The 72,089-nt window shown below is 38.5% G+C and overlaps 2 protein-coding genes and 1 non-coding gene across 5 annotated transcripts; 2 read left to right on the top strand and 1 right to left on the bottom strand.

The window, feature by feature from the left end:
* The first annotated feature begins 25,292 nt into the window (after positions 1–25,292).
* Positions 25,293–29,923, top strand: LOC107794977 (uncharacterized). 3 transcript variants are annotated; one of them, XM_016617533.2, is made up of 4 exons: positions 25,293–25,564; positions 25,849–26,525; positions 28,168–29,283; positions 29,586–29,923. In XM_016617533.2, the coding sequence occupies exon 3, from the start codon at positions 28,169–28,171 to the stop codon at positions 29,192–29,194; it is 1,026 nt and encodes a 341-aa protein (XP_016473019.1). In that variant the 5' UTR covers positions 25,293–25,564; positions 25,849–26,525; position 28,168; the 3' UTR covers positions 29,195–29,283; positions 29,586–29,923. The 3 variants fall into 3 exon arrangements, with proteins under 3 accessions (XP_016473019.1, XP_016473020.1, XP_075085896.1); XM_016617534.2 differs by lacking the exon at positions 25,849–26,525 and having other exon boundaries at positions 25,294–25,564; XM_075229795.1 differs by having other exon boundaries at positions 25,294–25,564; positions 25,849–29,283.
* Positions 29,924–32,218: 2,295 nt separating this feature from the next.
* Positions 32,219–36,435, top strand: LOC107794978 (butanoate--CoA ligase AAE1). Its single transcript, XM_016617535.2, has 2 exons — positions 32,219–32,616; positions 34,765–36,435. Exons 1-2 carry the CDS (start codon positions 32,308–32,310, stop codon positions 36,199–36,201), a joined length of 1,746 nt encoding a protein of 581 aa, XP_016473021.1. The 5' UTR covers positions 32,219–32,307; the 3' UTR covers positions 36,202–36,435.
* Positions 36,436–59,421: 22,986 nt separating this feature from the next.
* Positions 59,422–59,505, bottom strand: TRNAL-CAA (transfer RNA leucine (anticodon CAA)). The gene has a single exon. It is a non-coding gene; the product is annotated as a tRNA-Leu (tRNA).
* Positions 59,506–72,089: the final 12,584 nt, after the last annotated feature.

Here is a 72,089-nt window from a genome sequence, read left to right as displayed (position 1 = left end):
TGGAGAATGTTCAGATAATAACATGATTCATTAATCTTACAACTGCACATGATTTATGCAAGACGCATTTTATATGGTGTACGTCCACATGCTCGTCACCTATCATGAGTTTCACCTCCAAACAATTTATATCATACCAAATTCGGGGATTCATACCCTCAGAACCAAGTTTAGACGTGTTACTTACCTCAAACCGTGTAATTCTTTACTCCGGTATGCCTTTGCCTCGTGAATTAGCCTCCAAATGCCTCGAATCTAGCCACAATTAATTCGATTCAGTCAATAAAATTTATTGGAATTAATTCCATAAGAAAATGCTAATTTTGCATAAAAATTCGAATTTTAGCTAAAATTGTCTCGGAACCCGACAAAAGTGAAAAAATCCGGAAGCCCATTCAACCACGAGTCTAACCATACTAAGTCTACCAAAATCCGACCTCAACTCAACCTCCAAATCTTCAAATCTTATTTTCAAATCTCTAAGTTCAAACCCCCGATTTACACCTCAAAAACATGTAATCTAGTCGGATTATTCGATGATAATTCATATTATGGAGTAGAAATGATCACAAGGGACTTACCTCAAGTTTTTCCGTGAAAACATTGCTCAATAATCGCCCAACCCGAGCTTGAAATGCCCAAAAATGGCAAAAGCTAGGAACCCCTCTGTTTTTGTACTGCCCAGGGGTTTTCGCACCTGCGCCCCTTTCAGCGCTTCTGTGGAAGCCACACCTGCGCACACATCTGCGCTTCTACGCAGGCCATCTTCCCTTCCCCTGACCGCTTCTGCGTGCATTGCTTCGCACCTGCGACCACGCAGGTTCGGAACTTTAGTCGCACATGCGACCACTACTTCTCTTAACGTTGGACGCATCTGCGATAGAAGGCTCGCTTCTGCGAGCTCGCACCTGCGATAGAATTTCCGCAGGTGCGATTGCATCAGATGACAGAAACTTCAGCTTTTTTTTCTTCTAAGTTCGAATTTGATCCGTTAACCATACGAAACTCACCTGAGGCCCCTGGGACCTCAACCAAATATACCAACAAGTCCTAAAATATTATACAAACTTAGTCGAGTTAATAAATCACCTCCAGCAACACTAAAATACGAATCACACATAGATTCAAGCCTAATGAACTTTGAAACTTCCAATTTCTACAAACAACGCCGGAACCTATCAAATCATGTCTGATTGACCTCAAATTGTTTTGCACACAAGTCATAAATGACATAACGGAGGTATTTCCATTTTCAGAATCGGATTCCGACCCCGATATCAAAAAGTCAACCCCCCGGGCAAACTTTCCAAGAATTCAACTTTCGGCATTTCAAGCCTAATTCCACTACGGACCTCCAAATAATTTTTCGGACATGCTCCTAAGTCCAAAATCACCATATGGAGCTAATGGAATCATCCAAATTCAAATCCGAGGTCGTTTATAGATAAGTCAACATTCGGTCGACTTTTCCAACTTAGGTTTTCCATTATGAGACTTAGTGTCTCAATTCATTCTGAAATCTCTCCGAACCCGAACTAACTAATCCGATAGGTCATAATACAGCTATAAAGTATAAATTGAGCAGTAAATGGGAAAACAGGGTTGTAATACTCAAAACGACCGTCCGGGTCGTTACATTATTCCATTTAAAAAAAGTTTAGGGGGTAATAGGAATTCCGCAAAGATAAAGTGTGTAATTGAAAATCCGGGTATAGGTCAGGGGATACTTATGCATTTTCCCCAACAATTTACTTTTGCCATTTGACATATTTAACAAATCATGATTGAATAAATGTTGGATAAATCTCACGTCTACACGCTGTATGAGTTTGAACAAGTTGTGTCAAGCCATAACCATAACGCCAGATATAATCATTTAACATACTACACAACTCGCATACTCGCAGCTCCAGTTTCGATCACATTGACTACTCCAAAGTAACCCAGTAATAGTATCAAACCACATATCAAACAAAACCTCATTCTAAAACCTTCGTACACTGTTGATAATGAAGGAAACACACGAAATCTCATAACACCTTATCAGATCGACAAGTCATGGAGCTCTCCCGCCCCAACCAGAACCATAATCACTTTCTAAGCCGACCTTCAATATTACTCTCCCAATATACCGGAATTAAACCTGATAGTATCCATTCTAGGTCCAATGACCTTATATTATTAAACACAACTATCCTGTTGACATGCCACACCAATACAACTCAATCCACAACTGCGCAACCTCGTACCCAAAATGGAAGATGTCTCAAAGTAGAGAACCGTATTATAAGTTCAACAAACACCACCACAACTATAATGCTATAAGCTCACTATATATAGTAGAACCAGTACACACAAATTTAATAATAGTAACCAGCTCTTCTAGAGCTCACATTAATATCACTCGCACGGACAACTCACGTCTATAGTATCAATATCTGAACCCGCACGGACAACTCACGTGCCAATAATATTGATAATTTGAATATCAACAGTCTATCAACCAGGAGAGTATCGTAATACCAATGAACATATGTAACTCAAAACATAATGCTCCTTTCAACCGCACACCCTTCTCAGGGATTACCGAGCAACTATAACATTCACCTAAATATATTACACTGACCATTCTGTTCAGAATTCATGATCTTTCTTTCAAGAATGAATTACCACCTCGTACATATAAATCTAAATCCCTCACAACACACCACATCTATCATGTGACAAGCACGAGAATCTCATTATAAACTCTGAGTCACCAGCAAATTACATACCCTATTAGTTGGAAACTTTTCTCTTGCTTCTTCCCAGGAGGAAATCACAATGCACAACACGTTCCCCACAGCGGTAAAAAAATATCCGGTTCAAACCATGGTAGAAACCATTACGAACACTTTGAAATCTATTTTCACCCAACCAAGCTATCATAACTAATTTCCTCTATCTCGTCCAAGCCATGCTGGTCACCAAAACCCAAAATATTACCACAAAAACATCTTTAAAGCTTCCACATCATTATTACCCAAAAGAACTGAGCATTCCATTACCATACTGGCCTAGCCTACTACCAGTGGTCCTATTTTCTCTGAGGTTCTCCTGAATTACCCTCAAGTTGGAGTTTCTCCTTATCAGAACACTACTACCCTTACTCAAAGCTCACTATAAGATATCCCAACATAAAACCACACCGTCCTAAGGTCCATAAGCCATTGTATTTTTCTTAAGTACCACAAAAGTACTACAACCATAACACTCACTCTGAAAATACCTTATGTGAATTTAAAATTGTTTCTCTTTCCTTTATTAAAAGAAAATGTAGAATCCATAGTTATACATAATTATCGCAAGTTCCCACACCATCCAATGTAAATGACCGATTATAGCGATATACGAATCCGAAAATTTTTCAATTGACACATATACGTTTTGAATCCATTATTTGAAAGTCACCCACTATGCTCAAATCAAAATTGCACCGCCCGGTGAACTGGATGACCCTTGTTGTTGTAGAACTGCCCTCCAGAAGGTACCCCACCAGAACCACCCGAATCTCGAGGCCTCTTGGCATCCCTCTCACTATGCTCCTGGCCACGAACCACCTCTATCTGCCTAGCAATGTCAACCACCTCGTCAAAAGTGGCACCAGATACCCTCTCCCTAGTCATAAGCAAACACATTTGATACGTGAGGCCATCAATGAATCTTCTAATCCTCTCCCTATCAGTGGGAACCAACCAAACTGCATGATGAGCCAACTCAGAAAATATTATCTCGTACTGCGTCACGGACATACCATTCTGACGTAACTGCTCAAACTATTTGCACAACTCCTCTCTGCGAGACTGCGGCACAAACTTCTCCAAAAAGATAATGGAGAATTCCTGCCATGTAAGTGGTGCTGCACCGATCGGCCTGCGCCTCTCATAAGCCTCCCACCATCTGAAGGCAGCCCCAAAAAACTGAAAAGTAGTGAACGAGACCCCATTGGTCTCCATAATACCCGCTGTCCGAAGCATCCGCTGGCACTTATCCAGAAATCCCTGAGCATCCTCTGACTCAGCACCGCTAAATGACGGAGGTCGAAGCTTCCCAAATCTCTCAAGTCTCCTATGTTCATCATCTGCCATAACGGGGACTACCGGGGCCTGAACAACTACAGCCAGATCTGCTGGTAGTTCCCCCGGTATCTGAACTCCATGTACTACCTGATCTGGAGTACGGGCAATTAGGGTATAAGTACCTCCCCCGGCCTGAGAAGTGGCAGGGGTAGTCTGAGCCGAAACCACCTGAGCAAGGCCAGTGCAAACTGTCAATATATGGGCTAGAGCCTCCTGAAGGCCTGGAATCACAATGGGCACAACTGGTGGTACTACAGGTGCTGGCCCAACTGTGGTACGAGCTACGCCTCGACCTCTACCACGGCCCCAGCCTCTCGCGGCCCTAACTGGTGGCTGGGCGTCTGATCCGATAGTATGTGTTCTCACCATCTGTGAGAGACTAGAATAACAGAATTTTAGTTTTCCGGAATCAACAAGTTCGTACGATATAATACAAGAAAGTGAAATTTTCCTAAGGTTTCGACAGCATCTCGAAGATAAGTACAGACGTCTCCGTACCGATTCGCAAGACTCTACTAAACCTGCTCATGACTCGTGAGACCTATGTAACCTAGGCTCTGATACCAACTTGTCATGACCCAAAATCTCACATGTCATGATGGCGCCTATCGTTGAACTAGGCAAGCCGACAATCTTAATAAACCACCATATCTTTTAAAATTTGAAAACATAATAATTAAATTCAGCGGAAGAAATCTCACAAATACAAATATAACACTCCCAAACCCCGGTGTCACTGAGTACATAAGCATCTAATATGAATACAAAGTCTGACTGACAAAATCACTATCTGAAAATATAGAACAGTACAATAATTAAACAGGAAGGGAATCAAGTCAGCAAACGTCAAGCAACTACCTTGATAGTCCCCAACAGAATTAACTTCGAAATCTAGCAGCCGCCGTATCCAGGATCACCTGGATCTACACACGAGGTACAAAGTGTAGTGTGAGTACAACTAACTCAATAAGTAATAAGACTAACCTCTGGGCTGAAAGCAATGATGAGCTCTGCAGGTACAGTCTAGTATAAATAGTGGTACAGAAATGTAGGCATGCTTTCAAGTTCAAAAGTTAAACTCAGTACAAGTGAAATAGATCAATACTGCATGATATGAGGAATACGACATCTCAGTAAAAAGACCTCAAGTAAATACTGGTCACCAATTATTCGGTCACTCGGTACTGTTTATGGCCAATCCAGTCTAGGGATGATCCATACCCAATGATATTCCATCCCGTATATATATACACATTAACTGACAGTTAGTCACTCACTACCATATAAGGCCAATCCAACCCTGGGATAATTTATCCCCAAATGTAAATGATACGGACAAGGTCCATGTCGAGGGAAATTCATTATAATATAAATAAGTAAGGCAAGTCAATGCCCTTGGAAGTCCATCCCGAATATATAATCATCTACGCTCACTGGAGTGTGTACAGACTCCGGAGGGGCTCCTTCAGCCCAAGCGTGATATAAAGCCAGTATGGCCTACTGCAGGCGGGTAGTCCCGATCCGTATAGTAATAAAGCCTGCTACAGGCGGGCAGCCCCGATCCATAAAATAGTAAAGCCTATAAGGCTTGTTGCAGGCGGGCAGCCCCGATCCATATAATAATAATATATAAAACCATTATGGCCTGCTGCGTCGCGCAGCTCAATCCATAAATATCCTCACAATGGACAAATTGTCACGACCCCAAATTCCCTCCATAGGATGTTGTGATGGCACCTAGTCTCTAAGACTAGGTAAGCCTATCAATGCGGAATAATAATAAATATCTGAAATAAATAAACTACAATTCAAACAATTTCAACTCCCAAAACCCGGTAGAAATAAGTCACAAGCTTCTAAGAATTTATTCTCAATGTCTCTATATGTCAAGGTCTAGATAAAATATAAGGAAGCAACATAAAATGATAGAAGGGGACTCCGGAGCCTGCGGACGCTGGCAGATATACCTCGAAGTCTCCGTGCGCAGGTAACTCAATGATGTCTAAGCTGGTAAAATGCACCTGGATCTGCACAAAAAGATGTGCAAAAGCGTAGTATGAGTACACCACAGTGGTACCCAGTAAGTGCCAAGCCTAACCTCGGTAGAGTAGTGACGAGGTCAGGTGAGGCCCTACTGGAATATAATAATGGCATGGTAAAATGTTTATCAATGTAGTAAAATAAAATGACATTGAAAATGAATCAAATAGTATGTCACATTTAATGACACCAAATAATTGCAAATAATATCTCGTGGAAATCAAAACAGAATTTCCTTCAACTTTATGAATATCACAATAATAATCAAAGGCAACTACGGCCATAAATCAATATCAACAAGGGCACTCCCGAGGTACCGCCTCGTAGTCCCAAATCATAAATAAATTCACAATATCTCATTTTCTTATATCACCGCGGGAGCCTTCATAATTTATTTAAAGAAAATATTTTTTCCGAAATAGCATCCCGCGTTTTAGCCACCCTTATCACACCGCATGACTTCTAGTAGTTCCCCTACTAGCCACGCGTATCAAGCCACCCTTATCTCACCGCATGCGTTTCAACACCCAGACCTTATACCACCGCATGCGTATCAATATCACAATATATCACAATTTGCACCTCAAGTGCTCAAATAATTTAACTTGCCAAAATAATTCAACAACAATATTTTTCCACAATAAAGAGCTCACGGCTCATGCCAAAATAAATCATCAATAATAGTTTTTCACAATAAAGAGCTCACGGCTCCCTCACAATGAGTATAAAAATATTCAGGAGTAAATAATTTAGGAAAATAATATTTCAAAATCTTTACTACGTTGCTTCAATATCAAGTTTAAAAATGTCAAATACTTTATATTAATAATATTTAATTTAAAGAAAATCAACCTTCAAATAATGCACAGAATAAAAGAAACTAAGTTTTAACTAAACAGGTAAAACAATTAGTAAGAAAAGATCAAACAAATTTGAAGTATATATCTCAGATCAATGATGAAGAATATAACAAGATAAAATAATTTAATAAATGCGCAACAGTGATCTACACAATTTAAAAATATAATCTTTCGCAATTTAGCCCGTGTACACACTCGTCACCTCGTGCACACGACTTTCAACACATTTCAATAATTACATCAATACCAATCATAGGGAAAATTTCCCCCACACAAGGTTAGACAAGTCACTTACCTCGACTTGCTTCAATTTAACCAAGTATTATACTTTTTTCTCGAATTTACGACTCCGATCGACTCGTATCTAGTCATAATTAATTCGATACAGTCAACAAAAATTATAGTAATCACTTTCATAAGAAAATATTATATTTTTATTAAAATCTGAAATTAGCTCAAAATTTGCCCGTGGGGCCCAAATCTCGGAATCCGGCGAAACTTACAAAATCCGACAACACATTCAATTACGCGTCCACCCATACCAATTTTACCAAAATCCGATAACAACTCGACCTCCAAATCTTAAATTTTTGTTTTTTGGAAGATTTTGCAAAAATCTTGATTTCTTCCATTTAAATCCGAAATAAATGATGAATATGACCATGGATTTATGAAATATAATCACATTTGGATATAAGACACTTACCCAAGTTGAAGTCTTGAAGAAATTCTCAAAATCGCCCAAGAACCGTGCTCCAAAACTCCAAAACGAAATGAAGGAAATGACCATTTTTAGTCCTTAAGTTTCTGCCCCAAAAACACTATTCCGGTCGCTAAAAGTCCAATCCCGTCGCTAAAAGTGTCACATCTGGTCGCTAAAGGTGCACACCAGGACTATTTACACCAACAGTTTTATTTCACTAAAAAGCTCTAACTCCATCATACGAACTCAGAATTCGACGATTCTTGTTCCTATGAGTCACAAATAAAACTACGAACCCATTCGTTCAATCGAAACTCAATTCGGAGCTCATTTGCTTAATGTGATACCAATTTCGCTCGTTAAACAATTAACTCATATTTCGCGCTTAAAACTCAATCGCGACTTGATGAAATTAGACCAAACTTTTCAGATCACTCCTATAATTCATTATCAAAATGTCGAAAGTCTCAAAATCAAATTTCGATCTCTAGAACTAAAAATGGACTTTTGGATCATTACATGCTTATGTTGAAAACATCAAACTCTTCCTCGACAGCCTATAGTATATCAATCATAACTTCTTGTACTCAACTCCAACTATCAAACGGTTTAAAGTTCTGCAAACTAGATACAAAGTACTACAACTTTCATGTTTTGCTCATCGCCCTACTCCTTATAGATTGCGAGATATAAGCTCCCAAAGTCAGCCCTGTGCAGCAGAAATTTCTGGCGATGCACACTGCTGTAGCAAAAATCTGCAGTAGCAGCTTCAGTCAATCAATCATAACATTTTGTATAAATGTCTGAATGATAAATGGTTTATCATTCTGGAAACTAGAATCAAAGGACTACAACTTTCATGTTTTGAAAATGTTCAGATTTCTTATAGATTTCGAGATATAAGCTTCCAAAGTCAGCTCTGCGATTGCACCGGTTGTTGTCCAAAAACAGCTTCTGCAGCAGAAAAATTCCAGCAGCTCCTTTTTGTCCGAAATTCATTCCGTTAACCTTCCGAAATCCACCCGAGGCCCTTGGTACCTTAACCAAATATACCAACATGTCCCAAAATACAATATGAACTTAGTTGAGGCTTCAAACCATGCCAAACAACGCCGAAATTACGAATCACGCATCGAATCGAATTATGAGTTTTCAAATCTTCCAACTTCTATATTTTGCGCCGAAACATATCAAATCACTTCCGATTGACCTCAAATTTTGCACACAAGTCATAAATGACATAATGGATTTATAAAAAATTTTAGAATCAGATTTCGACCCCGATATCAAAAACTCAACCCCTCGGTCAAACTTCCCAAAAATTCAACTTTCGGCATTTCAAGCCTAATTCTACTACGGACTTCCAAATAAAATTCCGATCACGCTCCTAAGTCCAAAATCACCATACGGAGCTGTTGGAATCATCAAAATTCTATTCCGGGGTCGTTTGCACATAATTTGACATCTGGTCACTATTTGAACTTAAACTTGTTAATTTTTCATCAAAATTCCATATCTCTGGCTAGGGACCTCGGAATTTGATTCCGGGCATACATCTAAGTCCCAAATCACGATACAGACCTACCAAAATTATCAAAACTCTGATCCGAGTCTGTTTGCTCAAAATGTTTACCAAAGTCAACTCAGTTGAGTTTTAAAGCTCTAATTCACATTTAAATTCATTTTTCACCTGAAAACTTTCCGATTTTTTTTTACGGACTGCACACGCAAGTCGAGTAATGGTAAATAGTGCTTAAATCACATAATTAATTATTAAATTTAAAGATAACATTTTGGGTCATCACATTCTCCACCTCTAAAACAAACGTTCGTCCTCGAACGGAGTTAGAAAAAATACCTGAGCTGGTGAATAAGTGTGGATAACAGCTGCGTCAATCATTCTCGACCTCCCAAGTCGCCTCCTCGACTGGATGACCCCTCCACTGAACCTTTACGGAAGCAATGTTCTTTGACCTCAGCTTTCGAACCTGCCTATCTAAGATAGCCACTGGTTCCTCAACATAAGATAGATCCTTGTCCAACTGAACCGAACTGAAATCTAACACATGAGACGGATCGCCGTGATATTTCCGAAGCACAGAAACATGGAATACCGGATGAACCGCAGAAAGACTACGTGGTAGTGCAAATCTGTAAGCCACCTCTCCAACTCTCTCAAGAATCTCAAAAGGCCCAATATACCTAGGGCTCAACTTGCCCTTCTTCCCGAACCTCATCACACCCTTCATAGGCGAAACCCGTAGCAATACCCGCTCACCAACCATGAATGCAACATCACGAACCTTCCGATCCGCATAACTCTTCTGTCTAGATTGGGCTGTACGAAGTCGATCCTGAATCAACTTAACCTTTTCCAAGGCATCCTGAACCAAGTCTGTACCCAAAAGTCTAGCCTCGCCTGGTTCGAACCAACCCACTGGAGACCGGCACCGCCTACCATACAAGGCCTCATACGGAGCCATCTGGATGCTTGACTGGTAACTGTTGTTGTAAGCAAACTCCGTAAGTGGTAAGAACTGATCCCAAGCACCCCCAAATTCTATCAAACACGCACGAAGCATATCCTCCAGTATCTGAATAGTACGTTCGGACTGCCCGTCCGTCTAAGGGTGAAATGCTGTACTCAACTCTACCCGAGTACCCAACTCACGTTGAACTGCCCTCCAAAACCGTGAGGTAAACTGTGTACCCCGGTCAGAGATGATAGATACTGGTACACCGTGAAGTCTGACAATCTCGCGAATATATACTTGAGCCAGCTGCTCTGAGGAGTAAGTAGTAATCACAGGAATGAAATGAGCTGATTTGGTCAGCCTATCCACAATCACCCAAACTGCGTCCAACTTCCGCTGAGTCCGTGGGAGCCCAACAACAAAATCCATAGTGATCCGCTCCCATTTCCATTCTGGAATCTCTAACTTTTGAAGTAATCCACCCGGTCGTTGATGCTCATATTTTACCTATTGACAATTTAAACACCGAGATACATACCCCACTATGTCCTTCTTCATCCGCCTCCACCAATAGTGTTGTCTCAAGTCCTGATACATCTTCGCAGCACCTGGATAAATCGAGTACCGCGAACTGTGAGCCTCCTGGAGAATCAACTCACGCAAGCCATCCAGATTAGGTACACATAGCCTGCCCTGCATCCGTAGTACATCGTCTTCTCTAATAGTGACTTCCTTGGCATTACCGTGCTGAACTGTATCCTTAAGGACAAGCAGATGGGGGTCATCATACTGACGTTCCCTGATACGATCATAAAGTGAAGACCGGGAAACCACGCAAGCCAAAATCTGACTCGGCTCGGAAACATCCAATCTAACAAACTGGTTGGCCAAGGCCTGAACATCCATGGCTAAAGGCCTCTCTGCTACCGGTAAATATGCTAAGCTGCCCAAACTCTCCGCCTTACGACTCAAGGCATCGGCCACCACATTGGCCTTCCCCGGATGATAGAGAATGGTGATATCATAATCCTTAAGCAACTCCAACCATCTCCGCTGCCGCAAATTAAGATCCTTCTGTTTAAACAGATGCTGTAGACTCCGGTGATTGGTGTAGATTTCACAATGGACACCGTATAAATAATGCCGCCAAATTTTTAAGGCATGAACAATAGCTGCTAACTCCAGGTCATGTACATGATAATTCTTTTCATGCACCTTTAACTGTCTGGACGCGTAAGCAATCACCCTACCGTCTTGCATCAACACTGCGCCGAGACCAATACGCGACGCATCACAATACACAGTATAAGATCCTGTACCTGTAGGTAATACCAATACTGGGGCTGTAGTTAAAGCTGTCTTGAGCTTTTGGAAGCTTTCCTCACATTCCTTGGTCCACCTGAACGGAGCACCCTTCTGGGTCAATTTGGTCATAGATGCAGCAATAGAAGAGAAACCCTTTACAAATCAACGATAATAACCAGCCAAACCAAGGAAACTCCGGATTTCCGTAACTGAGGACGGTCTGGACCAACTTTGCACTGCTTCAATCTTCTTTGGATCTACCTTGATCCCCTCGCATGAAACTATATGACCCAAAAATCCCACTGAATCAAGCCAGAATTCACACTTTGAAAATTTTGCATATAACTTCTTTTTTGTCAAAATCTGAAGCACAGTCCTCACGTGTTGTTCATGATCTTCCTGACTTCGGGAGTACACCAGAATGTCGTAAATAAATACAATGACGAAGGAATCAAGATAGGGTTGAAATATACTATTCATTAAGTGCATAAATGCTGCTGGGGCGTTGGTCAGCCCAAAAGACATCACAAGGAACTCGTAATGACCGTACCGAGTCCTGAAAGCAGTCTTCGGAATATCTGGCTCCCGAATCTTCAACTGATGATAGCCTGAACGCAAGTTAATTTTTGAGAATACCCTGGCACCCTGAAGCTGATCAAATAAGTCATCAATACGTGGCAATGGATTCAGCCAGTTGTCCCAGTTCGGCCTGAGATTAGGACAGCATTTTCAGAGGGAGAGCAGCTCAGGCTCGAGAGGTATAAGAAGTACCACCCTCCCACTTTTAGCGGTCTAGCTTCAGAGGATGCTCAGGGTTTCCTGGAGGAATGTTACCGTATCCTTCGTACTATGGGTATTGTGGATTCCGGTGGAGTTTCTTTCATGGCATTTCAGTTTAGAGGAGCAGCCTACCAGTGGTGGCGGGCATATGAGTTGGATAGTCCGGCTGAGGCAGCTTCACTTACTTGGACTCAATTTTCAAATATGTTCTTGAGGGAGTATGTTCCTCAGAGTCTTAGGGATGCTTGGCGCGCAGAATTTGAGCAGTTGCGCCAGGGTTCTATGACCGTGTCAGAATATGCGGTCCGATTCAGTGATTTGGCTAGGCATGCACCAGCCTTAGTTGCTACTGTTCGAGAGCGGGTTCGTAGGTTTATTGAGGGTCTTCACCCTAGTATCAGATACAGTATGTCCCGAGAGCTAGAGATGGACATCACATACCAACAGGTTGTATTAATTGCTAGAAGATTGGAAGGTATGCGGACTCGGGAGAGGGAAGAGAGGGAAGCTAAGAGACCCCGAGATTCTGGCACATATAATAATTCTCGTGCCCCAGTTGCAGCCCGACATGGTAGAGGTTATGTGGGCCGTCCTATTCATTCAGCACTTCTAGCTTCCAGTGGTATTCCTACTACTGCCAGACCTCAGGTTCCATATTATGCACCACCAGTGTCTTCTGTACCTCCTGTACGGGGTGCTTTCAGCAGACAGTCTAGTCAATCAGGCCCGAGCCAGTCCCAACAGCCACGTCCTCCGAGAGCTTGTTTTGAGTGTGGTGACACTCGCCATATTATGAGAGATTGCCCCAGATTTAGGAGGGGTGCACCTCCACAGATTTCTCAAGCCCCACCTATTCCACAAGGTCCTCCGGCTTCTCAAGCCATGATTTCTGCACCAGTTGCCACTCCACCCGCACAGCCAGCAAGAGGTGGAGGTCGGACAGGTAGAGGTCGCCCTAGAGGGGGAGGTCAGGCCAGATATTATGCCCTTCCTGCTAGGACAGATGTTGTTGCATCCGATTCTGTTATCACGGGTATTATTCCGGTCTGTCATAGAGATGCATCAGTCTTATTTGATCTAGGCTCCACTTATTCTTATGTGTCATCTTATTTTGCCCCGTATTTGGGCGTACCACGTGATTACTTGAGTTCTTCTGTTTATGTATCTACACCCGTGGGTGAATCTATTATTGTGGATCGTGTGTATCGGTCGTGTTTAATTATTACCAGTGGTTTTGAGACCAGAGCCAATTTATTATTGCTCAGTATGGTGGATTTCGATATTATTTTGGGCATGGACTGGTTGTTGCCCTATCACGCTATTCTTGATTGTTACGCCAAGACGGTGACGTTGGCTATGCCAGGTCTACCGCGGCTAAAGTGGAGAGGTACCTCAGATCATGTTCCTAGCAGGGTTGTTTCATTTCTTAAAGCTCAATGGATGGTTGAGAAGGGGTGTGATGTGTATCTGGCCTATGTGAGAGATGTTAGTATTGATACTCCTAATGTGGAGTCAGTTCCTGTAGTAATGGATTTTCCTGATGTATTTCCAACAGATCTTCCGGGTATGCCGCCCGATAAGGATGTTGACTTTGACATTAATTTGTTACCAGGCACTCAGTCCATTTCTATTCCACCATATCGTATGGCCCCAGCAGAGTTGAAAGAATTAAAAGAATAGTTACAGGAGTTGCTTGATAAGGGTTTCATTCAGCCCAGTGTATCGCCTTGGGGTGCTCCTGTCTTATTTGTAAAGAAGAAGGATGGTTCTATGCGGATGTGTATTGATTATCGCCAGTTGTATTGGGCACATGGCTCTGGAGTATGGGCGGCAGGAGTCTGCGCTCCTCCCCCAGCCTGAGATGTGGCAGGAGCAAGTGGAATTAATCCTGCCTGAGCTAAAGTACCAAACATGCTCAAAAACAGGGCAAAAGTCTCCTGAAGTGCAGGAGTAGTAACAGGCGTCTCAGTTGCCTGCTCTCCAACTGGAGCTACTGGTGGCTCTGGTGCAGCAGTTCGTGCAGATGCTCTGGCTGCACCACGTGGTCTTCCTCGGCCTCTGGCTTGGCCTCTGCCCCGACCCTGGTCTCTTACGGCTCCAATAGGGGGCGCGGGTGTCTGACCATCAGATCCAGTTGTGCGTGTCCTCACCGTCTGTGAGAGAATAGAAAGACAATTGTTAAGAAATTTGAAATCAACAAAGGCGCACGATAAGGAATCAAAGAAGTGAATAATTCGTAACAGTTCCATAGCCTCTCGAAGATAAGTACAGACGTCTCCGTACCGATCCGCAAGACTCTACTAAACTTGCTTGTGACTCATAACACCTATGAACCTAGTGCTCTGATACCAACTTGTCACGACCCCAAATTCCCTCCATAGGATGTCGTGATGGCACCTAGTCTCTAAGACTAGGTAAGCTTATCAATGCGGAATAATAATAAATATCTGAAATAAATAAACTACAATTCAAACAATTTCAACTCCCAAAACCCGGTAGAAATAAGTCACAAGCTTCTAAGAATTTATTCTCAATGTCTCTATATGTCAAGGTCTAGATAAAATATAAGGAAGCAACATAAAATGATAGAAGGGGACTCCGGAGTCTGCGGACGCTGGCAGATATACCTCGAAGTCTCCGTGCGCAGGTAACTCAATGACGTCTAGGCTGGTAAAATGCACCTGGATCTGCACAAAAAGATGTGCAGAAGCGTAATATAAGTACACCACAGCGGTACCCAGTAAGTGCCAAGCCTAACCTCGGTAGAGTAGTGATGAGGTCAGGTGAGGCCCTACTGGAATATAATAATGGCATGGTAAAATGTTTATCAATGTAGTAAAATAAAATGACATTGAAAATGAATCAAATAGTATGTCACATTTAATGACACCAAATAATTGCAAATAATATCTCGTGGAAATCAAAACAGAATTTCCTTCAACTTTATGAAAATCACAATAATAATCAAAGGCAACTACGGCCATAAATCAATATCAACAAGGGCACTCCTGAGGTACCGCCTCGTAGTCCCAAATCATAAATAAATTCACAATATCTCATTTCCTTATATCACCGCGGGAGCCTTCACAATTTATTTAAAGAAAATATTTTTCCCGAAATAGCATCCCGCGTTTTAGCCACCCTTATCACACCGCATGACTTCTAGTAGTTCCCCTACTAGCCACGCGTATCAAGCCACCCTTATCTCACCGCATGCGTTTCAACACCCAGACCTTATACCACCGCATGCGTATCAATATCACAATATATCACAATTTGCACCTCAAGTGCTCAAATAATTTAACTTGCCAAATAATTCAACAACAATATTTTTTCACAATAAAGAGCTCACGGCTCATGCCAAAATAAATCATCAATAATAGTTTTCCACAATAAAGAGCTCACGGCTCCCTCACAATGAGTATAAAAATATTCAGGAGTAAATAATTTAGGAAAATAATATTTCAAAATCTTTACTACGTTGCTTCAATATCAAGTTTAAAAATGCCAAATACTTCATATTAATAATATTTAATTTAAAGAAAATCTACCTTCAAATAATGCACAGAATAAAAGAAACCAAGTTTCAACTAAACAGGTAAAACAATTAGTAAGAAAAGATCAAACAAATTTAAAGTATATATCTCAGATCAATGATGAAGAATATAACAAGATAAAATAATTTAATAAATGCGTAACAGTGATCTACACAATTTAAAAATATAATCTTTCGCAATTTAGCCCGTGTACACACTCGTCACCTCGTGCACACGACTTTCAACACATTTCAATAATTACATCAATACCAATCCTAGGGAAAATTTTTCCCACACAAGGTTAGACAAGTCACTTATCTCGACTTACTTCAATTTAACCAAGTATTATGCTTTTTCCTCGAATTTCCGACTCCGATCGACTCGTATCTAGTCATAATTAATTCGATACAGTCAACAAAAATTATAGTAATCACTTTCATAAGAAAATATTATATTTTCATTAAAATCCGAAATAAGCTCAAAATTTGCCCGTGGGGCCCACATCTCGGAATCCGGCGAAACATACAAAAGCCCACAACCCATTCAATTACGAGTCCACCCATACCAATTTTACCAAAATTCGATAACAACTTGACCTCCAAATCTTAAATTTCGTTTTTTTGGAAGATTTTGCAAAAATCTTGATTTCTTCCATTAAATCCAAAATAAATGATGAATATGACCATGAATTTATGAAATATAATCACATTTGGATATAGGACACTTACCCAAGTTGAAGTCTTGAAGAAATCCTCAAAATCGCCCAAGAACCGTGCTCCAAAACTCCAAAACGAAATGAAGGAAATGACCATTTTTAGTCCTTATGTTTCTACCCCAAAAACACTATTCCGGTCGCTAAAAGTCCAATTCCGTCGCTAAAAGTGTCACATCTGGTCGCTAAAGGTGCACACCCGGACTATTTACACCAACAGTTTTATTTCACTAAAAAAGCTCTAACTCTATCATACAAACTCGGAATTCGACGATTCTTATTCCTCTGAGTCACAAATAAAACTACGAACCCATTCGTTCAATCGTAACTCAATTCGGAGCTCATTTGCTCAATGTGATACCAATTTCGCTTGTTAAACAATTAACTCATATTTCGCGCTTAAAACTCAATTGCGACTTGATGAAATTAGACCAAACTTTCCAGATCACTCCTATAATTCATTATCAAAATGTCGAAAGTCTCGAAATCGAATTTCGATCTCTAAAACTAAAAATGGACTTTTGAATCATTACATGCTTATGTTGAAAACATCAAACTCTTCCTCGATAGCCTGTAGTGTATCAATCATAACTTCTTGTACTCAACTCCAACTACCAAATGGTTTAAAGTTCTGCAAACTAGATACAAAGTACTACAACTTTCATGTTTTGCTCATCGCCCAACTCCTTATAGATTGCGAGATATAAGCTCCCAAAATCAGCCCTGTGCAGCAGAAATTTCTGGCGATGCACACTGCTGTAGCAAAAATCTGCAGTAGCAGCTTCAGTCAATTGATCATAACATTTTGTATAAATGTCTGAATGATAAATAGTTTATCATTCTGGAAACTAGAATCAAAGGGCTACAACTTTCATGTTTTAAAAATGTTCAGATTCCTTATAGATTTCGAGATATAAGCTTCCAAAGTCAGCTCTGCGATTGCACCGGTTGCTGTCCAAAAACAGCTTCTGCAGCAGAAAAATTCCAGCAGCTCCTTTTTGTCCGAAATTCATTCCGTTAACCTTCCGAAATCCACCCGAGGCCCTCGGTACCTTAACCAAATATACCAACATGTCCCAAAATACAATATGAACTTAGTTGAGGCTTCAAACTATGCCAAACAACGCCAAAATTACGAATCGCGCATCGAATCGAATTATGAGTTTTCAAATCTTCCAACTTTTATATTTTGCGCCGAAACATATCAAATCAATTCCGATTGACCTCAAATTTTGCACACAAGTCATAAATGACATAATGTATTTATAAAAAATTTCAGAATCGGATTTTGATCCCGATATCAAAAAGTCAACCCCTCGGTCAAACTTCCCAAAAATTCAACTTTCGGCATTTCAAGCCTAATTCTACTACGGACTTCCAAATAAAATTTCGATCACGCTCCTAAGTCCAAAATCACCATACGGAGCTGTTGGAATCATCAAAATTCTATTCCGGGGTCGTTTGCACATAATTTGACATCCGGTCACTATTTGAACTTAAACTTTTAATTTTTCATCAAAATTCCATATCTCTGGCTAGGGACCTCGGAATTTGATTCCGGGCATACACCTAAGTCCCAAATCACGATACAGACCTATCAAAATTGTCAAAACACTGATCTGAGTCTGTTTGCTCAAAATATTGACCAAAGTCAACTCAGTCGAGTTTTAAAGCTCTAATTCACATTTAAATTAATTTTTCACCTGAAAACTTTCCGATTTTTTTTTACGGACTGCACACGCAAGTCGAGTAATAGTAAATAGTGCTTAAATCATATAATTAATCATTAAATTTAAAGATGACATTTTGGGTCATCACACAAATATTACTGAATGTGAAATGTATATTTTTAAACAATTAATTCAACAGCAACACGACCCCATGGGTCCCAAAATATTGGCACGTAGCCTAAACATGATCTTTAATATGGGCCTCAGCTCAATTTCTCTAACACGTGGAGAATGTTCAGATAATAAAATGATTCATTAATCTTACAACTGCACAAGATTTATTCAAGACACAATTTATATGGTGCACGTCCACATGCTCGTCACCTATCGTGAGTGTCACCTCCAAACAATTTATATCATACCAAATTCGGGGATTCATACCCTCAAAACCAAGTTTAGAAGTGTTACTTACCTCAAACCGTGCAATTCTTTACTCCGGTATGCCTTTGCCTCGTGAATTAGTCTCCAAACGCCTCGAATCTAGCCATAATTAATTCGATTCGGTCAATAAAATTTATTGGAATTAATTTCATAAGAAAATACTAATTTTCCATAAAAATTTGAATTTTAGCTAAAAACATTGTCCGTGGGGCCCACGTCTCGGAACCCGGCAAAAGTTACAAAATCCGGAAGCCCATTCAACCACGAGTATAACCATACTAATTTTACCAAAATCCGACCTCAACTCGACATCCAAATCTTTAAATCTTATTTTCAAATCCGTAAGTTCAAACCCCTGATTTACACCTCAAAACACATGTAATCTAGTCGGATTATTCGATGATAATTCAATATTATAGAGTAGAAATGATTACAAGAGATTTACCTCAAGTTTTTCCGTGAAAACCTTGCTAAACAATCGCACAACCCGTGCTTGAAATGCCCAAAAATGGCAAAAGCTCGGAACCATTCTGTTTTTGTACTGCCCAGGGGTTTTCGCACCTGCGCCCCTTTCAGCGCTTCTGCGGAAGCCGCACCTGCGCACACATCTGCACTTCTGCGCAGGCCATTTTCCCTTCCCCTGACCGCTTCTGCGTGCATTGCTTCGCACCTGTGACCAGGCAGGTGCGAAAATTTAGTCGCACCTGCGACCACTGCTTCTCTTCACGTTGGACGCATCTGCGATAGAAGGCTCGCACATGCGATGGAATTTTTGCAAGTGCGATTGCATCAGATGGCAGAAACTTCAACTTTTTTTCTTCTAAGTCCGAATTTGATCCGTTAACCATTCGAAACTCACCCGAGACCCCCGGGACCTCAACCAAATATACCAACAAGTCCTAAATTATCATACGAACTTAGTCGAATATTCAAATCACCTCCAACAACACTAAAACACGAATCACACATAGATTCAAGCCTAATGAGCTTTAAAACTTTCAATTTCTACAAACGACGCCGGAACCTATCAAATTATATCCGATTGACCTCAAATTTTTTTTGCACACAAGTCATAAATAACATAACGGAGGTATTCTAGTTTTCATAATCGGATTCCGACCCCGATATCAAAAAGTCAAACCCCCGGTCAAACTTCCCAAGAATTCAACTTTCGGCATTTCAAGCCTAATTCTACTATGGACCTCCAAATAATTTTCGGACACGCTCCTAAGTCCAAAATCACCATACGGAGCTATTGGAATCATCAAAATTCAAATCTGAGGTCGTTTATACATAAGTCAACATCCGGTCGACTTTTCCAACTTATGTTTTTCATTATGGGACTAAGTGTCTCAATTCATTCCGAAATCTCTCCGGACCCGAACTAACTAATCCGATAGGTCATAATACATCTATAAAGCATAAATAGAGCAGTAAATGGGGGAACGAGACTGTAATACTCAAAACGACCGACCGGGTTGTTACAGTCCATTCCTTGAATTGATGCAGCGTTACTTCTTGTCTAAATACCTTCGCATTTGTTCCTCTTTTACTTCAAACGACCCATTGACTTGATTTACCACAAGGATGGAATCACACTTAGATTCGACCACCTCGGGCCCAAGGCTTTTAGCCAATTCGGGACCTACAATCAGAGCCTCATACTCGGCCTCATTGTTAGTCAATTTCACAGTTCTAATAGACTGCCTAACTACATTACCCTTAGGCGGCTTCAATACGATGCCGAGTCCAGACCCCTTTACGTTCGAGGCACCGTCCGTAAATAGGGTCCATATTCCCAAGAAAGTCCCCGAGGTTAATAACAATTCCTTTTCGACTTTGAGTATTAAGGCCGGCGTAAAGTGGGCCACGAAGTCTACCAAATATTTTGATTTGATGGCGGTTCGGGGTCGATATTCAATATCGTACCAGCTAATTTCTACGGCCCATTTGGCCAACCGGCTCAAGAACTCGAGTTTATGCATAATGTTCCTTAGTGGGTAAGAGGTTACGATACATACGCGGTGGCATTGAAAATACTATTTTAACATTCTGGAGGCGCTTAACAAAGCGAGCGCCAATTTTCCAGGTGAGAATACCTTGTTTTGGCCTCGCCTAGAGTTCTACTAACATAGTAAATAGGGAATTGCGTACCTTCCTCTTCCCGGACTAGCACTCCACTTACTGCTACCTCGGATACCGCCAAGTAAAGGTACAACTGTTTGTCCGTCTTCGGAGTATGGAGCAAGGGTGGACTCGAAAGGTACCGTTTGAGTTCTTCTAAAGCTTGTTGGCACCCCGAGGTCCAAGAAAAGTTATTCTTCTTCTTCAATAATGAGAAGAACTGATGGCTTTTGTCTGAGGACCTCGATATGAACCGGCCCAGGGCGACTATGTGCCCTAGCTAGCCTCTGAACGGCCTTGACACTGTCCACCACGGTGATGTCTTCTCTAGCTTTGATTTTATCGGGATTGATCTCAATCCCTCGGTTGAACACCATGAGTCCAAGGAATTTTTTGGATTAGACCCCGAATGCACATTTTTTCGGGTTCAGCTTCATATTATATCTCTTAAGTATGTCAAAGGTTTCCTGCAAATGTTTCAAATAGTCCTATGCTCGCAGAGACTTAACTAACATGTCGTCAATATAAACTTCCATTGATTTTCCTATCTGTTCTTCGAACATCCGATTTACTAGGCGTTGATAAGTGGCATCGGCGTTCTTTAGCCCGAATGGTATTACGTTATAACAATAGGTGCCAAATTTAGTGATAAAGGAAGTTTTTTCTTGATTGCCCGGGTCCATTCGGATTTGGTTGTACCTGGAATAGGTGTCGAGAAAGCTGAGTATCTCGTGCCCGGCCGTCGCATCGATCATGCGATTGATGTTAGGTAAAGGAAAAGAGTCCTTAGGGCACGTCTTTTTCAAGTTTTTGTATCTACGCACATTCTTAATTTATTTCCCTTTTTAGGCACTACCACTATGTTAGCTAACCAATCCGGGTACTTAACTTCCGAAATGGAACCTATTTTAAGGAGTTTGGATACCTCGTCTTTGATGAATGCATGCTTGACTTCGGACTGAGGCGTCCTCTTCTGTTTAACCGGGTGGAACTTTGGATCCAAGCTCAGCTTATGAGTGGTTATCTCTAGCGGGATCCTTGTCATATCAAGATGGGACCAAGTGAAACAATCTATGTTAGCTATAAGAAAGTCAACGAGTTTTTTTCTGAGCTTGAGAGTTAACCCCGTGCCCAGGTATACCTTCCGATCAGGCAAGTGTTCGATCAATACGACTTGTTCTAGCTCCTCGACCGTTGACTTGGTGGCATCGGAATCATCAGGGGCGATGAACGGCCTAGGGACTCCGTAATCATCATCCTCGCCTGCTCCTTGCTTTTTCGGTTCGGTCGGGGCCGGTATCGGTGATTGCTATTTGGTTTCTTCCTTCCTAACTGGCTTTGTATTCTTTGATGTCGAGAGTGCGGACATCGAGATCACTTCATTGACTGCGAACATTTCTTTTGCGGTCGGCTGCTCTCCATAAACCATCTTGATTCCTCCCGGTGTGGGGAACTTTAGTGCCTGGTGTAGTGTATGTCGAGGGTACTGCCCTTATGTTGTGAACCCAAGGCCTTCAAAATAAGGCGTTATACCTCACGCCCCCTCGATCATGTAGAATTTGGTATCCTGAATTGTCCCTGCGGTATTTACTGGCAAGGTTATTTCTCCTTAGGTAGTTTCGCATGCCATGTTGAATCAGTTTAAAACCCGGACTGCTAGCACTATTTGGTTTTGTTGACCCAACTTCTCTACGACCATTGATCTGATGATATTGTCCGAGCTACCTGGATCAATCAACACACGCTTAACTCGAGATTTATTTATAAGTATAACTATTACCAGTTCATCATTATGCGATTGTACGATGCCTTCGACGTCCTCATCGTTGAACGAAATGGTTCCCTTCGGGATATAATCTCATGTTCGTTTTTCCCTTGTGATGGACACCTTAGTGCGCTTTAGCATTGGTCCCTGTGGGACATCTACTTCTCCAATGATCATGTTGATGACGTGCTGATGTTCTTCTTGTTCGGTCTGTTTGTTGGAGTCCCTCTTCCTGAAGTGATTTTTGCTCGATCACTCAGAACTTCCCGGAGATGCCTGTTATTGAATAACCGGGCCACTTCTTCTCTTAATTGTCGGCAGTCCCCGGTCCCGTGGCCATGAGTACCATGATACTTACACATCAGGTTAGGGTCTCTCTGGGTAGGGTCAGACTGCAATGGCCGAGGCCACTTGGTATCCTTGATGTGCCCGATGGCAGATACGATACTGGCAGCATCGACATTGAAGTTATATTCCGATAACCTTGGTGCCTCCTTGGCCCCGAGTGGCCTATCAAAACCGTTTTTGCTCATGAGTCCCCAACTATTATGGCCTCGATCTCTCATCTTCTCGTTTCTTGTAGGGTTACGCCCAGATCCGTTACTCCTTCTATCTCCATTATACGGTTGATACCGGTCTCTGTTCAGTCTTGGTTCATGGTCGACGACTCTCTTAGACCTTTCATTAGTTCTGATAGGATAGATGAACCCGGAGAGGGCCCCGAGATGATCGTCCTCGACTCTGATTTTTAACTGGTACCTGTTATAGATGTCGGCCCAAGATACCGTCGGGTACTCTATCAAATTTTGTTTCAGCTACTGCAAAGCCAAGGAGCTTCGGGGGATAAGTCCTTGAGTGAATTCCTGAATGACCCAATCATCCGCAACCGGAGGCAAGTCCATCCGGTCCATTTAAAACCTCGATACAAACTCCCCGAGCATTTCAATGTCTCCTTGTTTTACCTTTAAAAGATCTGATTTTCTGGTCTCGACTTTGATGGTCCCGACATGCGCTTTCACAAAGGCATCTGCAAGCATAGCAAACGAATCAATAGAATTTGAGGGTAAGTTGTGATACCATATCATTGTTCCTTTTGACAGGGTTTATCTGAACTTATTTAGATAAACCGACTCGATTTCATCATCTTCTAAGTCGTTTTCCTTGATTGCACACGTGTAGGAGGTCACGTGCTCATTTGGACCCGTGCTTCTATTATACTTCAGAATATCGGGCATACGAAACTTCTTTGGGATTGGATTCGGTGCCGCGCTCGGAGGGAAAGGCTTTTGGACAAATTTCTTGAATCCAGGCCTTTCAATACCGGGGGCGCTCATGGGATTTGATCGACTCTGGAGTTAAAGGTCTCCATTTTTTTGTCGTCGGCCTCAATTTTTTTCTCCACCGATTCCACCAGTTCTGTTAGTTCCTCAAGCATTTTTATTATTTCGGGGTTGGTCCCGGGCTCAGCTTCACCCGTGCTTTCTGTGGCTTGCTCATTTCTTCGGGTGTTTTCCATGGATGGTTCGGGCTCAACTCTGCTGAGGGCGCGACTTTGATTATGCAGCTGTGCTATCGACGTCTGTTGGGCCTTTAACATTTCGAAGATCACCCGCATAATGATTCTGTCGCCTTCACCTTCGGGCATACCTCGAGACGTTGGACGGGCTCCTCTACGAATGTTGTTCTTAGGGTCGGTCGGCAGGTTGACGTCGATGGTCACAAGTGAGTTGGCGTCGACTGGGTCTGTAACTAGGACTCCATTGGGATCCGCAGGGGGTACCTCGTTACTAGGTACTATATTGTTGTTTTCGTCGTGATGGTCAGATTCAGCATCAACGTTCAAGTGAGCATGCAGAGAGTTTGACATTTTTAGGTTGATCTGAAATTAAAATCTCAAAGAACAAGCGTAAAACAGAGTGTGTTATGGAAATTTGTATTAAATTACCACTATTATCCTTAGCCCCGCGGTGGGCGCCAAACTGTTTACCTTTAAAATGGATAACAATTGAATTTATACGTGATTTTAAAGGATATGTGGGTTAATCCAATACAAGTGATTAATAATGTTAGATAAGCAAATGAAAGATAGAAAAACTAGCCAAACCAGTAGTAGTATTGAATCCGGGCTCGGTTGTGGGCTTAACAATTAATCTGCCTTCGATTCGCAGCCAAGATATATATGAATAGTTATGAACAAGAATAAGAGCCTTTGAATAGCTTAGAAACAGAGAAAACAAGTTTATATTTCCTTGACGTATGTGTTACAATGTCCTCATTGAATAGTAAACTTCTCCCTATTGATCAATCAACTTTCCCTTTATATAGTAGGGGAGTTTTACCCTAAGTACAACTCTAAGAAAGGTAAAATTTTTTTTTTTCGTTAATCAGTGATCAGCTGCTGATACGGGCCGAAATCCACGCTGTGATATCCGATTGGGCGCGGATAGCACGGCCCCTCGTTAGTCGTGTGCAACCATTTGATTGTGCCTTCCGAGGTCTTGGAGCCCTAACCGGATTCGGCGGCGTTGTCTCGATGGCCCCGGTGGTGAGTGCTTCGTCAAGGCCTTAGTGCGAGAGGTTCCTGACTTCGATCTCGATTCCGAATAGTTATGTCATTGCTTCGTTTCCTCCACCGGAAAATCGGAGTGCTCGATATCCTCGGTTTTACCCGTATACAGATTTATAGTTCGATGAACTATGTTTTATAAGGCAAAAAAGAAATGCACTTTATAAGTCGCACTCATTTAAAGCTACTATGTGTTAGTAAAAATATGATTTATAAGTCACGTTCAATGAACGCGATTTATGAGTCCATTCTTTTAATTACCAAAAAAAACTGAAGCAGTTATAAATTTAAATTTTATTACTCCTACTATGCAAGGGTTTGACACCACTGATATTTTATTGCACATATACATCAGGACCTCTTAAAAGAAAGTCAGCAACTGCTCCTCTCATTAACCTTTGATTTGGTTCCTCCTCAAGCTCTTTCATTTATTCAGTCGTTGCTTCTTCCTCTAAATTACTTTGTTACCGGTAAGCATTCATGTTTATTTTTGGGAATTTTCCCCCTTCGTGTGTGTGTGTTTTTGTGCACTGATTTCTTTTTCTCTGAAGACGAGGAAATAAGGGTTTTGGTTTATATATTTATATGTTTTTGTTGACCGGCAAGTTCTTTGAACTTCGAAACTCTGGGATAATGGGTCTGCCCCTCTACGATTCTCCACTTAAATGCGAAAGGTAGAGGGGCACTACTAACTAATGCATATGAAATGTTTGATAAAATGTCCGTTAGGAAAATCTTACCTACTGCTTTGCAGATTTCTCATTACTATGGCACTCTGTATAAAAGGAGCAGTAAGCAGTCCGGTGCACAAAGTATCCCTGCGTTCGGGTTCGGAAAGGGCTGCACCCAAAGAGCGTGATGTAGGCAGCCTACTGTGATGCAAGCGCCAATGGCTGATTCCACGACTCGAACCCTGTGATCTATAAGTCACACGAATACATCTTTACCATTGCTCTAAGGCTCTTTTTTTTTTTTACTGCAGCACTATGTATAGTAGTCCTAATTTCAATAACACAATTACTTTAATTAACCAACTTTTTCTACAACAAAGAATTTATGTGGTTGCTTCAGAGTATTTAATGTGTTTGATTGTTAAAATTTAATAAGTAATGAAAGTAGACCCAGGGCTTAGTTCAAGTGCAAAATGTTGAGGTACCGTTTAAGCTTCCTATTAAGTGCAGATGGGTAGAGGGGCAGACCCATTGTTCCTGAGTTTTAAAGACTCCTATTGGTCCTAAGAGTTGGCCCCAAATGGATTTCTCGGTCATCAGTTTTTTGTTTTTGTCATGCTTAATTCTTCTAGATCATATTTAAGTATTTTCAAGCTTATGCCTTAACATTTGTACCTTTTGAATTGAATTAGTTTGTCCCATGCAGAAGGCTGTTTACCCCTTTTAAAACAGAAAAACAGATGAACATCTGATGAAGAAGGTTCATGAGCTTTTTATCCTGTTACTTCTTTTAAAGCAAATTTTTTTGAAAAAAAGCAGCTTTGATCTTGTCATATTAAATGCATCTAACTGAAAAAAAGACTCAATTATATCTTCTTGTGTACTCCGCCGGTCCACTTTAAGTGATTTTTTGGCTCTTTTCACACATTAAGGAATTCACCTTTTAGTAGTAATTAACAATGAAACTGACCATATTAACCTTAATTTGCTCATTGGAAGTATAACAAACTACTTCTAGGCTCTTTATTCCAAGGACAACTTTGGAAAGAAAAAGTTAATTCCTTCTTGATATCCGAAGAAATCAAATATTGTGGACCATAAAAATAAGCCAAAAAATGCACCCAAGGGTGTGACCTAGTGGTCAATGAAGTGGGTGAGAACTATGAGATCTCAGGTTCAAATCCCAGCGGAGGCAAATACTAGGTGATTTCTTCCCATCTATCCAAGCCTTGGTGGATAGAGTTACCTGGTACCTGTTGCTGGTGGGAGGTAGCAGGTATCCCGTGAAATTAGTCGAGGTGCGCGCAAGCTAGCCCGGACACCACGGTTATCGAAAAAAAAAGAAGCCAAAAAATCACTTAAAGTGGACTGGAGGAAGTAATTTTTAACCTTTTTTCTCAGTCATAATAATTAGTTATTGGAAAGTACAACAACAAACTCAGTGTACAAATTATCAACCAAACAAATAGTTAATATTTTTACACAAATAGCCGGACGGATTTACAGTTTATTTTTCCTAACCGGTATACATAGATTGTACACTAATTATACATGGTTATACACATATTATACATGGATTATACATACACTATACATCCGCATGCTATTTTTAGTTTGAGCGATTGGGTGAGCACTATTTAGGTTAATTCTTCTAAATATTTAGATAATTGAAATAATGAAGAAAATTGCTGAGGAGAATAAAGATAGTGGACAAATATAAAAGTACTTTCGAAGCCGACTCCAATACTCTCACTAAAAAATCTATGCCTGACTTCTTTTTCTCTCATTAATAAGAACATAAGCTCCTACCTAAACTTGTCCTTCTTTTCTACTTTCTTCCGTTCTTTGTCACACTATGGTCATAACTATTTCCTAATCTAGAATAATACTTTGTATAAGACTAAAGCATTGTAGCCACGGTTTGCGTAGGAAGTGTTAAAAGTTAAAAGCAGAGCTTGGACCACTGGGCTAAAGAAAACACTGATTTGATTATCTGTGTCACGACCCGACGAGGGCCATGACCGGCGCTAAGTCAGTCTTGGGATTGTATATTGGGTTGTGTTAGTGATAGCGTAGCTTGAAACTTATACAATTGTTGTGGGAGCTTGTAGCTTGAGATTGTTCATATTTTCTAAACTTAACATGTTAGAATTACTAGTGTTATGGTGCATTTAGCACGTACAGAGGAGACTCTGCCGAATTTTTGATATGGCAAATAAGTTAGGCTTACTCATCTGATAAAATTGGAACGATACAGAAAAGATTAGCATGGTCCTCGTCGGTCGTGACAATCTGCTTTAATAATGTTGTTTCGAAAGTTTAGCCCACTTGGCCAAATTTGTTAAGGAATATTTTACATATTTTAGATGTATGTCTAATGTCTTTTATTTCAATTGATGCAGGATGGATGAAATTTGCATCTATATTGCTTACAATGGCAGATGGACTACTAATAACAAGTATTTGGATCATGACACCAAACTAATTCTTGTAAATGATGAAATAACCTTTGAAGTTCTTGTTGAAAAGATTTTTCAGGTTCTAAAACTGAAAAGGGGTGACATTGAAGTAAATATTTGGTTTGATACGAAGCTAGAAACAAGCAAAGGAATGTTAGTAACAAACGACAATGAAGTTACTACTTGCATCTTCTTGGTGAAAAATAATTCCAGTTTCAAGACTGCCCGTTTCATTGTCGATATCGTGAAAAGGAATTCTTTGTCAGCAAACAGTTCAGAAACGGAATTGTGCAATAACATCGTACATGAAGAAGTAAATATTTGTATTTCACAAGAGGAAGGAGTATGGGAAATGCATATTGGAGATAAAGCATTGATAGTGGTTGAACCAGCAATGGCACCTGAACCTCTGACGAGTAGAAAATTAACTGAGGAAACTGGACAGACATCAAATGGTAGGAATGTAAGAAAAAGGTCGGCCAGTAAAAGAGGCGATTTGCGAACTATGGTTTTGAACAAAGATGCTTCATTGGATGAAATAATTGTTGGATCTATGTTTGAGGACAAAGAAAGTTTGAAAAAATGTTTTTCAAATCATGCAATTAAGTACCAGTTCAATTTTAAGGTCTATAAATCGAGCAAAACAAGGTATTGTCTAAAGTGTTATGATGACGAATGCAGTTGGTATTTGCATTCTGCACAGGTCCATGATTCTGCATTATTCAAGATTACTAAGTTTGAGAAAAACCATAGTTGCTCTGTTGATGTAACTGACCATCGACACGCAACATCAAAGGTCATATCCGATTACATCACCGAGCTACTACATGACACTAAAATAGAAATCAAACCAAGGTTTGTGGTAGAAGAAATGAGAAAGAGATATGGACTGAGCATTAGTTACCACAAAGCATGGCGTGCTATACAATTAGCTCATGGTATGCCAAGCGGAAGTCCAGTTCAATTTTAGGGTCTAACAAAAGTGTAGCACACTATGTGTTGTTCTCCAATTTGGACACTACCTACTCGAGATTTAACCTCTCTACAAAGGGAAGTGTGGTGAGTTTCATTTTACCTACTTCTTTATGTTTCCTTTTTAATAGAGTTTGACAAAATGTGTTTCTCCGCACATGCTTTCTTTTCCCCTGCTTTGTATATAAATATTGTTTTGGTGTTGTTCTTCAAGATCATAGTTATTGTTATTTAGGCTATGATCTTTGTTGTCCTTATTAAATTCTTAGCTCCGTACAACTACTTAATATCAAAATACAAGTTAATTGAAGTCCCACCAAGGGAAGAAAAGATATAGGAGACAATAGGAATTACAATGTGTTATACTCATCCTTTGGTAATTTATGCAGAACCAGTTGCAGATATAGAGCCCGTTGGTGAGCTGAATTTGAGCACTTCTTAAGTGGTGCAGTGTATTCAAAGGCGCACTTAAAGCGCGCTTAAGCTCTGAAGCGAGGCTCAAAACATGTTGAGCACTTCGCCTCGCTTAGCAGGCACTTCAGTCTCGTCGTCAAGCTTTAAGGCATACTTTTCCTAGCCAATGAGCGTAATCCTGAAGAGGCGATACTAAACAAATGATATTTCACTTTATCGTAATTCTTTTTCAATTTTCTTTGTTCATATATTTGTTATTCACACTTATAATTATTAGTCTTGGACTACACATACATTTTATATTTTTTTTCCATTTGCGCCTTTTTTCGTTAAAACCCATGCTTTATTTGCGCTTAAAGCCCCAACAGACCTTAGAGTTTTTTTGCGCTTCTCGCCTTTCATAACACCGAAGTGGTGTTGCGCTTAAAGCCCCAACATTAAGCTTTTTTGCGCTTTTCGCCTTTCATAACACTTAAGTGGTGTAGCTGAATTTATGAAAAAGTAGTTACATGTTTGGATAGAAATGGTGAAACTGAAAATAAGCCGTTGATGTATTTGGTAAAAAAATGCTGAGAAGCACTTCTCTTGTGAGTAGTAGTTAAATGTGTTTCCATGGTTTGATGCTTAGGTAAAATAGTTGATCGTCCAACTCTTCTCTTCTCTTTACTATTTCCAAGTTCATTTCTATTTTGTTTTTCTCAAGTTAATGTTTGTCGATATGGAAAAAAGGAGTTGATAGAGATGGACTTATATTGACAAATATATTGATCTTATACATGTTTTTTCATAGTTGGTAATCTGGTGCAATGTATATTTGAAATTGATAAATTTGAACCTTTTAAATTGTTGTATTAATTCATTATTTGCATTTCTATTACCAAGTTATTGTATATGTGTATTATATAGATACGTAGAGGTAATGCTGCGTATATCTTATCCTCTTCAGACCTCATTTGTGAGAATTCACTGGGTTTTTTGTTGTTGATGTTGTTGTTGTTGTGCTTGAGTAATATTTCATTCTCACAATTGTCATATTGACAAAGCTAAATTGCCTGGTATCAGACTATCAGATACAAAATTGATCATCCTAGCTTTTTATTTATGCTTTACTATTGTTACAATGTTACTATGAGACATAAGTGAGCATAATATGTTCAACATGTAGCGGAGTTTTTACAAAAATCAATTGTTCAACTTCTTCAAAATTTATTTCCTTGTGTCTGGTTAGTTTTATTTATAAAGTGATGTAGTTATGTGGTTTCGTGTAATTAAATCATTATTAAGATAATTATCTACTAAATATCATATACTAATTACAATAGGTAGGACTGTCACGATTGGGTTTAGTTAATTATAAGATATCTATATTTATTAATTTAAATAAAGTAACCAATATATATATATATATATATATATATATATATATATATATATATATATATTGGTCTCTATATTTGTTTTTCACATATTTTGGTTCTTTAAGTCCAAAAGAAGCGTTATGAATTTAGTGATAACAACTTGTCAAAAAACCAATTTTTTTTACCTTCTTTTTTTATTATAGGAGAGGCGATTATTAGATGGGAATTGGGTAATTGCCAACTTGTCTAATTTAAAATCACTGGCTTTCTTTGTTTTTTTCGTTTGTAGAATGATAGTCATTTACACAATTGCTTTTATAATAATATATGTGTAATGTATATAACTTAGTAATTATATATAATTAGTATAATTTATATACATCGACTATCTAATCGATTATTTGTGTAAAAATCTTTTCTGTCTCCATTTTTGGTCAGTATTCAAATCTCTTTCTTTATCTTTATCCTCCTTTTTTTTTTTTTTTTTTTTTTTTTTTGCAAAATCTGCTAAAGGTAATTACTTGAGAAATAACTAAATCCAAGTTGAGTCAACCTAATAACTAAATTCATTGTGTCCATTCAGTCTACCTAAATTCATGTGCTCAATAGTCTTTATTACGTACCAAACATCGTACTCAGCAACGTTTTAAAAAACCAATCATGCTTACGTTAGACTCTCATCTTAATCCTTATCCAAAATAATTACATATTCCACAGTGTAAAGGGTCAGATTACCTCTACATATTTTAAATTTAGATAATCTCTCTTATTTGTTAAATTAATAAATCTCTTCCACCTTTTGTGGAAGATTATTTATAAATATTTTTCAGCCATAGAATCAGTCATAAACTCTTTGGAGTGATCTTTTCTGGACCCTGTGTCTGCACTGAGCGATCCTTTTTTAGGTCTCATTTGTCCATAAATTTTCTTTTTCTTTTTTTCAATTTTTTTTTATCAGAAATGTGTTTGTCTATGAAATTTTGCAAGTTTTTGAAAAAATTTCAAAAATGAGTTTTCAAAAACCAAAAAGTGATTTTGACTAGTTTTTTAAAATTTTCAAAAAAATATTTTTCTCAATTCACAAAACTGTAATATTTTTTCAAGTGAAATACATGTCCAAACATAATTTTAAAAATACTATTTTTAACTTAACTCTAAATATTACTTTTTTTCAATAATTTTTATGTCCAAACGCCCAATGCAAAAGCAATTTTTTTTACTGTATATACGTTTCTATATATATGGCTATAAAAATTCAAGTTATCTATATGAACAAAAAACTATCAGTCCTAGTCTCACCAACTTCCCTCTAAATTAAACCATCATCTCCACCGTAACCATGAATCATTTTTTCAAGAACTCAAGATTGGCTCGTAATTTCTTTAATGGTTTCAGTCAAATTCACCCAAAAAATACTCAAAGGTACCGTACCTTTTGCCAGTTTTCTATAGAAGGTCTAATTAAATGTTCCGCAAATCATGTTCCTTTGACACCCTTAAGTTTCTTGGAAAGAGCAGCTAATGTATTTAGAGATAGAACTTCAGTTATTTATGGTTCTAAAGTGAAGTATACTTGGGAAGAAACTCATGTTAGATGTGTAAAACTTGCTTCTGCTCTTGTTCAGTTGGGGATTTCTCGTGGGGATGTGGTAAGATTTCTGTCAACTTTTCTATGCTTAAAAATTTATTTGACTTTAAATCTTGATGTTGACATGCTACCAATAGAATAAAATATTAATCCTTTTGATATAGTGATATCATAGCTTACGCGGACTCTCCAAAATGTTGCTCAAGCCGTGTCTGATCCTCCAAAAATGTACTAGTTTTGGAGGATCTGACACACACCCGATGATATTTTCAGAGAGTCCGAGCAACATAGGTGATATATGTATCATTTTGAGAATAAAATATTATGTTGAAAATATTTCAAAATGATATAGGATATAGTGATATCCTCTGCTGTGCTGATTCTCCAAAATGTTGCCGCACCTGTGTCGGATCCTCCAAAAATGTGTCGGATCCTCCAAAAATGCGCTAATTTTGGAGGATCACCCGACGATATTTTCAAAGAGTCTGAGCAACATAGGTGATATCTGTATCATTTTGATAAGTTTGGATGATACAAGGCTTTGAATCTTGATGACTTGCTACCTAATAGAATTAATTTAAGAAGAAATTTTCTGATGAAAGATTAGTTCCTTTTTAGTATTGGTTTGATTCTTATGAGATAGTGAATTCGTGTAAAAATGTTTGACCTTTTAAAAAAACAAGAAATCATTTATTAAATTTTACCAAATTTACCCTTACTGTTCTAATTGGTGGAGTATTGATTGAAACTTTTAAAGAGAGATAGAGGGCTCTTATGATTATGTTTATTAAATGTCTTTCTTAAGGGGTGTGCAAAAAGCTAAGGCAGATAACATGAACCGCAACATCTTAGTAGCCAGAGGAAAAGAAAGCAAAAGCGATTCCCATAGTAGCGGCAAGCGAAATGGGAGTAGCCTAAACTGTGAAAATGAGGTTGTTAGAGAGTAATACAAGCGTAGTGCTGCTAGGGAAACAACCTGAATGTTGCACCCTAGATGGAGAAAGTCAAGTAACCGAAAGTATCACTAGCTTACGCTCTGACCCGAGTAGCATGGGGCACGTGGAATCCCGTGTGATTCAGCAAGGTAGTATTTTTTAACACAGTAAGCGGAGCTGAAGTGTTTGGGGTTGTGAGATCAATATTTCCAATTAGTAATTACAATTAATCTAATCCAGTATAGGGGAGCTTGTCTTTATATTGTTGCACATTAACTATTAAACCGAAAATTAGCAAGACCTACAGCTGCTCAAAATTAGAGATTTCTAGTGTGAGGCTCTAATGTTATGGTTTGTTCATACTAGCAATGAATGGGCTTTGATATGAGATGTTAAGGATAACGATTATAATTAGTTAAACTTCAATGTTCTTAGCTGGTAAATCATGCTTGCTGTAGGATGACTTGATTAATAAATTAGGTACAGTTGGCATGGACCCTCTGTTCATTTTACTGGTATATCGACATATAATAAAGTAGTCTTCTTCATTCTTCTTGTGAACTTCAGAAGCAGTGCATTGAGATAAAAGCTTTATGTTTATTTCTAATTAGGTATATGGAACTTGAACTGAAATGTTGTAAGATTTGGCACCACTTGAGTTCAAGTATACTTCCACGAGCTTGGGCAATTGCTTTATGAAATTGTCTACATATGATAATGTAGAACAGGTTTTAGACCTGAAAAGCTCCACATAGCTTTTGTAGCGAGTGCTATGAGGTTCATGACTTTCTTGATCACCTTATTTGTCAACCATAGATTAAGATGTGGCTAAAGTCTCTCTTATGGTTGCCTATATCACGCTCGAAGGTCTCTTGAGTCTTCGATGTACCAATGACTCCATTTTAGGGTTTAAGGAATAAGATATTAAAATTCCGGTACGGAGTTCTGTTGTCGTCCGGACAAGTGAATAGATAGGCTGCCCCATTCTTCTTTTGGATTTAAGAAGCGGTTCACTGAGAGTGTAGCTTTATGTGTCTTTCTAATGACAGTGACTAATTACGAATATGATGCTTGAACTATTATGTTGTATGATTTGCATTTTAGTTCAACTTTGCCTTCTGAGATGGTCAAAGTTAAGGATCCCCCTCGTTATTTTTTACTTCTTCACTTGTCAATCCACTTCCTTAAGACAATTATTTTAGCAGTTTAACGATGTCGCAATAACTTATGTCATTTACTTCCACATTAAAAAAGATCTAAATTTCTTTCTGTAGGTTGCAACACTGGCCCCTAATGTACCAGCAATGCAAGAGCTACATTTTGCAGTACCAATGGCTGGAGCCGTTCTTTGTACATTAAATACACGCCATGATTCAGCTATGGTATCGACATTATTGATGCATTCGGAAGCAAAGGTCATATTTGTGGATCAGCAGTTACTCAAAATTGCTCAAGGTGCACTAGACCTTATTGCTGACAGTAAACTGAAACCATCTCTTCTTGTTGTAATCCCTGAATCTGACGATCCCCTTCCTATCGATAACTCTAGCACTCACGAATACGAGAGTCTCCTCAAAAGTGGGGAAAACCATTTTTCTATAAGGTGGCCGATAACTGAATTTGACCCTATTAGTGTTAACTATACTTCTGGAACAACATCACGACCCAAAGGAGTTGTTTACAGTCATAGAGGTGCATATCTCAATACTATCGCCACATTTTTGCTTCATGAGATGAGTTCATTCCCTACTTATCTTTGGACCGTTCCAACGTTTCACTGCAACGGATGGTGTCTTCTTTGGGGACTAGCAGCATTGGGTGGCACAAATGTTTGTCTGAGAAATGTCTCTCCAAAAGAGATATTTGAAAATATTTCATTGCACAAAGTCACACATATGGGTGGAGCACCAACTGTCTTGAACAAGATTGTGAATTCACCACCGTGTGATCGACAGCCACTTCCTCACAAGGTTAAAATAATGACAGGTGGTTCACCACCACCTCCGCAAATTATTTCCAAAATGGAGGAGCTTGGATTTGGAGTACATCACTTATATGGACTAACAGAGACATACGGTCCAGGTACGTATTGTTTGTGGAAGCCCGAGTGGGATTCTTTGCCTCCGGATGAAAAGTTTGTGCTAAAAGCAAGACAAGGAGTACATCATCTCTGTTTAGAGGAAGTTGATGTGAAAGATTCTATGACAATGGAAAAGGTACCAGCTGATGGTAAGACAATTGGAGAAATTATGTTTCGAGGGAATACTGTAATGAGTGGATATTTAAAAGATACAAAAGCAACGGAAGAAGCTTTTAGAGGCGGATGGTTTCACAGTGGTGATCTTGCTGTAAAACATAGCGATGGTTATATTGAAGTTAAGGACCGGTTGAAAGACATTATAATTTCTGGTGGAGAAAACATAAGTACGGTTGAGGTGGAACGTGTTTTGTACAGTCATCCAGCAGTTCTTGAAACAGCAGTAGTTGCACGACCAGATAATCATTGGGGGCAGACACCTTGCGCGTTTGTGAAGTTGAAGGAGGGATTTAGCGTTGGTGATCAAGAAATTATCAACTTTTGTCGGGATAATTTGCCTCACTACATGGCACCTCGGACAGTCATATTTGAAGATATTCCAAAAACGTCGACTGGCAAGATACAGAAATTTATCCTAAGGGAGAAAGCAAAAGCCTTGGGAAGTCTTTTGTGAATGAAATGAAGCAGCAGCACTTGGTTTTCCTCTTTGAAGGTCATTTGCTGAAAGTCTGTGTATCATTGTTCTGTGCCATTAGGTTCAATATAACTGTTCATTGCATCTCTAACTCTATGTATGGTTTGTCCTGCAAACTTTGGGACATGCAACTGTCTCAAGGCATAAAACATGCACATAATATTCTTGGAACTATTGGATAAAAATAAATTGGGTGGTTCTCCCACCAATGAACGGTTGGTTTTGTTTCAGCTATAATTAAGTAAATAAAAATATACCCTCTTTAATAGTTTAAGCTTTTGGATAAAGTGATTGTACAATTTAATATGTTATTGGAACAAGCATATAATCAAGATAAGTTTCACTGTCACCAATTATCAAAAAGAATTTTCACAGATAAAAGTGTACTCTCTTAATATATAGCTAAAGTATTTATAAAAATATTTCATCACTCAAACTGCCAAAGTTCTTTTGGGATGATAATGAAATTCGGGCAGCTTGTGCGCATCTCTACCATTGTATAGGGTAGAGAGGATGCAACATAACCTTTGTTTGCTGAGTTTTGACTAGACATATAAATATATGTGGAGGATATACTTGGTGCCTCCGCTAACACATGTTCTAGGTAACTTTTCCCACTCAGACTTAGGCAGATAAAAAGAAGTCACCTAGTGTTTTTAACTTTAGATTTGCTAGGATTTGAATCTTGGTTTCTCATTATTTTCATCTCATTTTATTGACCGCTAAGTCACACCTTCGATTCCGCATGCCAAAGATCTTGTGCTTCTTTTATAAGTCTTCAATTGTTTTTCTCTATCCTTAACTTTGTAAGTGCTTAAGAATAAATAAACACATTACATCCGTTTTAATATTTCACTTTATGCTAGTCTTTTTTATCCAAAAATTCTATTCATATCCTGTTGAATAAATATGCTGTCTAACTATTATACCTTGTACCACATGTTTTTCCTTCTTAAATTCACTCCAAAGAGGTTGATATAATCAAATACCTCAACAACAGAGTTATCCATGCCACCGAGTTTTGAGCATACTGCAGATCTATTCGACGATCTTTTTTATAATCTATGTGAACAAATAATAGCTATAGTCCAACTATTTCCTGAAATTTCATGGGACGGATCTGTGTTTTCTAGATGAAGTTCTTTAAACTTCTGTATAACGAAACAATATATATATATCATCTTTCATTTTCTAACACTTGTAAGGTTATAATTTGTGAGTTTGAAAACTAATAAATACACCTTCTAAAAATTGACTTAGAAAAACGTGGAAGTTATTAGAAGCAAAAACAAAGTTGAGCTTTGAAACATATAACTCAGACTAAACAGAGAAATTAACACATGTAACAGTTAAATCATTTTGTATTTCAAAATAAATGTGGATGGAGAGATGCCAATATCTTATTATTTTGAAACTTGAAAGGACGAAAATTAGTCGAAGAAGCTTCAACTTTCATCACTGTCCTTATTAATCTCTCAAATTATCTGTCGTGATTTCTTAAAATAGTTTTCTCAAATTATTTATCATTTTAGAAGTTAAAGACAAAATAAATTATATTTTTCCTATTTTACCCTTAATAGTAATTGTTCTTGAAAAAGGAGATAACACGTAACTAGAGTAAATATTTAATGAAGAGAAATCATATGTTAAGACATAGATAAGGATAAAATAGTCTAAAATCTTTTTTAATTAATATTTTTTAAATGACGTGTAAAAGAGAAACACGATTGGGACGGAATGAGTAATATCTAACGATGTAGAAACACCGAAGTCAAGGCAAATGAAGGATGGATTAAATGTAACCTTCATATTAAATGTATTCGATTGAGTCTTTTTATTCATAGAAAACATCAGGGAACAACATGAATATTCTATATTCCACTCTAATAAACCATACATAAAACACCACGTGTCATTATAGTAGTATCACAGTTGTCCTGGACTCAAGTGAAATAAAATAAACTTGACGGAATAAAATGACACCAACTAAAACTCAAAGGACTGCTAAAAAATGGCATGGGACTAATTTGCCCTTTAAACCATGGTTGGTATTTTTTCTGGTGAAAACTTTTCAGTGGATATTTGGTATGTTTGATGAAATAAGCCATTAACCTATCGAACAAAATTATAAATTTAGCATCATACGATATGCTAACTCAGTTTTAGAGAAAAAAGAGAAAAAATATGAAATCTTTATTGAAAGAAGAGAAAGAAAGATTGCTTACTTTTTAAAAATAGAAATATTTTAGAACTTTGAATTAAAGTATTCAAATCATTATATTAGTAAATAAATTTTTTTATAATAAGATCCAAGACAATATATTGCAAACACATAGTTAATATCTTATTAACTTTATTTAATACTTATCAATAATATGAAGAAAGAGAAATGCGACACCACTTTGTTGCATATGCCTCTGTGTATTTATCTATATATAGGAGAAAGATAAAAAACAATTTGCGTGTTTATACGAGAAAGATAAAGACAAATTTGCGTGCAACAAAATCACTAGGGATTAATAAGTACCTCTACGAATAAATGAAGGTGCAAACGTTTCAAACAAAATTTTCTCTTGAAAAAAGGGGCATTGAGAATTAAGCTACACTTGCACTATTTTTCTTAGGGAAGGGCAGTGATTGGAAAATCGAAGGTCAGACATATCTACGAACTGAGTGTAGTTCTTTTGTGAAAAGGAGGTCTATGAGCTTTGAAGTGAAAGTTCTGCAAATAAGTGGTGAAAAGAAATAAAAATGGCCGGAAGAAGGAAGAAGGAAGAACTTAACTTCACCTTTATCCACTGAATATGGATTCTATGGTTATTAGCTTCCAGTCAAAGGCAGATTTAATGCCATCATCCTTTTCTTGCCGACTTTGTTAGATTTGATATTGTAGGACCTATTCGATTTTTGATTAAAGGTCTCTAAGAATCAATGTTCTTTTATTCAAGAAAGAATACAATTTCTTGGTTTGAAGGGTGAGCTATTGAAGAAGAGTTTATAGAGAAGGAATGTTTTTTAGCTTTCTCACTCACTTAGTCAAGGGCAGCCAATTGGAACGTCGACCGACGAACAACATCGATAGGAGTCTTAGGCGGCTTAGTTTTGGATTTGAAGATGGATTTAACATCGGTGGAACACAACGCTTCAGTAAATAGCTTCTTCAAATTACTTGAAGATCGTTTCACGGCCTTGTGGGATCCTTTATCCCCTTTCTCTAATTTTTATCGGCGGCGATTTGAGTCGCCGGCATCGGCATTGTAATTCACTCGGAGGTAGAGATGATTGGGAATGGTTGATTTGAATGTGGAGAAGCGCAAGATTCCACTTTTTTGCAAATTGGCAATGCCAAGGCCTTATATGGGGAAGGGAAAGGTGTATAATCCAAGCTTTTAAATCTTAGGGGACACGTTGTGTGGTGTTGAGGACCTATTTTACTAGGGAGTATCATCAGTCATTTAAATCATTCATTTAAATTAAACAGTGGAGTCTGTTTCCGATAGACCCTCCCTCCAAGAACTCTTCACCTTGCTCTTGGAGTGACTCGAACTCACAACCTCTTGATTGGAAGTGGAGGGTGTTCACCACTAGAGTAACCTACTCTTGCCAATCCGAAACTTCGTTGCAAATAGTACTTATCCATCCCAAAAATATTACTCCACCTACCCATTCCTTCCCCACAACCTTTCTCTTCTCATGCATTATGAAACCCATTCAACCCAAGCATTTCGTATGTAACCTTATAGATTTTTGCATCTATTATTTTAATAGAAATTCCTATATGGATTACAACTTTCGCCATCATTCTACATTATTTTTGCATTATATTTGGTCTCATTTTCTAGTTGATTTGAGGTTTTTGAATTGAATTTTTCAAGACCCATTATTATTGAGCTTGAATATCTTTAATATAAATTTACAACTTGAATATTCTGTTGTTGATTCGAAATGCATGTTACAAAATATTGTCTAGTACCTTTGGAAACTTTATATTGAAGTATTTGAAGCTAATTTGAGGTGAGTGAAATCGAATTTTTGATGACCCCCCCAACCCCCCCTCCCCCCGATTGTTGAGCTTGAAGCTCTGTAATATGAAGAAGTAACATAGTTAGCCAACTATATACCGTTACCGTCTATAATATACGATACAAGTATTGCTATATTATACAGTTTACTGCAGTATTCTTCAACAATATACAATTCCACAATAGTATACTTCAAGAACATAGAACTCTACAATAATATACACAACAATATATTACAACAGTATACCGTAATAATATACAATATACTAAATATACTACAATGATATACTTCTAACTATTGGGCAAAGCTAAAGCCGTTATAGTCCGGATTTGGTGGCCGATGATTGAAGGAGAATAAGATTGGTTCGAGTTCTTTGTACTTGAGCAGTAGAATGTGAAATCAGAGAGTTAGGTTGTGAAATTTGTGTTAGAGCAGTACACGTGTCTAATAAAAAGACATGAGGAGTAAGAGTAAAATTATAGAATTACCCTTAAATATATTTATAATTCCGAAAATACCCTTTTCGTGCACTTCAATTCACATTTCTATATTGCAGTAATTTATGGTATATAACAACAATAATAACATAGCACCAAGACACACACATTAATCAACGAGAATAACAAGTACAACAATGAGACTAAAATTTTTATATAGAAAATCCTTTTGAATAAGGAATAAAATTGCGGTTCTGAAAGGAGCATACTAAAACCACTATAGCAAAATCTTTACATTCAACAACCTCTTATACTACTGCATCATCATCAAGTTGCTCCCTTGCTCAATAACCTCATTAGGTTGCCCCTGCTTGGCGACCTCATTTGTTCTGTTTTCTACATCTGTGGGATTGTAAGAAATGGAAGGAACAATAACAAGGTTAGGAATTATACTAATAATTTTAAAATTATATATATAAACTGTTGAATTCCGTTGACATAAAAGAAAATTCTAGTATAATATTAAATGGGGCTCAAAAAATGTGTTAGATCACAAATATGTCGGGACTAAAATATTCTAGTATTCTTTTTTCTAAATCTCGTTATATAAATTTTTGGCTCCGCCATCTCTTCAAAAGAGAGAGATAATGAATTAGGTTGCACGGGAGCCGGTTTTCACTTTTACTTGAATTGGTATGATTGATAAAATCGATACAGTAAAAAGCATTACCTTGTTTAATTATCGTAATCTAATTGCACAATAAATTAACAAATTGAACAAAAAACTATACCTTCCGCTAGTAGTCCATAGTTTATATCCTGGAATCCATAGAACTAATAATTCTCGTGCTAAATAATTAGCAAAGATAATATGACATGTACTGACAACGGAATAAGGTACTGTATAAAGCAGCAACGATTCAGATTCGTGTAGATGTACAATCATAGTACAATGAATTATGCTCAAATTGTCAAAATAATAATACTAATCCCACTTGTATGAAAAATTCATGTCTTGTTTGGTGTACACGGATGCTATAACCAAAACTGGAAAAGGAAACATATGAAATGCCTTTGGTTCAACCACATGAAAATGGCATAGACATGTCGACAGGATGCCCTTATAAAACATGTTCAATTGTTTTAGTTTACTGTCAAAATATTCAATAGGTATTTACTCTGTATACCTTCAGGGTATTCAATTTACATTTAAGGCACACAATACCAAAAGTTGTAAATGGATACTGGTCGATAAAATATTTTGGACAACCTGTATAATAATGAAAAAAAACATCAGCTACTTTTCTATCCAAAAGACTATAAATCCATTGGACTAGCTTCACCAAGATGCCCCAACAACCCAACCCAGGGTAATTTACAAGGATGGTTTTAGAAGTGGTTGATTTTGAACTTTTGACCCTGCTTGTCTCATGGAGTTCAAAAAAGTTTTGCACATCAATTTTTGACTCCTGTATATGAACTTCCAGCATATTATGCTGGAACTCCAGCACACGGAAATAGCCTAATATACTGGAGATTGGAGTAGGCTATTAGCATAGAAATAGCCTACTCTTAATTGAAAATTAATCACATTTTCAAATGTAATCAAAATTTCGCTATTGTTTCATGTAAAAAGAAAATCTGAACAAAAACACCCTTAAAATTCGGAAAAATTCCAGTATAATAAGCTCGAGTTCGAATTTTTTTTTACATATGAGATTTCAGCATGATGTGCTGCAGTTCCAACATAATATGCTGGAAGTTTATACGTAAGAGCTCCATAATCTAACATATTATATTGAAGCTTTCTTTGTTTAGTTAGAGTATTTCTATCCATCATAATTGTGTATGAACTTCCAGCATATTATGCTGGAACTCCAGCACACAAAAAGTTGTAACATAATATACTGGAGATTGGAGTACCTGTATATGAACTTCCAGCATATTATGCTGGAACTCCAGCACACGGAAATAGCCTAATATACTGGAGATTGGAGTAGGCTATTAGCATAGAAATAGCCTACTCTTAATTGAAAATTAATCACATTTTCAAATGTAATCAAAATTTCGCTATTGTTTCATGTAAAAAGAAAATCTGAACAAAAACACCCTTAAAATTCAAAAAAATTCCAGCATAATAAGCTCGAGTTCGAATTTTTTTTACATATGAGATTTCAGCATAATGTGCTGCAGTTCCAACATAATATGCTGGAAGTTTATACGTAAGAGCTCCATAATCCAACATATTATATTAGAGCTTTCTTTGTTTAGTTAGAGTATTTCTATCCAGCATAATTGTGTATGAACTTCCAGCATATTATGCTGGAACTCCAACACACAAAAAGTTACAACATAATATACTGGAGATTGGAGCACCTGTATATGAACTTCCAGCATATTATGCTGGAACTCCAGCACACGAAAAGTTCCAGCATAATATACTGGAGATTGGAGCACCTGATGTTGGAACTCCAGTATATTATGTTGGAAGTTCACATGTAAAAAATTTGAACTCCAATATATTATGCTGGAATATTTTTCGGATTTTGAACAGTATTAATAGTGACTAAATTTCGATTACTTTTGAAACTGTTGCTATTTTTTAATTACCACTTGTAAATCTGACTATTTTTGAATTTCACACTTGAAGCCAAATACACAATTGATCCAACTCGATTGATTTACAAACCCAACCTCTAAAATAAGCCACCACCCTATTTAGATTCCTAATTGGGTTGAGTCAATTGTATGTTTGGGCTCAAATGTCCCATGTAGTGAAAATATTGTAATATTGTGTGTGTGTGTGTATATATATATATATATATATAGAGAGAGAGAGAGAGAGAGAGAGAGAGAGACTCTGAAGGTATGTTAGTATCTGTCTTCGAAAAATAATTTCTGCAAAAATAAAACAATAACAGAAACAGAAACAGAAGAATAAAAATATTCGAGCCCAACAAAAAACTGTGTTTCCTTAAAGAATTTAACCCTCTCACTGTTGCCCAAAGTTATTTGATTAATTCCTCCCATGATAGAATGGAACAACTATGATGTAATATTGGCAATAAAACTTACAGAAATTCGACGAACTCAACAAACGGCAGTAAACCACGCTTATGTTTTGCTTTGAAAATAATAATGCAGAAATGCAGTAGATGAGGGGAGAGTTTTCAGATTTTTGGTGGTGAAAATCGAGGCTACTCCTCTGTATTTATAGCCAGTGATTTGGGTTTCAACAGGTGCCAAGATACTTGTTCGTTTAAAATGGTGTCTGTTCTGTTAGTCACGAATTTGACCGTTGGAAACCGCGAATTTTAAATTAAAATTTCGCAAAAAATATTAGAAAAGAAATTATATAACGGAAAACGAGAAATAATTTTGGTCAAAAAATTTATCAATCAATCATATCAATTGACCAAATCCGAAGCCGAAGCCGAGCCGAGCCGAGCGAGCGACGGCCCGCGAGGTGTCACTTCTTCTTAACTCTTTAAGAGCTATAAGATATGCTTCTCTATATAAACACAAAGATTTTCTTTTTATTTTCCGAGGAGGGACAAAATGCATTAGTAAAGGAACAACTTCAAACTTTTCGTTTCCCTCCAAATCTTTTTCCTCCATTTTTCATTCACACCTCTTATCTAATTAGATTAAAAAAAACCCAACAGGGTATACTTAAACAATATTTGAAAGTAAAAAGGTAAATACGACCATTTTCCTTTTTAACTATAAAAGGTCTCTATATCTTATTACATTTATGCTTTTGTGTACGTGACTGGTCATTGAATGTTAAGGAGATACATAAGGAGATACAAAATTCAAATTTGATGAATTTAATTATGAGTTCAAAATTTAATATTTATTGGGCAACCAAATGATCTTATATATATATATATATATATATATATATATATATATATATATATATATATATATATAAAATAATAGATTCAGTGGAAAAAACAAAGTACTCCCTCTATTTCAGTTTCTATGTTTTACTTTTCTTTATTAAACTTTTTAAAGAGAATGCCTATATTTAGTAACTCTTTAATTCTAACATTTCGATTTTACCCTTAACAACACTTTCTTGTAGGCATGACATGGCATGTTTAAAACCACAAGATTTAAATGGCATTTTGAGTATGTTATACATCTTAGTTTAATAAGATAAATACTCTTCGCCCGGTAGCAATTAATGGAGAATATTGCACAACATTAAGTGCGTTGCCCATTACAACGAATTTAGCATTTATGTTCACCGTTACATCTTCATCAATGACCCTCATAATTGACATTAAAGAAGGGCACGATCCTAGGACCTCCTTTCCTAGACGTAGCTATAAATAGTGAGCTCTGTTATCATTGTAAGGACATAAATTTTCTGGCAAACTAATACTACAGTCTACCCAAAGATCTAATCAATTTTATCTTCTTATTTTCTGTTCTTGTTCTTATTACTGTTGCTCCCGGAGGCTTCACTACCAAAGTCTTTATTTCTGTCATTTCGTCTTCCTATCAAGGCTAAGTGTTATATATATTAGTTCAATTATCTTGTAATTTCAGGATCGAATTAATTTACTTGTCTAGAAACCACGTATAAATTTAACTGTACCATTTTACGGGTAAACAGTTTGGCGCCTACCGTGGGGCCTAGACAGTCGTGCAATTAAGTTGATCATTGCCTTTTTTACTAACGTGTTTTGATTATTTTGTCTTAGAATAAATCATAAGAAATGGCAGATAACGGTGTTAACAACACGCACAATCCCAAGGTTCGAGGGGATCAACCTCATTTCGAGGATTCAATCAGTGACACCCACAATGAGGGGAATGACGCCACGCCGGTGCATGACAGGAAATATCCTCGACATGTTCGGGAGACAACTCGTGATGATACTGAGGAAGAACATGTCGTTGACGCGGTAAGGATCCTACAAGAACAACATGCAATCATTCTAGGCCACCTCACGTGGCAGGATAAGGTTATGACGAAGTTGGAGCAGGCGCTGCCGGGGGCTTCGAATAATGCGAATGGACGAGATCCGGTTCCTTCCGGCGCTCCAGAGAATCAAACAACGCAGAGGGTCAACAACAACACCCCGAGGGGAGAAGTTTGCTCCGATGGGGCTGGGGGAGCGAATCCGGCCCCAATAACAAAAACGATCACTTCAAGAATGAACTCTTACGATTTATGAGGGAAGTGAACGCCCGCATGGACCAAATCCCGGGCGCACCACCGATGCTAAAAGGTCCAGACTCAAAGAAGTATACTCAATTGCCATACAATCCAAGTGCGGCACCAAAATTAATCTCGAAGCGGTTTAAAATGCCTGATATGCCAAAGTATGACAGAACTTCAGACCCTCAGGAGCATATTACCACCTATACAACAATGGTGAAGGGAAATAATTTAGCTTCTCATGAAATTGAATATGTTTTGCTAAAAAAATTTGGAGAGACTCTCATGAGGGGAGCCTTGACGTGGTATTCATTGTTACCCGAGCATTCCATAGACTCTTTTGAGATGCTCGCGGACTCTTTCATCAAGGCTTATGCCGGGGCCAGAAAAGTGCAGGCCCGAAAGGCCGACATATTCAGGATTGCGCAAGGAGAGTCCGAGATGCTACGAGAGTTCGTTACCCGATTCCAGAAGGAGAGAATGTTTCTCCCGGCTATCCCGGATGAATGGACGACTGAAACATTCACCAAGGGACTGAATTTGAGAAGTTCAGACATTTCCCAGAAATTGAAGGAAAACCTGCTTGAGTTTCAAGCAACGACTTGGGTGGATGTCCATAACCGGTACGAATCAAAGATAAGGATCGAAGATGATCAGGCTGGCTTTCCATCATTGACAAAAGGACGGTAAAAGAATAGAGTAAAATGAAAAGACGATTTCGACAAGGACGGACGGTCTTCGAGGGGCCAGGTTTTTCCCTATGAATGGACCGAAGGCCGTGGCAGAGGCTTCCGGTCAGCGGACAGGTTTGCAATCAACAGAAGGACTGATCGCGATCGGAACAATAGATCATTGCATGATAAAGAAGCGTCAGGGGCGCGGGATCCTTCCTACCCCAAGCTGTCAGAATACAATTTCAACTTCTGTGTAGTGGGGTTGGTGTCAGCCATGAGAAGCATCAAAGAAGCATAGTTCCCGAAAACAATAAGATCTGATCCCAGCCAGAGGGATCCCAACTTGTGGTGCGAATACCATGAGACGAATGTCCACCGTATAGGGGATTGCCGACACCTCCAGGAAGAAGTGGCAACACTGTTGAAGAATGTACATCTCAGAGAATTCTTGAGTGACCTAGCTAAGAACAATTATAGTCGTAACCAGGACAACACGGAACCCTCGAAAGTAGGAGATCCCCCGCGCCAAAACAATCAATATGATCTTCGTGGGGAACGAGATCAGCGGGGTCACCTCTTTGGTAGTAAAGAAGACAAAAGTATCAATAACCCATAGCAAAAGTCTCCGGGAAGTCGCCGAAGACTATATCACTTTCACGGAGGATAACGCAGACATATTGTTGCTGCCGCACAACGACGCACTGGTAATTTATTTAAATGTGCTAGATTTTAAGATTAAACCTGTCCTAGTAGATCCAGGAAGTTCGGACAATATCATACAATGAAGAGTATTGGAGCAAGATAAACTCATCGGAAGTATCATTCCCGCCACAAAACCCCTCGTCGGATTCAACTTCGCGAGCGTGACAACCCGAGGAGAGATGTTTTTACCCACAAACCCCGAATGAGTAATGAAAAAAACTCTTTTCGAAGTGGTAGATGGTGATATGGGATATAACATTATTCTGGGAAGGCTGTGGTTGCACGAAATGAAAGATGTACCATCAACATATCATCAATTGCTGAAGTTTCCAACGCCCGGAGGAGTTAAACAGATAAGGGGTAACCAACCGGCGGCAAGGGAGCTGAATGTAATTTCGATCTCCAGTAGCAAAGGAAAAGAACATGCGTCATAACAATTATATGAACTGGGCTAGATGAAGTTAGCCCAGGGTCAGAAATATTGGAATTTGATCAGGTGCCGAGATATTTCTAGGTTCCAGAAGAGATGGATGCTACGAAATCCACAGCGGAAGAGCTTGAGCAAGTTGCATTGTTTAAAGAATTCTTAGAAATGTAATTCCACTTGGGGACATGACTGCATCCCGAGCCTAGGTCTGGCTTTATTAAATTTCTTAAATCTAATGCCGATTGTTTTGCATGGTCACATGAAGATATGAAAGGTATCCCGATGGAGGTAGTCGTACACAAGTTAAGTTTGGATCCCAACGTACCTCTAGTAAGACAAAAGAAACACCCTATTGCCGAAGCCAGGAATAAATTCGTCAAGGAAGAGGTAACTCACTTACTTAATAGCGGTTTGATCCGAAAGGTAAAGTAACCAGGCTGGTTAGCTAATGTAGTAGTAGTTCCTAAGAAGAACAATAAATTTTGCATGTGTGTAGATTATAAATATTTGAATAAAGTTTGCCCGAAAGACTCGTTCCCACTGCCAAACATCGACCAAATAATTGGTGCTACAACCGAGCACAAGTTAAAGAGTTTCCCCGATGCTTATTCCGGGTACAATCAAATTAATATGAACCCGGAGGATCATGAAAATACATTATTTATAACGAATTTTGGTACATATTGATATAATGTGATGCCCTTCGGGTTGAAAAACGCAGGAGCCACTTATCAACGACTCGTGAATAAGATGTTTGAAAAATAAATAGGAAAAACTATGGAAGTTTATATAGACGATATGCTCATTAAGTATTTAAATGCAGGTGATCACCTTAAACATCTGCAAGAAACTTTTGACATCCTAAGAAAGCATAATATAAAACTTAACCCCGAGAAATGCGTGTTCGGGGTCAGCTCTGGTAAGTTTCTAGGATTTCTGGTATCGCAAAGGGGAATTGAGAAAACCCCCGATAAGATCAAGGCCATCGAGGACATCCCGGACAAGCTATCAAGCGTGAAGGAAGTCCAAAGGCTCACGGGGAGATTGGCAACTTTGAGCAGGTTCATTTCCCGGTCATCAGAAAATGTCACAGTTTCTTCGCACTGCTAAAAAAGAAAAACAATTTCGAATCGACCCCGGAGTGCCAGCATGCTTTGAGAGATTTGAAAAAGTACGTGTCAAGCCATCCATTGCTTTCGAAACCAAAAGAAGGTGAAACGTTTTTAGTCTACCTCGCTGTCTCAGAAGTCGCAGTAAGTGCAGTTTTAGTCCGCGAGGATGAAGGTACGCAATCTACCATTTATTACGTTAGTAAAATTTTAATGGGAGCAGAAACATGCTACCCTTATTTGGAGAAACTGGCCTTAGCTCTCGTAGTCGCCGCTCGAAAGCTGAGGCCCAACTTCCAATGTCACCGGATAGCCGTGGTGACCACTTTCCCTTTGCGGAACATACTTCACAAACCTGAGCTCTCGGGTAGATTGGCCAAATGGGCAGTCGAAATGAGTGAGTTCGACATAGAATATAAACCAAGGACTGCAATTAAGTCTCAAGTCTTGGCTGAGTTTGTGGTCGTTTCAGTCGGGGATTAACGCCTCTAGCAACCAAAGAGGTAGTAATGGTGTCAGAATTGACATCGGGGGTTTGGACCTTATTTACAGACGGAGATTCCAACGTAAAAGGGTACGGGCTTGGTATAGTATTAATCACGCCTTTGGGAGAAACCCTAAGGCAAGCCATTAGAATAGTCCTTTTAACTAACAATGACGTAGAGTATGAGGCATTTATTGCAGGGCTCGAACTGGACCGAGGACTTGATTCTGAGGTCATCAAAATCAAATGCAACTCACAGTTGGTGGTAAATCAGGTCTACGGGATCTTCGAAACCAAAGAGGAGCGCATGTAACAATATGTGGTAAAGGTCCAGGCTCTGTTGGCGCGATTTCGGGAGTGGTCGATTACTCATATCCCGAGGGACGATAATGTATAAAGCGGACACATTGTCTAACCTTGGATCATCGACATAAATAAAGGGATAGGAGTTCGGACGGTAGTACAACTGAAGAACTTGGTCCTGGATACAGATAGCTACTATGAGGTAAATGCGACTAATTTGTTCTGGGACTGTAGGAATGAAATCATCGATTATCTCGAGCATGGGAAGTTTCCCGAAGACTCCAAAGCGTCTCTGGCGCTGCACGCCAAAGCATCGCGATATACCTTTAAGAAAGGCCAACTGTATAGAAAATCTTTCCAAGGCCCGTTGGCCCGATGCTTAGGGGCATCCGAAGCTAACTATGTTATGCAAGAAGTCCACGAAGGGATATGCGGAAATCATTCGGACGCAGATTCCTTAGTGCGGAAATTGGTTAGGGCAGGATATTATTGGCCCCGCATGGAACAAGATGTCAAAGATTTCGTACAAAAGTGTGATAAGTGCCAACGCTACGCACCAATGGTACATCAACCGACAGAACTGTTGCATTCAGTTATGTCCCCGTGGACGTTCATGAAATGGGGGATGGACATCGTCGGGCCATTTTCGCCGGCCCGAGGAAAGGTAAGATTTCTTTTGATTTTGATTGACTATTTTTCTAAGTGGGTGGAAGCAGGTCCTTGTCAGAAAATTGGCGAGCGCGAAGTGGTGGATTTCTTGTGGGAAAATATAATTTGCAGGTTTGGAATACCAAGAGAGATAGCATGCGATAATGAGTCACAATGTATCGGTGCAAAAATCGCAAAGTTCCTCAAAGATTTAAAAATAAAGAGGATCACATCTTCACCCTACCATCCGAGCGCAAATGGTCAAGCGTAGTCAACGAAGAAAGTGATTATACAAAACCACAAGAAAAGGTTGGAAGCGGCTAAAGGTAATTGGCCCTAGGAATTACCCGGAGTTTTATGGGCATACCGAACAACGGCCAAATCGAGCACAGGAGAGACTCCCTTTTCCTTTGTGTACGGGGCAGAAGCTTTAATCCCGGTGGAAGTAGGGGAACCCACCTTGAGATATTTCCAAGCATATGAAAAATCAAACAATGAAGTAATGTTAGTAAACTCGGAGCTACTCGATGAGCGCAGGGACTTGGCGCATGTAAGAATGGCAGCCCAAAAGGAGAGAATGGAGCGGTATTATAATCGAAGAGCCAACTTACGTTATTTCAAAGTAAGAGACTTGGTCCTAAGGAAAGTAACTCAAAGCACCCCAGAGATCAACGCAGGGAAGCTAGGTCCAACATGGGAAGGCACCCCGGAGCTCACGAGTATAAACCACTAGAGGATTGTTAGATAGTCCTTCGCTCGATAGCATAAATTCCTGAGGGGAAGTAAAGTGTGTTACCGAGTTAAGAATTATCTATTAATTCATTAGTAGGATCCTCGAAGGTACAAGGCTTCTAGTGTTCCAATTCACATTCTTCGTATTTGAACACTGGGGGGGAAGGGGGAGGGGGGGAACAATATGAGGATACACCAACAATGATTGCACATCGATCGGGAAGCGAAAACCAAAAATATAATTATATCACCGGGACCGGGGACTGCGCGACCAGCCCCATAGAAACAAGTTGTACGAGTTCGCCACAAGTAATGGTAATTTCTTTTTTCAGCATAACAAATGCTTATGTACTTTTTGAATATAGAAGGAATAAAATGAAGTCCTTTTGTTTTTATCTTGTTTCTTGTATGAACGATGAATTAACTTTGTCATTTGAAAGTTAAACCAGTACTTCAAATGTTAGTGCCATAATGAACATGAGACGTCCTATTCAAGAGAACCATAAACATAAGAGGGCTCTCTCTTATAAAAAATCGTACGTTAAAGGGTTGATTTCGGAAGAACTCATGCTCAGAATCAAAATGCTTTTGGGAAAAATACACCTAAGGATTCACATAATAAGATGCAAATAGTAAAACCTGCGTAAAACTCTTAAGCAAAAAGAAGAGAATGTAAAGATTAAAACTTGCATAAATGTTCAAATGAAGGAAAGACTCAAACAATACTTGAGCAAAAAGATGTTTTTATTTACAATAACATGCCAAAATGGCAGAGATACAAGAATTGGAAAAAGAAAAGAAAAGCTAAACTGCAGCATGTCCGGAACCCGGAGGAAGAGAAGTGTTCGCGCCCTCAGGGGAAGTGGATAGATCCGCCGATGGCTCAACATTTTGGCCTCCGCTAGTTCAGCCTTTAATATCTTCGCCTTCTGCTTCCTCTTTAGTTCCCGAAGTTTCAGAACCGGAACCGAAAGAACCGAAAGCAGCATGCTTTGTCGGGAGACCATTTTTAGCAGCCAACTCAAGCTCACGGGCCTTAGTAATTTTAGCATCAAAGTCAATGATACCATCTTTGGCCTCTTCCAAGGTTTTTATCCTCATGTTGTACATATTGTAAGTTTTCTTAACGACGAGGGAAGCCGCTCAGCACTTAAGTTCTTCTTTGAGTTGGTTACCTCGGTAGAAAGGCTTTCCCGGGCGGATCTAACGGATCTGAGGCTAGCATCAAGGTCGAGGACAGTTGAACCAAAGAGCCTATTATGCTCGATGGTTTTCCTATACTTATCCTCCAGTTAGGTATATTTCGCCCCCGCAGCAGCAAGTTTTTCATTTTAGGAGTTCAAGGTTGCCTCTAAGTTAGTCAATCTTTCAGCGAAGGCAGCCTCATGATCGGATGCAGAAAGAACGACGTTATCAACTTCAATTCATTTGGCCTTAGCCTCTTCAAATTAAACCCTCTGCGGGGCAATATCTTGGCTAAGGGTCTCCACCTTTTACTCACTTTGCTGCAAACGAGCCTCCAATAAAATGGCCTCAACGACTTTGGCTTCCCGTTCTGTGAGGCGAGCGATGCTTTGCTCCCGCTCTGCCAAAAGATGATCCCGTGCGGAGGTAATTTCTTCCTTCTCATGAATCAACCTCTGAAAGCCCTCAGAAGTAAGAAAGTTGGCCTACAAAGCAAGAAAGGCAAAACTTAGGATATGTTCAGGCAAAAAATAGAAGAAATAAGTAATGAAGAAAGGAATGTACCGATGCGGCGTTGTGCATGGCGTTGTTCAACAAACACTCTCCCGAGAGTGTCTAAATTTTTTCCCAATCTTTCTCTGAAGATAAAGGCTTCAAATAATTAGCAAGCTCCATCGGTCGGGATAGCAAGTTGCATCCGGTAGATACCGAAAGAGTAACATTCCTCCCCCTTTGTTGATCTTCAGAAGGGGCATCATAATTTTACCCCAAATTCCCTTCATGGTCAGGTATGACTGGTGGAGATGATGTAGCAGTTGTTGGTGGAAGAGTGAATTAAGGTGGAAATGATGTAGCAGTTGTTGGTGTTGGTGAAGATAGAGATGAAGTTGATGGAGCTGAAGAGTAAGAAGCAGCTGCAACAAATGTAGTGCTAGTTGTTGGTTGCTCATCAGCCAAGGACAACAGGGAACCGGTACTCAGCCCCAAAATAACTGGCGCGACGACTGGGACACAGAAGCGGGAGTTGGCCTTTTCCACCATATCATATTCCCCCGGAGCGGCGAGACATCGTCCTCAGATGTTGTAATTAACTTGACATGTTGAGCATTCTATTGAGTTGATGAGGATCGTCGCCTTCTACGTAGAGAAGCTCCCCCATCACTAGCTTCTCCATCATCGTCGATCATCACAGTGTATGTGACCGGACCAGGAGGAGGGCTAGTCACCACAACTACCGGAGACGACCCAGGGGCAACGTTCTTCGCCTCTTATTCTTTTCCCTGGCCGCGGAGGAGCGTCTTCTTTTTGGTTGTTTGTTCTCTGACCGGGGACTCCGTAAAGAAACACTTGTGCTCGAAGCAGGACCGGAGACACCTGTTCGAGTAAGCGCCTCCTGAAGAAGCCTCTATGTGTCAGCAGGATCAACCAAAACGTCCTCCTCGGGGACAACAATAGAGCCTGCGGGTAGACCTAATTTCATAGAAAAGATAGAAGGGGTCAATCAATTTCTTCACATAAAAAACTAAAACAAGGTGAGTTTCAGTTACCATGGTTTTTGGCCTTCCACCCGTATTTAAGGGCCAGTATTTTCCACGTGCGAGTTTCAGGCGTAGTGGCATCCAAGATCTTCTGGACCCACTGGTCCAAGCCTTCAACCGTCGGTGGGACCCATCGAGTTGCTGAAACATTCAAAAGATGGAGGATCAATATGCATATAGAAGAATACCTAATAAAAGAAATATTAAACAAGGAGCTTACGAGTGTGGTTCCATACTTTCGGAAAGAATGAAGCCGTTGCCGGAATGATGTCATTGGTGGCAACTGCAACAAACCATTCCATCCACCCACGATCATTGTCATCATCCATGCTAGATAGCAGAGCATGGTGGTCACGTTTGTTGAAATTTATCATTCCCCCGCGGAAGATTTTGGGAGAATAAAGATTCATCACATGAGCTAAAGATAGCTCCTCTTCCGTCTCTTGGCACAAACGCCAAAGACAGGCAATCGTCCTCCAAACAGAAGGACTTACTTGTGCCAAACATACCTGATAGCGGAGGTAGAACTTCACAATAACAGAGTCAAGATCTCTACTCAAAGAGAACACATCCAAAGTAAATGGATACATGTAAAAATATGTAAAACCCTCCTTGGGAAGGGTCAGTCGCTCCGATAGATCAGGAGCAATAATATCCAAATCATGGCAGCGGCAGTCTTCCTTCACAATTAGAATACTGGAAGAACGGATGGAAGAAAGGTATCTGCCAACAACCCTTGTGCGAGGGAGAACCGAAGGAAATTACTCTTCGAAGTCTTTTGTTATAACAAGACTTCTAGGAATGATGGAATCTACCATTGGAGGAGCAGCATCCTCGACTTTGTTCTTGCCCTTTGAAGAGCTAACGTTCTTTAAAGAAGAAGCCATTTGGATGAAAGAAAGATTTTTTGTTTGAAGGGAGTTAAAGAAAGGTTTATTAATAGCAAGAAAGGTTTTAGAAAACTTGGAAAATTATGGACTATAAGGGGAGAAGGTTGATGCGTATAAGTAAAAATTTTGGCAGCAAAATTCATGGCCATGATTACCTCGATAATCGGCAAACATTGTGCTGAATAGTGGGATGACGCGTGTTCGGGGCATTAAATGCGGAGAGACATACGTCTAATCAACCGTTAGAAGCCTTCAGAGGGGATTATGGTAATTCCCGCCAAAAGAGTATTTCTACCAACTTTTCGGTGACACAAAGTTATGTCAACTGAAAGCAGGGGGACTATCTGTATAAGGTAAAATATGTTATGCTACGTGGCCTCCCAAAAGAGGGACACGTGAAACCTAAGACGGGAGATAGCCAAAACCGAAGGCAACGGTCCCGTCTGTCACTGGAAAGAATAACGCTCATAAGTATAAAATAAATACTCTTCGCCCTGTAGCATTTAATGGAGAATATTTTACAGCATTAAGTATATTGCTCGTTATAAGGAATTTTACATTTATGCTCACCGTTACATCTTCATCAATGACCCTCATAATTGACATTAAAGAAGGGCACGATCCTAAGACCTCATTTCCTAGACATAGCTATAAATAGTGAGCTCTGTTATCATTGTAGGGACACGAATTTTCTAACAAACTAATACCATAATCTACTCAAAGTTCTAATCAATTTTATCTTCTTATTTTCTGTTCTTGTTCTTATTACTATTGCGCCCAAAGGTTTCACTACTAGAGTCTTTATTTCTGTCATTTCGTCTTCCTATCAAGGCTAAGTGTTATATATATTAGTTCAATTATCTTGTAATTTCAGGATCGAATTAATTCACTTGTCTAGAAATCATGTATAAATTCAACTGTACCGTTTTACAGGTAAACAATACACCTACGTAATGGTGTCGGAATCGAGTTTCTACGTATAAACTAATACTACAATCTACTCAAAACTCTAATCAATTTTATCTTCTTATTTTCTGTTCTTGTTCTTATTACTATTGCGCCCGGAGGCTTCTCTGCCAGAATCTTTATTTCTGTCATTTCGTCTTCCTATCAAGGCTAAGTGTTATATATTTCTTCAATTATCTTGTTATTTCAGGATCGAATTAATTCACTTTTCTAAAAACCACGTATAAATTCAACTGTACCGTTTTATGGGTATACAATTGGTACAATATGTTTCCTCTAACTCTTTTAAATATATATCAAGTATACATGTTTCATTTCTTATTTTCACTCCTATATGGTTGATTTCATATTTCTTGCTGAATATTAGTAGTTATTGACTTACTGCTAGATGTGGCAACAACCATCCAATGTCTACCACAATTTACTTTCATTTGCCAAGATAAATTACTGCTATATTGGTAAATATTTACACATGAAATTGTGACTATGTTTCTCCGCAAGGTGAAGCTGAAAAACAAAAGAACCAACAATTTTATATCTACTGGGCGTTTGGACATAAGAATTGTGAAATTTCCAAAACATTGTGAATTTTTTACTGGTATTTGAAAATTAGAGTTGTGTTTGAACATGAATACAATTTTGGACCTATTTTTGTATTTTATGAGTGATTTGATGTGAAAATTTTGAAAAATAGTTTTTTTGAGTTTTTTAAATTTTCAAAAATTTTCGAAATTCAACTTCAAGTGAAACTTGAAATTTTCATGGCTAAATACTGATTCAGAAAAAAATTAAAAATTTTCCGAAAAAAGTGAAAAAAGTTTCTTGTACTCGAACGGGCCCCTAATAAAGTAGACTTTAAAAATCGGGTTCCTAAACAAATGGAGATAATTGGTGAAGCCTACTCTGTTTACTGGCTTATGGCTTCTTGCCTTTCATATGCTGAAGGTCACTTTAGGAGAGAGATAATGAATTAGTTTGCAGTGGAGATGGTTTTCACTTTTACTGGAATTTGTAGGATTGATAAAATGATATAGTAAAATGTATTCTGGTTTAATTATGGCAATCTAATTGCACATTTAGTAACAAATTGAAAAAAAAAATCTATCTTCAGCTATTATTTCGCAGTTTACAACAACAATAACATATCTAGTGTAATCCTACAAGTAGGATATGGGGAGAGTAGTATATACCTATACCTTATCCCCATCTTATGAAAAGATAAAGGTTGTTTCCGAAGATCTTCAGCTTAAGGAAAAATGAAAAAAGGAAACAAAATTAACAGGCAGTAACAACAACAAGATAATAAGAAACAAGAGGAAATAATAAAAATCTAAGAATAAAAGAGTACAAGATTAATACTACTACTTAATGGTAAGACATAAAAATACGCTCGACTACCCACTAACCTTCTACCATAATCTCGACATTCGCACCCTCCTATTATGAGTCCTGTCCTTGGCAAGGTGAAGTTGTGCCATATCCTGCCTAATCACCTCTCCCTAATACTTCTTAGACCTACCTCTACCTCTCTTTAGACTCATCAAGGCAAACCTCTCACACTTCCTTACTTAGGTATCTGCGCCTCTCCTCTTCACATGCCCGAACCATCTCAGTCTCGCTTCTCGCATCTTATCCTCCATGGGTGCCACTCCCACCATGTCCTGGATAACTTAATTCCTAATCTTATCTCTTCGTATGCCCACATATCCATCATCTTTATCTCTGCTACTTTTATCTGATGGGAATGAGAGCTTTTGACTGACCAACTTTTTGTCCCATATCACATAATCCGTCTAACTACCACTTTATCAAACTTACCTTTAAGTTTAGGTGGCACTATTATTGCACAGTTTATATCCTGAAAGTTCTCATGCTAGATAATTAGCAATGAAAATCTGCAATGATATGTACTGACAAATGGAATAAGATTCAGATTCGTGCGAATGTACAATCATAGTACAATGAATTATGCTCAAATTTTTAAAGAACAATACTAAATCCATATGCAATGAATAATGACCTTGGATGTCCTAAATGTTTGTGACCATTGGGGTATATAAGATTCATGTCTTGTACAGTGCGACAGTGAAACTATAACCAAAACTGGAAAAAAAAAAATATGAGATGCCTTTTAATTCAACCACATGAAAATAACATAGACATGTCGACAGGATGCTCGTATTTGATAAAACATGTTCAATTGTTTTAGTTTACTGTCAAAAATTATTCAAAGGTTCATATTTTTATATCGCTTTGCTTACCATCACGGGCAGAGTTACATGGTCTAAATTAAAGGCGTTTCGATTAAATTCCTCTAATTTGTTAGAAAATTATACTGTGCATGAGTAACAATTTTTAATGTGCTATATGAATTGTTTATTTCCTTTTACATAAGAGAAGTTTTAGGGGCGATGGCAAATATGACTTAGAAAAGTCTTTTAGATCGCAAGTTTGCCCAAGGGTAACAAGATTACGTACTTCATTCACTCTTAAGAGATAGATTGGTCTTAGATTTTACTCCTCCGTCTTAAATTATCTGTCGTGGTTTTTAAATATAGTTGTCTCAAATTATTTATCATTTTTGAAATTTAAGAGTAAATTAATTATTTTTTTCTATTCAACCCTTAATATTACTTGTTCTTGAAGACTACAAATACCTTAATTATAAGTAAGTATTAAATGAAAAAAGATTATATTTTAAGCTATAAATAAGGGTAAAATAGGCAAAAAAAATTCTATTTATTTTTTATTAAGAAGCATATAAAAAAGAAACACGATAGATAATTTGAGACAATAGAGTATTAGAAAAAAGGGATAGATAAGAAAGATTTCAGTTTCATATTGTCTCTTGCTTTGAGACAACGGGTAGTTGTGGAAATTACCATTGCCTACGGAATATCAATAGTCTTATGGGCTACACCGACCAAGGTAGTAAGTAAATTAATGACCTAAAAGAGAACCCTTCTCACTTTGAAGGAATTAAATAAGTTTGAAATAAATAAGTGAATTTTGATATGTAAAAGCTATATTGTCTCCTTGACACATCTGCATACTTTATTACCACATGCAGCCATGCTAAAATATAGCAAGAGGTAGAGTGTGTTTGGTACGAAAGAAAATATTTTCTTAGAATATAAGTGTTTTTTTAAAATTATTTTTTGATGTTTGGTTAGGTAATAGAAGATATTTTTTTAAGAAAATATATAATTTAGGCAAACACTATGAGAGACGAAATGGGTAAAGGCGGAAGAGGGTGGTAGGTAGGGGGCTAGGGGTCGAGATGGCAATGGCGAGAGTAGGGTGCGGGCGGGAGTGGGATGGTGGGTGTTGGCGGTGGGGGTGGGGGTGGTGTTGGTGGGAGTGGAGGGTGAGGAAAGTTGAAAAAGAATTTTGGAAAATATTTTACCTCCTTTTAGCAAGGAAGTCATTTTAGTTCATAAGCAAAATATTTTTCAAAAAAATATTTTTCAGAAAATATTTTCCTTTGTACCAAACACACCCACAGTGGTTTGGTCCAATGTGTGTTTACCGTTGCGGATGAAGTACATATATTACGGGTTCAACCGACCGTAATATTTTCTTACACGGAACATAAAGATATGATGAAAATTATTAATATTACTTATAAATTTTAAATTCTGAATGCATAATTTGAAAAGTATAATAAATTCAATTTTGTTGAAACCATTTCTGTTTGTTTATGAGGTGATGAACACAAGAACGTTGTTCGATTTGCATACTGTTTGCCGATTACTTAAAGTAATGGAATAAGATTAATGGATTTTCTCAAAAAAAAAATTACTATCGAACAAAAAATGGTAAGGAATCAACTGTTTAGAAAAAAAATAAAAAACAGGTGAAAATGTAATTCAGTAAATTTGTTGAGACAAAAAATTGATCAAAATTGTCAGAAGTGGGATTTGAACCCACGCCCTCTCTCGAGGACCAGAACTTGAGTCTGGCGCCTTAGACCACTCGGCCATCCTGACTGCTTAGAATATAATAAACAAGACATTTGAGGCATTTCGACAAATGACCTTATACTTCTTTGTCTTGACTGGACTAATATTTTACAGAGTCAAGTTAACAAAAAGGACTATATATCATCTCGATTTACTCAGAACAAGTAAGTAAATGATCGTATATATAACCTATAGGAATCAGAGACAAATTGGTAGTTGAAGTACGTTGAACTGGTTCATCAGTTTTCTTCTAAATGATCAACTAGCAGAGAAATTGATATTCAACAAATTAATTGCATCTTGCAGAGATAAGTATATAAGTTGTAATCCGTGCTTTAACTTGGTTTTCTTGCAATGACATATGCAACAGTAAGATATTGTAGGTTTTGTACTGAGAAAACGAGTTCTAAAATGTATATCTAACTCTATTTTTACACTTCTTTAATTTTTGAACATATATATTGGATTCGAGCCTGAAGTATTGGGTTCTGCCAAATCATGTGGAGGATTGTAGGGTTTTTATCTAATTAGATAAGAGGTGTGAGTGGGAAATGAAGGGAAAAGATTTGGAGGAAAACGAAAAGTTTGAAGTTGTTTCCTTTACTAATGCACTTTGTCCCTCATCGGAAAATGGAAAGAAAATCTTTATGCTTATATAGATAAGCACATCTTCTAGTTATTAAAGAGTTAAGAAGAAGTGGTGCCTCGCGCCGTTGCTGTCGTCATCGCTCGGCTTCGGTCAATTGATAAATTTATTTCCCGTTTTTCATTATATAATTTCTTTTCTGATATTTTTTGCGGAATTTTTATTTAAAATTCACGGTTCCCAATGATCGTTTTGAGTTTAAAATTCGCGACCAGTCTTCTGCCGAAATGGTACCTTATATGAACAGGTACCTTAGCACCTAATCAACCCAGACTGTTTGGCTATAAATTCAGAGGTTTTGCGTCATTTTTCAGCACCGAAAATCTGCATACTCTCCCCTCTTTCTTCTGCATTTCTGCACTATTTTCCAAAGCCAAACGTAAGCATAAGTGTGATTTACTGCAGTTTGTTGAGTTCGACGAAGTTACGTAATTTTCATTGCCGGTGTTACAGGATAGTTGTTCCGTTCTATCATGGGAGGGATTAATCCAATAACCTTGGGCGACAACGAGGGGATTAAATTCCTTAAGGAAACACAATTTATTGTTGGGCTCGTAACTTTTATTTTTTTTGTTTCTATTCTGTTTCTGCTTCTGTTTGTTTAATTTTTTTGCAAAAATTATTTTCGAACACAGGTTTATAACAAGTTTAAAGAGTTTAAATTTTATATTCTGTGTTCATCTTACTATCCTAGTGATTTTCTACTCCCGTTTTGGAGATTAAAATCATTGGATTTTTTACTCCAGTTTGAGATTAAAGTCTTTCCGACTTTCTACTCAGTCAGAAATTAAAATCCTTGTGATTTTCTACTCGGTTGTTTATATTTGGTTTGAAGATATAAAAACTTATCCGACTTACTAATTCTGGTTGTGTCGATTTCTTTTACAGAAAAATGACAACAAGTACGGAACAACAGAATGGTTCCGCCGGGACTACTACTGCTACAATGGCTACAAAGTCTTCAAGTCGCACAACTCCTGCACCGGCGATGGCACCGGCAGAAAAGCCCGAAAAGTTTTTCGGCGTGGACTTTAGGTATTGGCAGTAGAAAACTTTCTTCTACCTGACCACACTCAGTTTACAATGCTTTATCAGCGAGGACGTTCTAGTTCTGGGAGAAGAAACTCTTGAAAATGAGCGTTTTGTGGTCACGGAGGCATGGAAGCATTCTGATTTCTTATGCAAAAATTAGATTTTAAGTTGCTTGAAAGACGGCTTGCACAATGTTTGTAGCGTCATGAAAATATCACAAGAGTTATGGAATACTCTTGAAAAGAAGTACAAGACTGAAGATGATGGACTTAAGAAGTTTATGGCCGCCTAATTTCTGGATTTCAAAATGGTTGACGGCAAATCTGTCATAACGCAAGTCCAAAAACTGCAAGTGATTGTTCACGAACTTCTTACTGAAGGTATAAATTGAATCAATATTTTTATTCAAGATATAGATTATTTTACTAATTATAAATTTATGATTGAAGATATTGTCATAAATGAAGCGTTTCAAGTTGCGGTATTTATTGAAAAGTTGCCTCCGATGTGGAAGGACTTTATGAATTACTTGAAACATAAGCGCAAGGAGATGACGCTTGAAAACCTTATTATTCGTCTACAGATTGAAGATGACAACAAGGCTGCTAAGAAGAAGTCCCGTGGTAACTCAACAATAATAGGAGCAAATATTGTTGAGAAAGCGTCTACAAGCAACAGAAAGAGAAAGAAGTCGTCTGGTCCAAAAAATTACCCGAGCAAGAAGAAGTTCAAAGGTAATTGCCACAACTGTGAAAAGGTTGGACATAAGGCTGTGGACTGCCGTGAACCGAAGAAGGACAAGAAAAAGAGTCAAGCAAACATGGTTGAAAAGAATGATGAAATGAAGGACTTATGTGCTATCCTATCTGAATGCAGCTTGGTAGGAAATCCCAAGGAGTGGTGGATTGATTTTGGAGCCACTAGCCATGTTTGTGCTAACAAAGAGTTATTTCCCTCTTATGTTCCCACATGGCCCGACGAGACTATCTTTATGGGAAACTCCGCAACAGCAAAAATTGAAGGAGTTGGAAAGATATCTTGGAAGATGACTTCGGGCAAAGTTGTGACTCTAAACAATGTTCTCCATGTTCTTGAAATTCGCAAGAATTTGGTCTCTACTGAACTTCTTATCAAGAATGAATTTAAGTGTGTGTTTGTTTCTGAAAAAGTTGTAATAAGTAAGAATAATGTGTACGTAGGAAAAGGTTACCTAACTGAGAGACTTTTCAAGTTGAATGTAATAGCTATTGATATCAATAAACTTCAAGCTTCTTCTTACTTACTTGAGTCAAATGATCTATGGCATGCACGTTTAGGTCACGTCAACTTCAAAACTATACAAAAAATGATTAACTTGGAAGTATTGCCTAAATTTGAATGCGATAATTTGAAATATCAAATATGTGTAGAATCTAAGTATGTTAAACATCCTTATAAGTCGGTTAAAAGGAATTCAAACCCTTTAGACTTAATTTACACAGATATTTGCGATATGAAGTCAATACCATGTCATGACCCAAAATCCACTTGTCGTGATGGCACCTAACCCGACCCGTTAGGTCAACCAATTAAGAGTTGACACAATTTTAATAAAATAAATGTGATCAACAAATGATACGACCGGATTCCATACAACATCCCAAGGACTGGAAGTACAATACATGAGATACTAAGACTGGATTGTTACAAAAACGGATATGAAATAAATACAACTTTTGTTTTAAATATACTTAAACAGAATTCAACTCTAGAACTACCCAGGAAAAAATGGTAGCCACATCCGGAAGGCACGAACATCTTGAGAGTCAGCCCCCGTCATCACCCGCACCTCCGCTGCAAAATCTACACACAAGGTGCAGAAGTGTAGTATGAGTACAACCGACCCCATGTACTCATTAAGTATCTTGACTAACCTCGGTAAAATAGTGACGATGCTTTTTAGTTAAAAGATACTCAGTGATATAACCTGTGTAGAAGACTAGCAATAGAACAATACTAGAACATAATATAATAAAGTACAAGGAAACAAATATGCGAAGCAGTAAATGATTTCTAGAAGAACCCCGATTAATATTCCTCAATATCACGACCAATCCTTTCCTTAGAGCGATAACTAGTAAATCATGGTAATAAATCTATAACTTTCATAGTGTGAGAAATATACTCAAGACATCAAATCAAATGGCACGGCAACACCCTTCGTGCATTTATTTCATCCTCACCAAATATACGTATAACAGTACCAACCAGGTGAAAGAAATACCGATAACAGTAATAACAAGATAGAAAATACACAAGTAGCAATGATGAACAAGGCAGTACAAATGGACAACAGTAATAGACTAGGTAGGAGGCATAGGAGTGATGACATCAATTAGGAAAGAAGAACATAATTTCACCTATCTAGCATGATAGAAGGCGTAGATGTAGATATAACAAATAAGAGGAAAAACATTATCTTTATAATCTAACAAGTAGAGGAATGAATGGCTAACATGGTAGAAGGCTTATACTAAAGTGAAAACAAATAGATACGGCATGGATGTAGATATAACAGCAGGAAGAAAGGTATGATCCTTGCAAGTTAAACATATAGAAGGCATGGACAACACAACAACAATCGAGATAGAGGACAAAGACAGAACAACAACGATAAGTCACTTAGATAACAAAGGTGCAATAGTAACAATTCCAGGTAACGGTATTAATGTATACACAAGGAAAAGATATCATAACGTAATGCATGTACCTCGTCCTCGCCTGCACGGAAACACCCTTCGTGCCATGAACTCATGATAACATAAAAGCATGGTAATATAAATGAAATGGCACAGCATCACCCTTCATGCTTTACACTTTCCCTCACATGATAATATAAATGAGATCAGGATAATATAAATGAAATGGCACGGCATCACCCTTCGTGCTTTTACTCTCAAATGAAATGGCACAGAATCACCCTTCGTTCTTTACACTTTTTTTCACATGATAAAATATATGAAATGGCACGGCATCACCCTTCATACTTTACACTCTCCCTCACATGATAATATATATGCAATGGTATGACATCACCCTTAGTGCTTTACATTCTTCCTTACCAAGCATATGTATATCAATGACAAACAAGGTAGGAAGCATAAATAACGTCAAGGAGAGTGGTTAAACGAATATTCCAAATGAATCCCGATCACAACTTTCAAGCCAATAATAGTTCAATAAATCCTCAAGAACCTTATTGTTCAATTATTTCAACAAATCTCAAGAATGATCTACAACACGAGTGTAGAATCTAATATCTCAAGAATAACGGCTGTAGCAATGTATTAGTGATTAAGAATAATGATGACCGAATTAGACACATCAATGTTACTCAAAATTCCGTCAAATTTTAATCAAGTTATAATAAACTAAATCTTGGTTTCTAACATTTAATTCCATATTCTTAGTGAACTAGAAGTCAAGTAAGACATGAAGCAAGAATGTCACATAATTCTACAAGGCACAATTTATAGTATATTTTACCCCTGAGCATGATTAATCCTGACAAATGCATATATCCTCGTCACCTCATATATGTATCACCCCCACATGTCGCAAATGATGTCAATTAGTAGGAAACATTCCCTCAATAAAGTTAGGCAAGATACTTACCTCAAACGAGCCAAATTGATACCCTAGACTCGCCATCCCACTCAAATCATCCCCCGAACGGCTCGAAACTAGCCAAAAGCAACTCAAAGGAATCAAATAATACCTAAGTAAACAAATTCCAAATGATAAAGGTCGAATCTCTGATCAAAATCCCGAAGTCAACTACAAAGTCAAACCTTCAATTACGAGTCCAACCATACTAATTTCACTCAAATCGAATCGATGTTCAAAACTCAAAAATTCACTTTAGGAAAGTTTAGACAAACCCCCCGAATTTCTCTTTTGAAACCATCAATCAAATGCCAAAAACAAAGATAGATTCATGATATAGAATAAAAAATGAGTAGAGAACACTTACCCCAATTCACATGGTAAAAATTGCTTCAAGAATCGCCTCAATCCGAGCTCCATAGCTCCAAATATGTAACAATGGCTGAAACCCCCGAAATAGAGTAATTTGTAATCACTGGACGAATCAATGAATCACGATCGCGAAAATACCCTCGCGATCGCGAAGAAGAAAATGCAATGCCCCAGAAAATATACTTCGCGATCGCGAACAAACCTCACCGACCACGGTAGACAACCAACATTGCCTCCACATATAACCTATGTGATCGCGTAACTACCCATGAGAATGTGAAGAAAAATAGCCTCTGCCCAGCTCAGTCCAAACCACGACGCGGACGCATGCACCCTTGTGCGAACGTGACGAAGGCCAGCCCCCTCCCTATGCGAACACGAAGAGCAAATTCTCACAGCAGACCAAACACCTTACGCGATCTCGTCCAAGCCTTCGCAATCACGAAGAACGCGAGAAGCAACAGGTAACAACAGAAACCAGCAAATGAAAAACCATTCGAAATGATCCGAACTACATCCGAAACTCACCCAGGCCACCCGGGACCCCGTCCGAATATACCAACAAGTCCCATAACATAATACGGACCTACTCGAGGCTTCAAATCACACATAACAATATCGAAAAGACGAATCACACCTCCAATCAAAATTAATGAACTTTGAAATTTTAACTTTCAACTTCCAAAACTCGCGCCGAAATATACCAAATCAACTCAAAATATCCTCAAATTTTGCGCACAAGTTCCAGATGACATAACGAAGCTACTCTAACTCCCGGAACTAAAATCTGAATTCTATATCCTCAAAGTCAACTTCCGATCAAACTTATGAACTTTTCAAATCTTCAAATTTCCAATTTTCGACAATTAGTGATGAATCCTTCTAGAAATATCTAAATGCAAATCCGAGCATATGCTCGAGTCCAAAATCAACATCCAGACCTAACGGAAGCATCTAAACTCCAATCCGAGGTCAAATGCTAAAAAGTCAAAGTTGGTTAACTTTTCCAACTTAAAGCTTCAATCATGAAGTTTGTTCTTCCAATTCGATTCCGAATAACCTGAAAACCAAAACCGACGATTCACACAAGTTATAATACATTATGTGGAGATACTCGTGCCCTCAAACTATCGAGTGAAGTGAAAATGCTCAAAACGATTGGTTGGGTCGTTACATTCTCCCCCACTAAGCATACGTTCGTCCTCGAAAGTGTTGAGAGTCGTCCCAAAGCCATCAAACCGCCGTGTAACCTTACCATGCACATACTCGGGGGCTGATCCCATGTCACCCTAATCCATATTAGCCTGACGATACAACATAACTGAAGATTCTTAATTCAACCTTAGCCCGTAAGCCTTAGAACCCAAATTTCCAACATCCGAAATTTCTTACAAGGCCCGAATCTCTCATCTACACACTATATAAGTCTAAACAAGTTATATTAAGTCATAACCATAACCCAAGATGTAATCATATGATATACCCCATCACTCAGATACTCACAGCAGTAACTGCTGACCACCATGGCTGCCCAAAAACAAATTTGGTACGGGTAGTAAACCTCATATCAATTAAAACCTAGTTCAAAACCTTCATACACTGCCGATGATGAAAGAAACACGCAGAATCTCTTAACCACTCATCTGATCAATAAGCCGAGAAGCTCACTCGTCCGACCAGAGCCATTGCCCAAATCCTCAGCAGAAATATAGTATCATTCTTCCAAATATTCCTTATTCCAATACGATAGTGCAAATCTCAGGTCTAGAAACCTCATCTCAGCCAATACAAGCAGCCCAACTGACAAGTCTCAACAAAAATCATATGGAGCTCCATACAACGCGGTTCAATACACTCAACAAGTAATAATTCAGACATGATAGATAATGGTAGGAAAGTTAAATAAGAAGACTACTAAGCCAGTTAAGCGGTCAGGGTAATTTTAACATTTTCCTATGAACTATTTTCAACAAGGTGAAAGCATAATACACGAAATAAGCATAAAGAGTTACATTTCATCACAGTACCATTGCAGCACGCAACCCGATCCTATTATATCAATCCACATAGGGTACCCATCGAGCCATAATACTCGGGCTCACTGATCACATGTGCGTCAATATCAAACACGATAGAGTGCACAAATATAACTGTGGGAAGATGATTAGGCACAACAATACTAAGAAAGACAAGCACAACTATGGTGCAATAAGCAAGTCAACATCACGAAGGCCATCTCACCCATAACGCCATAAAGGCCTAAACGGAATTACAATATGCGTGCGAAGAATCGTATAACCCTCACAACCCGTCATAACATAAAAGAGAAACACATAACATAGACCAAGGCGCAAATAACATCCATTCCGCACGATGATATACATGTGGTAATAGCTGCGCAGGAGCAAGCAAATCCGATCCCATACAGAATACACATTCTCATTAGGCTCACAAATACTCCTCAAACCAAATTTCAATCATTCCCAAACAGGTAAATAACATTCCAAAAGTCCATAGCAACCTTTCCATAGCACACACCATCAATCACTCAATCCTCAACATTTTTTCACAATTCGCAATCAAGGAATAGTCTGCCAATGAGAACATCCAGTCTTCGAACCTCATGTATACTAGAATTTTCATATCCGATCTCAACACCACTACTCAAATGGATGATACGTCACTCTTACTCCATCATCTTACAGAAAAATACCCACAAGTCAAAACACAATGCACCTGCAGCGAACCCTCCTCCGACGAAAACAAATAGTGCCAGCATAATCTTAAACACCCGAAATCGACCGTGTCATCAAGAACTCATATCCTTCCCTCCAAAACTAAACCACAACCTTGTACATACAAGTTTTCAACCCCATACGGCGCATCGCCTCTAACATGCTAACTCGTGACACTACGAAAATTTCATAATCAACTCTGAACCATGAGTAAATTGAACCTTTCATCAACTGCAAACCTTTCATTTAACTCAATCTAGGAGAACATCACTACACACCATATAGCTTTTATACCTGTAGCAAAAACCAAATTCGGCCGTGGTCATAACCATGATGAATTCTTCGGAACTCAGTAACACATAATCGAGTCATCAGAACCGATCGCCTCTAACTCAAGCGAGTCATACAGACTGCCAACCTGAAAGTAACTCAATCTGATATGCTCGCTCTGAAGGAACCTTCTGCGAATCTGAAGCCGTTCCTTGCATCCCTCCAATATTGCCATGTAGATTTATTCTTTACATAGAACTACCGCAAATCCGATCACCATTCGCTACCGATCTCAACCCTACCCGTACACAAATTCAGAAGTCCTTAAATGCTATATAAGACCTGGAACTCTTCAGAACCTTCTCGATAACCACTCACCTTACTCTGATTTTCAATACACAACTAATACGCATCGAGCAACCCGCGCTTCACCAACACATAACTATTCAAAGAAATAACCAAGTAATCCCTCGGCCCAGAAACTGATACAACACATGATCCTACAATTCGATCATCATTAGCAGATACCCCACTTAGGCCGAAGCCATAGAACATATCATCGGCAATCTAAAGTACCATATCTTCATAGCTTCCCCGATTCCGCACGGATATTTAGCTGAATAAACTCATGCAATACCGGTCATAGAACACTCCGAAGACTCTGCCAAGCGCTGACCTATCCTTGCAATAGTCAAGAAAACTTCCCCAAATGCTCTGAAATGATCATATATGCATTCCAGCGAATGGAAACCTCATACGAAACACATGATCCAAACTCATCATGCTGGAGATGGCCCACCGACTGTACTCAAATCGACACTTTAACGTAAGACCCACCTTAATCACAACAGCTAGGCCACCAGCCAGTCTTCCCAAGTATGTGCTTACCAACCAGATATAAGAACCCGCCTCGCACCACAAATGAACGACTGGAAGATTTAATACTGCATCTTCTCCCATGACTAAACAACACATCGCGATGATAATCAAGCATCCATAGCCCTTTGTAATCCATCCGCAGCATCATAGATCATCGGCGCATAGTGAATACTGAGTGCGTCACATCACATATCAATGAATAGAAAGAATCAAAATCGTAGATTACAAGATGAAACAAGGCTGCACGATAAGGAAAGAAGAAAGGGAAGTTTTCTTAAATGTCCTGTAGCCTCTTGAAGATAGGTATGGACGTCATCATGCCGATCCACAAGACTCTACTAGACACTTGCTCATGACTCGTAAAACCTACAAACCTAGTGCTCTGATACCAACTTATCACGACCCAAAATTCACTAGTCGTGATGACACCTAACGCGAACCGTTAGGTCAGCCAATTAACAGTTGACACAATTCTAATAAAATAAATGTGATCAACAAATGATATGACTAGATTCCATACAACATCCCAAGTACTGGTAGTACAAGACATGAGCTACTAAGACTAGATTGTTGCAAAAACGGATATGAAATAAATACAATTTCTGTTTGAAATGTACTTAAGCAGAATTCAACTCTAGAACTACCCAGGGACAAGTGGTAGCTATATCTAGAAGGCACGAACATCTTCAGAGTCAGGCCCTGTCATCACTCGCAGCTCCGTTCCAAAATTTGCACGCAAGGTACAGAAGTGTAGTATGAGTACAACCGACCCCTTGTACTCAGTAAGTATCTTGACTAATCTCGGTAAAGTAGTGATGAGGCTTTTTAGTTAAAAGATACTCACTGATATAACCTGTGTAGAAGATTAGCAATAGAACAATACTAGAACAAAACATAATAGAGTACAAGGAAACAAATATGCGAAGCAGTAAATGATTTCTAGAAGAACCCCGATTAATATTCCTCAATATCACGACCAATCCTTTCCTTAGAGCGATAACCAACAAATCACGGTAATAAATCCATAACTTTCATAGTGTGAGAAATATACTCAAGACATCAAATCAAATGGTACGACAACACCCTTCGTGCATTTATCTCATCCTCATCAAATATATGTATAATAGTACCAACCAGGTGAAAGAAATACCGATAACAGAAATGACAAGGTAGGAAATACACAAGTAGCAATGATGAACAAGGCAGTAAAAATGGACAACAATAATAGACTAGGTAGGAGGCATAAGAGTGATGACATCAATTAGGAAAGAAGAACATAATTTCACCTATCTAGCATGGTAGAAGGCATAGATGTAGATATAACAAATAAGAGGGGAAAACATGATATTTATAATCTAACAAGTAGAGGCATGAATGGTTAACATGGGAGAAGGCTTATACTAAAGTGCAAACAAATAGATACGGCATGGATGTAGATATAACAATAGGAAGGAAGGTATGATCCTTGCAAGTTAAACATATAGAAGGCATGGACAACACAACAATAATCGAGATAGAGGACAAAGACAGAACAAGAACGACAAGTCACGTACATAAAAAATGTGCAATAGTAACAATTCCAGGTAACGACATTAATGTATACACAAGGAAAAGATATCATAACGTAATGCATGTCCCTCGTCCTCGCCTGCACGGAAATACCCTTCGTGCCATGAACTCATGATAACATAAAAGCATGGTAATATAAATAAAATGGAACGGCATCACCCTTCGTGCTTTATACTCTCCCTAACATGATAATATAAATGAGATCAAGATAATATAAATGAAATGGCACGGCATCACCCTTCGTGCTTTTACTCTCAAACAAAATGGAATGACATCACCCTTCATGCTGTATACGAATGGCACGACATCACCCTTCGTGCTTTATACTTTTCCTCACATGATGATGTATATGAAATAGCACGGCATCATCCTTCGTGCTTTACACTCTTCCTCACATGATAATATGTATGCAATGGCACGACATCACCCTTCGTGCTTTACACTCTTCCTTACCAAGCATATGTATATCAATAAAAAACAAGGTAGAAAGCATAAATAACGTCAAGCAGAGTGGTTAAACAAATATTTCAAATGAACCCCAATCACAAATTTCAAGCCAACAATAGTTCAATAAATCCTCAAGAACCTTATTGTTCAAGTATTTCAACAAATCTCAAGAATGATTTACAACAAGAGTATAGAATCTAATATCACAAGAATAACGGTAGTAGCAATGTAATAGTGATTAAGCATAATGATGACCGCATTAGACACATCAATGTTTCTCAAAATTTTGTCAAATTTTAATCAAGTTATAATAAACTAAATCTTGGTTTCTAACATTTAATTCCATATTCTTAGTGATCTAGAAGTCAAGTAAGACATGAAGGAAGAAGGTCACGTAATTCTACAAGCCGCAATTTATAGTATAATTTACCCCAAGCATGATTAACCCTGGCACATGCATATATGCTCATCACCTCATATATGTATCCCTCCGCATGTAGCAAATAATGTCAATTAGTAGGAAAAATTTCCTCAACAAAGTTAGGCAAGACACTTACCTCAAACGAGCCAAATCGATACCCTAGAAGCGCCATCCCACTCAAATCATCCTCCGAACGGCTCAAAACTAGAATAAAGCAACTTAAAGGCATCAAATAATACCTAAGGAAATAAATTTTAAATGATAAAGGTTGAATCTCTGATCAAATACCGAAGTCAACTAAAAAATCAAACCTAGGGCCGCATATCAGAAACCGACGAAACTCGCAAAATCCGACAACCCATTCAATTACGAGTCCAACCATACTAATTTCACTCAAATCTGACGCCGAATTGATGTTCAAAACTCAAAAAATTATTTTAAGAAAGTTTAGACAAAAATCCCCAATTTCTCTTTTGAAACCCTCGATCAAATGCCAAAAACGATGATAGATTAATGATAAAAAATAAAAAATGAGTAGAGAACACTTACCCTATACCACATGGTGAAAATTACTTCAAGAATCGCCTCAATCCGA

This window comes from Nicotiana tabacum, chromosome 14, assembly GCF_000715075.1.
Source record: "Nicotiana tabacum cultivar K326 chromosome 14, ASM71507v2, whole genome shotgun sequence".
NCBI classification, from domain to species: Eukaryota; Viridiplantae; Streptophyta; class Magnoliopsida; order Solanales; family Solanaceae; genus Nicotiana; species Nicotiana tabacum.
This window is presented reverse-complemented; position numbering and strand designations above follow the sequence as displayed.

What these genes read in the sequence shown, in the direction of transcription:
- LOC107794977 (XM_016617533.2), top strand. Translation starts at nt 28,169, where the DNA reads ATGGATGAAATTTGCATCTATATTGCTTACAATGGCAGATGGACTACT.
- LOC107794978 (XM_016617535.2), top strand. Translation starts at nt 32,308, where the DNA reads ATGAATCATTTTTTCAAGAACTCAAGATTGGCTCGTAATTTCTTTAAT. An exon ending in GGATTTCTCGTGGGGATGTG is followed by an intron (nt 32,617 to 34,764) that starts GTAAGATTTCTG and finishes TTCTTTCTGTAG; the next exon opens with GTTGCAACACTGGCCCCTAA.